Source organism: Mandrillus leucophaeus, unplaced genomic scaffold, assembly GCF_000951045.1.
Source record: "Mandrillus leucophaeus isolate KB7577 unplaced genomic scaffold, Mleu.le_1.0 Scaffold1265, whole genome shotgun sequence".
Classification (NCBI taxonomy): domain Eukaryota; kingdom Metazoa; phylum Chordata; class Mammalia; order Primates; family Cercopithecidae; genus Mandrillus; species Mandrillus leucophaeus.
This window is the reverse complement of record NW_012101043.1, coordinates 191367-263455: the sequence shown is the minus strand read 5'-3', so window position 1 is coordinate 263455 and position 72089 is coordinate 191367. Positions and strand designations below refer to the sequence as shown.

At 36.6% G+C, this 72089-nt stretch overlaps 5 protein-coding genes across 5 annotated transcripts in view; 4 read left to right on the top strand and 1 right to left on the bottom strand.

Moving 5' to 3' along the window:
* Positions 1-4768, top strand: part of SPTA1 (spectrin, alpha, erythrocytic 1) — a 75941-nt gene extending 71173 nt beyond the window's left edge. Inside the window, exons 48-52 of the mRNA XM_011972058.1 lie at positions 120-307; positions 1223-1276; positions 1666-1812; positions 2548-2692; positions 4116-4768. Coding sequence (XP_011827448.1) covers positions 120-307; positions 1223-1276; positions 1666-1812; positions 2548-2692; positions 4116-4244 — 663 coding nt within the window. The 3' untranslated portion in view covers positions 4245-4768. The remainder of the gene's footprint in view (positions 1-119; positions 308-1222; positions 1277-1665; positions 1813-2547; positions 2693-4115) is intronic.
* A 3332-nt stretch (positions 4769-8100) lies between these two features.
* LOC105533587 (olfactory receptor 10Z1) lies at positions 8101-9042 on the bottom strand. Its single transcript, XM_011972057.1, has one exon. It carries the CDS (start codon positions 9040-9042, stop codon positions 8101-8103), a length of 942 nt encoding a protein of 313 aa, XP_011827447.1.
* A 26773-nt stretch (positions 9043-35815) lies between these two features.
* LOC105533596 (olfactory receptor 10X1) lies at positions 35816-36809 on the top strand. The gene has a single exon (XM_011972067.1). It carries the CDS (start codon positions 35853-35855, stop codon positions 36807-36809), a length of 957 nt encoding a protein of 318 aa, XP_011827457.1. The 5' UTR covers positions 35816-35852.
* Positions 36810-53019: 16210 nt separating this feature from the next.
* LOC105533595 (olfactory receptor 6P1) lies at positions 53020-54060 on the top strand. The gene has a single exon (XM_011972066.1). The coding sequence runs from the start codon at positions 53020-53022 to the stop codon at positions 54058-54060; it is 1041 nt and encodes a 346-aa protein (XP_011827456.1).
* Positions 54061-67874: 13814 nt separating this feature from the next.
* On the top strand, positions 67875-68852 carry LOC105533586 (olfactory receptor 6Y1). Its single transcript, XM_011972056.1, has one exon. It carries the CDS (start codon positions 67875-67877, stop codon positions 68850-68852), a length of 978 nt encoding a protein of 325 aa, XP_011827446.1.
* The last annotated feature ends 3237 nt before the right edge of the window (positions 68853-72089 follow it).

The following is a 72089-nucleotide window of genomic DNA, read 5'->3' as shown; positions in this document are numbered from 1 at the left end:
TCACAGACAACAAGAAAATCCCTGAAAACAAAATCAGCCAGTTATCTCCTCTTTCACCTCTAGGTTTTGAGCTGGCAACGTGGACGACTGACTGTCTCTCTTCTCTGTCATTTTTCCAGAGAAAACAGAAGGAGATCCAGGCAATGAAGCGTCAACTAACCAAGATTGAGGACCTGGGGGACAACATGGAAGATGCTCTGATCCTTGATATCAAATACAGCACCATTGGATTGGCCCAGCAGTGGGACCAGCTGTACCAGCTTGGGTTGCGGATGCAACACAACCTGGAGCAACAGATCCAGGCCAAGTATTGAGGGAACGCACCAGAGCAGGGAGGGGTGCAGGTGGTGTTAGGTGTTAGGACCTTAACTAAGGGCTAGAGTTTGGTGCACCAGATAAAAGAGTTGCTTCAGAGTACCAATGTTCTGGGTCTTTACTGCCCCACAGAATGACTATTTCTCTTTATACTGAAATCCATCATGAAATAAAAGACAGTGCTCTCCATCCACCTGAGCCTACTCATCACCCATTTGGACAACAACTGACTTTTATACCCAATTTCTCAGAGTTCTTTCACCATCTTATGTGATCTCTTAGGAAACCATTCCCTTTCATAGAATTTTATCTAAAATGTAATGTCTAAAACAAAAGAAACATTTAAAGCATGGCCAAATAGAGCAGAAGGGTGGAAACTCATTATTTTCTAGATAAATTCATCATATCAAAGCAGCTGCAGGTCTCAATAGCATTTTGGCAACATTTTTATCTAGATAAGGATTGGCAAACTTTTTCTGTAAATGGCGTGATAATAAATAATTTAGACTTTGTGAGGCTCATATATTTTCTGCTGTAACTCCTTGACTCTGCTGTTACAGTGAAAAAAGCAGCTGTGATAAGTGAATGACCATGGCCATGTTCCAATAAAGCTTTGTATATGGACATTGAAATTTAAATTTTATGTAATTTTCATGTTTCAAAAAATTTTATTCTTTTGATTATCTTCAACCATATGACAATGTAAAAGCTACTCTTGGCTCCTGGACTGTACAAAAACAGGTGACAGCCCAGATTTCGCCCACGGACTACAGTTTGCCAACTCTTGAACTAGATGACTCAAATAGCAAATTGTCCATTCAAATTTCTCTCTCTTCCATGTGACTTGTGTTCTTCTACCCTGTGTTTTATATACAGGGTAAATTCATGTTTTTGTTTTTTCTTTCAGGGACATGATAGGTGTGAGTGAAGAGACTCTGAAGGAGTTTAGTACAATCTATAAGTGAGTATAATTTCATAGTTAACTGCTTCTTTGTTTTTCAGACTATTCAGAATGAGGCTACAAATAATGTTTCTCTCACTCTATGAGGCTTGATGGAATCTTAAATGAAGACCTAGATATGCTCATTAGCTCCAGTCATGGCTTTCTGTGAGATTTTCAGACTTCAAAAAATATGTTTCTTCATTCTCAACATTTTGTGCTTTTCTTTCTATCCATTAGGTTAAAAAAAATGTACAGGACACAGACAGGCTTTCTATTCAGTCCTCTGATAGCTTTATGACAGGTCAATAAAGCTTCAGCTGACACAATAAGACATATTCCTTTCTGTTCTCACTTGGTTTTTCTATTGAGCTTGATAAAAAAAACTTTTTTCTTTTTTTATTCTTTAGACACTTTGATGAGAATTTGACAGGGCACTTGACTCACAAAGAGTTCCTGTCCTGCCTGAGAGGACTCAATTACTATTTGCCCATGGTGGAGGAGGATGAACATGAGCCCGAGTTTAAGAAGTTCCTGGATGCTGTGGATCCAGGGAGGTAGGAACAAGACTAGGGGATCAGACCACAGCAGGGATGGGGGTTTGGAGGGAGAAGCACAGAGAGTAAAATGATCCATAAAACATGAAATTAACTCATCTGAAAATAGGAAGAAATAGGCAACCATAAATGAATTAGGCAGCTCTTGGTGCCCTTTCAAGATTAGCTCAGCAGTAAATTGTGCTAACTTTAACTCAAGGACTAGCTTTACAATTTCTCCAATTCATGATTTATGTTCAATCTATGAATTTCAGTTGCTTTTATGGATGAGACTAGAGAGAAGAATCCCTTCATGTATGTGAGATTTTAAGGAGATATCGGTGATTCAGAGACCAACACATGGGGTTGGGGTTGTTATGTGCTTATGGGAGTGTGTTAGATCATCAAGAGATCAAGTTACTGTTAGGGACTAATTCTTGCTAATACTAAAAACCGAAGAAGCAGAAATTATTTGAGGTGCTGATGGAAAATTTCAAAATTCACCGAGAATCAGGCTGAATGACCCATGTTGAAACAGAGTCTGGAGCTTAGTAAACAGTGTATATTTGGCTGTAAAATTGTGATGAAGGGGAGCCAAAATGGAGAGCATAACCCATCTCATCCCAGAAAGCTTAGCTGGAAGAGGCACTTGGAGAATCTGGCTTTCCTCTGTTTCCACAACACTGAGTAGGATATAAAAGGGGCCTTCCTTCTCTGCCTTGAGAAGGCTCAGCTCCTGATCCATTTCTCTCACAGGAAGGGCTACGTCTCACTGGAGGACTATACCGCTTTCCTGATTCACAAGGAGTCAGAAAACATCAAGTCCAGCAATGAAATAGAGAATGCTTTCCAAGCCCTGGCGGAGGGCAAGTCATATATTACCAAAGAAGACATGAAGCAGGTCTGATTCTGGTTGCTTCCACTATTACACTGTCACCCTAATTTGAATTTTGGTCATCTCAGGCCCAGTGGCCTACTTTGAAAAAACCCACCCACTTTTTTTTTTTTTTTCAGACCTCCCCTTGCACAAGATGTCATTTGGTTTGGTCACCACTTCAATTTGTCTTGACCCAACTCAAAAATGTACTGTGGTTCTCTATTGAATATGAGAGTCCATTCAAAATCTGCAACTCGGTTTTTAAGGATATTTCTCTTTTTTTCTCATTAATTCAAAGAGCATTTATTGAATGCTTACTGTGTTCCAGGCATGAGGAGTGCAGTAGAGTAAGACACAGTCCCTAGACTCAGGTGTAGTGGGGAAGACAGAACTTTACAAGTTAAAAACACTGTGACAGAAGCAAACACATCTGTCATGGGAACAAAGATGTGGGGGATTTTATTACAACCAGAAGTAATCTCTCTTCTCTCTGATTCCAAGAGCTTTCTTCATTCCTCTCCTTAAAATACTTGCATCAGGGAAGGTATCATCTATGATTAACACAGGGTGAGTGTTGAAGGACATGCAGGAACTCATTAAGTGACCAAAGGAAAGCTTAAGTGTTTCAGGCAAAGGCAAGTGTGTGTGCAAAGGAACTTGAAAAAATATGTTTTCCTAATACCTAAAGTCGGAAGACGGTAACAGGAAGTGAAAGGGAAAACAATTAAGCAGAAACCAGATTACAAAGGGTCACATACACAATGGTATCATTTTGCACAAACTCATCCAATTGTCTGAACTCATCAAACTGTACACATTAAAGGTACAATTCTTTATCAATCATAACTCAACAAAGCTGTTACAAAAAGAAAATGATGTGGTCTTTCAGACAATATCTGGAACCCACCATCCACCCACCCACGTGCTAACTTATTGGAATCTTTAGGGATCTACTTGGTAGTCAAACAGCACAGCCAATAGAGGAACTCTTTGGTATAAGAGGATCATAAGTTCAAGTCCCAGCTCTGCCACTTTCTGGCAGTGTGACCACTGGTGAGTTATTCTACCTTCTTGAGTATTTTACCTTACTCATAAAACATGCTAGTCCCCACATCTCAAAGCAGCCAGGAGGATGAAATAGATCAAGTGGTCAACAAATGTTGTTAGGCATATAACTCCCTCTATTTAATAAAACAACTTTAGGGAATGAGATTTACAGAATAATCAAAGTAAGTAAGCTCTTTTTCAAGAAAGGGCTGAGATTAAAAGTTAAGTTACTCATTAGATGTTATACATTTATGAGAAAAAAATTGTGTGTAATAGAAACAGCACTTGCATCTTCCAGAGACTCTCCATCTCCTGCATTTAGGGCATAATATGGGAAGCCCCAAGGAACCAGCTATTTTGAATCCCTATAACCGTATTTTTCTCTTTTTATACTTTTCAGGCCCTTACCCCAGAGCAAGTGTCATTCTGTGCCACACATATGCAGCAATATATGGACCCACAGGGTCGAAGCCATCTCTCTGGCTATGACTACGTTGGCTTCACCAATTCCTATTTTGGCAACTCATAAGCAGCTCCTCGTGGATCATAGAAAATCTTAGTGTTGTGGGAAATTTACTGGGGGGTGAAGAGTACAGGCAAATATGGAAGATAAAGATGGCCTCGTGTGTGTGTGCGCTTGTGTTTGTGTGCATATTACATTTATTGCAGGACCTTAAAAAATCTCAAGGGTGGGAGATAGAAAGGTTAATAGAGTTGGAGGAGTGGATGCTATTTTGTATGCAACTAGTCACTGCTGAGGGGTGTCAAAGTTTCTATTTTTATTTGTTCTGTTTTGCATGTCTTTATCATTATGCTTTATTCCTATTATATAGTAATTCTTTTTAAAAATATTTTTGGGGCAAAGTTAAGTGAAATGTTGAGCTTCTATATTTCTGAGAACTGTACTTATATAAGAGTGGGCAGCTAATTTTACTGTAAAGAAGGGCCATGGTATAGTAAATAAATAAAATCCAAGGCAATTTGCAAACAATTTTTTTAAACTTTGGAATGTGTTTAAATTTAAATTTGAAAATAAAGATATTTGATATTCTGGAGAACATGAATATTTTAGTTTGTACAATGAAACAACACACAGATCAACGTAACACCTGTTTTCTTCTTAACTTTTTTTTCCATAATTCAAAATTATGGTAGCTGTCATTACTCTCAGAATGACAAAATTCCAGCATAGCAGGGCTTTCTCTTGTCCTCCAAGCACCCGTATTTTCTCTTAAGTTTTAATGTAATAAAAATAATACTTCTATATCCAATTAAAGTAAGTTAATAGAATTATTTATAAAATTAAGAATTAATTTAAAAAAAGAAGAGGTGATAATATCTTCATAAATTTTCAGGCCAGGTTTAGTCTAAACAGGTTTACATGCCGACATTCTGATTTGATTTATAAAAGGTAATGGTGTCATTAGCTGGTGAGAATTCTTAGATCACTTATTTGCTGTGTATAAAACTGCTAGCATTCTGCACAAATAGTCCCCAATTACCAATCCATTAATGTTGCCCCTTGATTACCATCTTAAGTCTCAGTCCCTTCCTCTGCATAGAAATGAATCTGTGCAGGACAAATCCTGTCATAAGAGCCTTTTTTTAAACAAAAAAATCGTTAAAGCTAAAATGTTATCATTGATACCAACAACATACAGGTATTTTAGTGACTCTTTTCTTAAATTGTCAAATACTATGGAATATAACAAGCAGAAAGTATTTTCAAAATTAATGTTCACAAATGTCTAAATTGTCTAATTATGAGTTACCAAAAATAGTACAGTTGGAAAAGATATAGGCCATCACAAATTAGCATCGTTTAATATCATACTTATCATGTATGGATAGTCTAAAACTATTTGTGCTGAAAATAATCACAAGCAAAAGTGGATGTGGTTCCATTCCCCCAATGCTAACCCTGCCAAAAATTTTCAAGACCTAGATCAAATTATTAGTCATTTTAGTGAGTCAAATGTGTGTACCCGGAAGAAGAGTTTGCCCTTTTTAAGCACATAGTCACATACTTAATCAAGGGAGGAAATTTGAATCACCAAACGAGATTTTGAAGACTATTATGTTTTCCCTATCCCAGATCAATTGTTTCAAGGTAGAAACAAATAGAGATAGATTCCAGAAACACCTATTTGGAAAAATCCCTCCAAGTGATTTTACACCCTTCCATACTTAAGACTACTACATGTGGAAGTTAGACCATTAAGTATTACTTAGCAATACTTGAAACATCCTTACTAACCTTTGGTCACTATGCATTTAGGCAATGTTATGCTGGGCAGACTGAATGAATTGGTGAAATGAATTTGCTCACATGGCCTCAGTGCAATGAGAGATTACTTCTCCCTATATGGAGAACTCTAGAGTAGATGACCTTCTCTCTGATGAGGCCCTTTTGGCTGTCTAACTCATCTACTTGTCTTCATCCCGTTCTCTGAGATCTAGCTTCCTTCCTCTCAAATTCAGTTTTCATCAAATTCCAACTAGAGTATGTGTTTCTTTCCTGAGAGCATAGAAAAATATGGATTGCTGTCTGAAAAATATCTTCTCAGCCTAAGCTCTTTCCTCGTCTTTCAAGCCATGCCCCACTTCTCTCTCACTGCCAAATCCTATGAATTCTATCTTCTCAAAATCTCATGTTTGTGATTTCCTTCAGTCTCTGAATGTCACTATCCATATTAAAGCCTCTTTGCCTTTCTTTAAGCTGATATCCATGGATTTCTTGCTGATCTCCTTGCCTCTGGTTTCTCTCTGCTGAAATCTATCATCCCCTCTGCTGCTAGATTAATCTTCCTAAATCCCTTCCCAGATCCACTCTCTGTTCAACGTTTTATTGTGCTTTATATCTCCTATAGACAAAAAGACCATGTCTGAAGCAAGGTATTCAAATTCTTTCAAGTAAGCCTTGATTCAAACTAACTTCTCAGCATCATTTGTGAGGTGTTTCCAGCCCCTCTGAATAACTCACACACTCTGAAACAGGCCTATATTGTCTTACCATCAAGCCTTTGGCTTTTATGTTCTCTCTTCTGATAATATACTTTCCCCCCGCCGTCAGTGCATTCAAAGCTCATCCATCCTTTAGGAACAAGTTCAAATACTATTTAACACATGAAGTCTTCTCTGATCCTCTACCTAGAGTAAACTCTACCTGAACTAAAAGCCAGTATCTTTTTCCTTCTCACATTTTAATAGTAGCAACTGGAATTTATTGGAAGATCACTATGATCCAAGGGTTGTGCTAAATTCTTTGTATGCATGATCCTGTTTAGCCACCAACACAAAACTGAAGTTATAACCATTTTAAAGATAAGAACTCTGAAGCTGAAAAATGTTAAATAACTTACCTAGAGTCACACAGCTAGTAAGTTGAAGAGTTTGGATTCAAACTCCTGCTAGACGGTCTTGTGAGTTCATGACACTTTCTCAAATAATGTCTGCCACTATATATAACCATATTATATGTGGAAAGTGAAATAGGCAGAATAGATAGTTTTGCAATAGATTCAAAAGAACAGTATCCAGTTTGGTGAGTGACCCAAATGAGAAGGGTTTTTAACATGCAAGATTCTGAAGCTATCAGAGAGCATTAACAATTACCAAAAAAAAGGAAGTAAATATATTTTCTGAAATAGAATCCACCCAGCTTGGAAAATCAATTAAAACAAAAAGGGCAAAGTAATAGAGTCAGAGATAGGAAGGGCAACTATATAAAAAGATGATTCCATGTTTTTGCTACTGTCAATAGCACAATGATGAACCTATAAGCACATGTGCCCCACTGTATATGAAATAAAAGTTGAAATTAAAAAAATAGTAAAAGCATAAAAAGATGAAAGACACTCAGTGGGAGTAAAAATGACCCACCTGTTCATTAACACAGCTTTAAACTAACCTGTCAAGCTGATATTCACCAGGTTTCCAATCTTGGAAGAACACTACAGGTCAAATAGTCTAATTATGTAATGATTTTAGAAATCTCTACAGTATCCCTGATAGGCTCCTGCCAGCCCTGCCTTGACCTTGAACACTCCAAACTTCTGTTCAGCTCAATTAAAAAATTCTTGATTACCTTAATTAAATTTTTTAATTCTTAATGGGTTTCAGTAACTAGGGGTGGCATCTAAGAGGCTGAAAGTTAAAATTCAGATTTTGGGCTCATTTTGAGTTGTGCACAGTGAGCAGAGCAGGAAGCACCGCCTTTGCATTTCCAAGCAGTCGGGGGGAAGGGCAAGAGGCAGGATAAGGCTTTTCCAGATGATTGGGGGTAGGAAAGCTTTGGCCTGAGGACTTGAATACCTGGCCCTTTGGCTTGGGTTCTTGGTCTATGCCCAGCCTACACAGAAGAAAGTGTCCTATTGGTGTAACCTTCATCTTTTACCCAGCAATCTCCCTCGGAAAGCATTCCTCAGAGCAGTCTGTACAGCCCTATTCCTTAGACTATAAACAATGGGGTTAAGGAGTGGAGTCACTACAGTATAGGTCATGGCAATAAGCTGATCTCTCTCAAGAGAGTAGCTGGCTTTGGGCCTCAAGTACATGAAGGAGGCACAGCCGTAGTGAATAATGACCACTGTGAGGTGCGAGGCACAAATGGAGAAGGCCTTCTTCTGCCCCTCTGCAGAGGGGATCTTCAGTATTGCCGCCAAGATGTAGGCGTAGGAGATGGTGATGAAGAAGAAGGAGACCAAGAGGACCAGAAGACTGAGGATGAGGATCCCCAGCTCACTCAGGCCTGTATCCCCACAGGCTAGGCTCAGCACTGGCGGTGTGTCACAAAAAAAGTGCTGGATTTCATGGGAGCTGCAGAAAGAGAGGTGGAAAATAACTAGTGTCATTCCCAGTCCAAAGAGGTATCCAATCAGGAAGGAAGTAACAACCAGCTGGGTACAGAGGGTAGGATTCATGCGGCTGGCATAGTGCAGTGGGGCACAGATGGCCACATATCTGTCAAAGCCCATGGCAGCCAGAAGGAAGCAGTTAGTACAGGCCCATGAGGCAGAAAAGAACATCTGGGCAGCACAGCCCACATAGGAGATAGCCTGGTCCCCCATAGCCAGGCCAAAGAGCATCCTAGGGATGATGCCCAAAGTGTAGCAGGTCTCGGAGAAGGATAGGAAGACAAGGAAGAGGTACATGGGGGTGTGCAGATGGCTATCCAGCCGAATGGCTATGATAATGAAGACATTGCTGGTCAGAGTGACGAGATACAGAGAGAGGAACAAGGCAAAGAGAAGGTGTTGCAACTCCCCAGAACCGGAGAAGCCCAGGAAGACAAAATCCCTCCAGGAGGTTACATTGGTTTGCCCCATCCCTGATAGATTTGATGATTTCTTCCACCTTGCTAGTAGGTACCTGGCTTCTTTAAAAGGTGGATGATATGGATTCTTTTTCTCTTGTTCCTGTTGTAACTTAAAAAGGAAGCTCTGATTTAGACTCTACTCAAACTTCAAAAAAGTATTTGTTATACACAAATGTATGGGTCCATTCTCACATGACTGTATGTACATATACATATACACAGATACACAATCACAGACATTCATATGCACATATTTGTACACAAACATACATATGACTACATACATGCAGGTGTATATATGCTTTATAGCATTTACACATAATTATGCATATTTTACACATTCAAAACTATAAATTGTACATTTGATATTAATGGCCATATCCACGAATTTATCAGGCATGCACACACATTACAAATACATATGTATTTAGAGTGTGCAAATTCATAGATACACACATCACATATAAAGATACACACACAACATATACATTTATATTGTCTTTATACCTACACTGTCATGTGAAAATACACATATGGACACACCCATATTGCTTGTAAGAACTTTGTGGGTAGGTGGGGAGACTTGATCTTAATGGATTTTGTTTTATAGATCAGGTACAAAGACTAAGAGAGGTGAAGTGACTTTCTTGAAGTCACATAGAACCAGGATTAGAAAACAGGTATGGTGAGTCTTAACCTATCCTTATTTTCCCCACGCAATGATGACTCTCTTTAGAGACTATGGAACACACACTAATATGAACATAGAATAAGAAATAACTTGTTCAACAATAATCACTGTATCTATACAACCCCTCTTCCATGCCATTTTACCCTTTCCAAATTCCTTGGGCAGAGTAGGGCAGGCTCCTTTTACCTGTGAATCTATGTTGAGCACTGAAGAAAAAGCCAGAGCTCGAGGCAGGTTGTGCAGCAGGCATCTCTCAGCCCAAAATCAGGTACTACTGCCTCCAAAAACTCTACTCTAAACCAAAGCATAAGTCAAGGGATGATTCTCCCCTCACCTGAACAGGCTCACACTGACCTGAAGAGGCTCATAAAGCAAGTCCTGCCTTTTAGTTCCCATGCACTAGACTGCCTCCCAGCAGGCTAGCCCACAGGAGAAAGACCTGAGATGCGTTTTGGAATCTGCTATTCTGAGCAGTGTGATGTCTCCAAATGATACCAAGAAACCTTCTTCCACACCCCTAGTTCCAGGTGGTAAATAATATCTTCTTCCATCCAAACAGCTTCTTTCTCGGAGGACTCCCTAGTCCCAATGGGTGCTGTCTCAGGAAGCGCATCTAATTGTGTTTTTGTGTCATTAGTTGGGAATATCCTTTTGGGGAAAGCAGAAAGGGGAATGTGAACAAGAGATACTAGGATCATGATTTAAATAATAAATATGGTACCATGTGCTAAATATTACATTAATTTTTTTCACAAGATAAATCTCTTTTAAAATTTACAGCAGCCTAGTGACATAGTGTTAATAGTTACACTTTATAGAAGTATAACCGAGCTTAATAGACTTTAAATAACTGGTCCAAAATTACAGAACTAAGGACTTATGCTTATAAATTTATAGCATAAGATGTATAATTTAAAAATGAAACAAGAATTCAGCTGTTCCCCACTGTTGTCTCAAGAGCTTGATATAACTACTTTGGATATGTGTCTGGTTTTGAAGTCATTCTGAAGAAAATTCTGATCTCTTTCAGGGTCAATCTATTCCTGCATCCTCATTTGTCTATTCCATTTTTTACTCAGATGCATCATTTTAAAAGCCACTTTACCTTATTTTCATCCTCTTCCTTTGTTTCAACTATGCTGCAATATCTGCATCCAGATATGTGATATACGTGATATAATCTGATATAATCTTCACAATCTGAAGGTGATATTTCTACCTTCAGATTGTTCTGAAACCTTAAAATGTCCCAAAAGTCTACCTACAACTAGATTAATCTGACTTGTCACTCTTAAAATGCATGTTTCTCTGATATACTAATCGTGTAAATAGTTGTACCTTCAACATACATCTTCACTCATTGACTGATTTAATAGAAACAACAATGGTAATTGGCAACATGTATTCATCACCAGATATCGACTAATTTCATTATATAAATTTAATAAAATATATAAGTATTATTATTATTCCTATTTTTCTGATAAGAAAACTGAGGCATGAAAAATATTAAATAACTTACCCAAGATAACACAGCCAATTGGTGATGCAGTGGCAAGTAGACTTAAGAAGCCTTTCTTTTGTTCACCATACTATTTCCCAGGATCCTGCAGTGGGGTTAGGAAGATCCAAAAGATGAGTTAGATGTCGGAATAAAATAACAATTAATTTTATAACTATTTTTCTTGCAATGTTGTTTTAGTTGTTGGTCTAGGAATTACAGCATGTATTTTTAACATAATCTACTTAAACTTAACATTGAATTATTTCCAGTTAAATGTAGAAAATTTGCAATGTTTTAGTCCCAATTATGTAAACCTACTGACACGTCGTCGTAATTTTTGAACAGGCATGTGCTATCATAAAGAAATTAAGAGAAAATTACCTTTGTGCATAATCTTTTATATTTAACCAATGTTTATCATTTTCAGTGCTCTTCATTCTTTCTCATAAAATCAGATTTTAAGTTCCTTCAGCCTTAAGGATTTCTCTTAGTATTTCTTATGGTGTAGTTTTGCTAGAAATACATTATCTACATTTTTATTTATTTGAAAATATCTTCACTTTTTCTTTATTTGTAAAATGTACTTTTGCTGGATATAAAATTACTAGTCATCAGGGTTTTTTTCTTTCATCTTTCTATGCCATTTTCAATGTCTCTGTCCTCAAAAGTTTCTGTTGAGAATGCTATCATTAATTGTATCATTTTTCCACCCTTAAATAATGTGTCATTTTTCTCTTTTTGCTTTAATATTTTCTCTCTACTATAAGAAATTTAACTAAAATGTACTTGAATGTACCTTACGTGTTTCTCTTACTTGTGGCTTATGGAACACCTTGAACTAGTAAATTAATATTTTCCACCAAATTTGGGAAGTTTTCTGCTATTATTTCTTCAATATTTTTCTTTATCTTTTTCTTTTTTGTTTGTACAAATGTAGAGGGTACATGAGATATTTTGTTACATGTATATAATGCATAGTAATCAAGTCAGGGTATTCAGAGCTTCTGTCACCCAAGCACAATACATTTTTGTTAAGCATAGTCACCATATTCTGATATCAAGCATTGAATTTACTCTATCTCACTGTGTATTTGTGCTGGGTGATGGTTATTATTGTGTCAACTTGATTGGATTGAAGGATGCAAAGTGTTGTTCCTGGGTGTCTCTGTGAGGGAGTTGCCAAAGGAGATTAACGTTTGAGTCAGTGGACTAGAAGAGGCCGACCCACCCTCCATGTGGATGGGCACAACCTAATCAGATGCCAGTGTAGCTAGGATAAAAGGCAGAGGGGTGTGGGAGGACTAGACTGGCTGTCTTCTGGCCTCCATCTTTCTCCTGTGCTGGATGCTTTCTGACCTCGGACAACGCACTCCAAGTTCTCCAGCTTTTGGATTCCTGGGCCTGCACCATTAGTTTGCCAGGGGCTCTCAGGCCTTCAGCCACAGACCGAAAGCTGCACTGTTAGCTTCCCTACTTTTGAGGTTTTGGGACTCCTTGCTCCTCAGCTTGCAGATGACCTATTGTGGGTCTCCACCTTGTGATTGTTTGAGTCAATACTTCTTAATAAACTCCCTTTCATATATACATCTATCCTATTCATCCTTCCCCCTAGAGAACCCTGACTAATGCTATTTAACAAAATTATCTTCATGCAACCCTTCCTCCTGACCCTTCCCAGGATTTTTAATTTATCTTTCCAGTATCTACTTCCATGGGATCAAATTTTTTAGCTCCCACATACAAGTGAGAACATGCAGTATTTACTTTTTGTGTGTCTGGTTTATTTTACTTAAGATAATCACCTCCAGTTACATCCATGTTGCTGCACATGGCATGATTTCATCCATTTATGCCTGAATATTGTTTCAGTGTGTATATCTACCGCATTTTTGTTTTTTATGCATTCATCTATCTGTGCACACTTAGCTTGATTGCATATCTTTGCTGTTGTAAATAGTACTACAATAAACATGTGAGTGTAGTAGTTATCCCTTTGATATATCCATTTCTTTTCCTTTATATAGATATCTAGTAGTGAGATAGCTGGATAAAATAGCTGAGAACTCTCCATACTGTTTTCATAGTGACTGTACTTGTTTACATTCCCACTAACAAATATGTGAAACTTTCTCCACATCCTCACCAGCATGTTATTTTTAATGACAGCCGTTCTGACTGAGGTAAGATGATATCTCATTGTGGTTTTGATTTGCATTTGTCTGATGATTTTTGGTGTTGACCATTTTTGCATATACTTGTTAGCCATTTGTATACCTTCTTTTGAAAAATGTTTATTCATGTTCTTCGCCCACTTTTTAATGGGATTATTTGGGTTTTTCTCCTGCTGAGTTGAGTTGCTTGTATATTCTGGATATAATTTCCCTGCAAGATAAATAGTTTGGAAATATGTTCTCCCATTCAAAAGATTGCTCTCTGCTTTGTTGATTGTTTCCTTTGCTATGCAGAAGCTTTTTAGTTTAATGTGTTCCCATTTTTTTTGTTGTTGTCACCTGTTCTTCTGATGTCCTGGTGATAAATTACTTGCCTAAACCAATGTCCAGGAAATGTTTCTCTAGATTGTCTTCTAGTGTTTTATCATTTAAGGTCTTATGTTTAAGTCATTAATCAATTTTGAGTTTATGATGAGAAACAGGGGTCTAATTTCATTCTTCTGCATGTGGCTATCCAATTTTTCCAGCACCATAAATTGAAGAACATGTCCTGTCTTTAAGGTAAGTTCTCATTGGCTTTGTTGAAGATCAGTTGGCTCTAAGAATGTGACTTTCTTTCTGGACTTTCTATTCTATTCCATGGGTTTTTGTGTCTTTTTTTTTTTTTTTTTTTTTTACCAACAGCATGCTGTATTGGGTACTATATCCTTGTAATACATTTTGAAGTCAGGTAATGTGATGCCTCCAGCTTTGTTCTTTCTGTTCTGAATTGCATTAGCTATTCAGGCTTGTTTGGCGCTTTATATAAATTTTAGATTTTTTTTTTTCTTATTCTGTGCTGTTATTTCTTCCCATCCATGAGCACGGGATGTTTTGCCATTTGTTTGTGTCATCTTCAATTTCTTTCATCAATGTTATATCGTTTTCCTTGTGGAGACCTTTTACCTCCTTGGTTATATTTATTCCTCTGTATTTTTTGGAGGGGGGTAGGTATTATAAAGGTTATTGTCTTTTGATTTCTGTATCAGCTAGATAATTATTGATATATGGAAATGCTACTGAATTTTGTACCCTGCAACTTTACTGAATTCAAATCTAGTAATTTTTGGTGGAGTCTTTAGATTTTGCTGCATATAAGATTATATTAACAGCAGAGAGGGACAATTTGACTTCCTCTTTTCCAGTTTGGATGCCTTGGTTTCTTTCTATTTCCTGATTTCTCTGGCTGAAACTTCCAGTGTCATGTTGAACAGTTTTGGGGAAAGTGGACATCCTTGTTTCATATCTTAGAACAAAGGCTTTCACATTTTCTTCATTCACATGATGTTTGCTATGGGTTTATCATATATAATGTTTATTATTTTAGGATATGTTGCTCCTATGCCTAGCTTGTTAAAAGTTTTTATCATAAAGCAATGTTGAATTTTAGCAAATGCTTTTTCTATATTTATTGAGATGATCATATGGTTTTTATGCTTCATTCCATTAATGTGAAGTATCATGTTTATTGATTTGCATATAATGAACTATCCTTGCACGCCCAGTATAAATATCAGTTGATCATTGTATATACATTTCTTATGAGCTCCAAGATTCCATTTGCTAGTTTTTTCTTGAGCATTTATGCATTTGTGTTCATCACAGTATTGGCATGTGATGTGCTGTTTTTGTTGTTGTGTCCTTATCTGGTTGTAATATCAAGGTGATGCTGACCTCACAGATGAGTTGGAAAAAAATTTCATACTATTTAATTTTTTAGAATAGTTTCAGAAGAATTGGCATTAGTTCTTTGCACATTTAGTAGAATATAACTGCGAACATATGTGCTCCTGGGCTTTTCTTTGTTGTGAGACCTTTTATAACCGATTCAACTTCCCTACTTGATACTGGACTGTTCAGGTTTTCTATTTCTTCCTGACTCAACCTTGGGAGGTTGTATATTTCCAGGATTTATCCATTTCCTTTAGGTTTTCCAGTTTGTCAGCATATATGTCAGCATAGTGTGTGATGATCTTTTGAATTTCTGTCTTACCAGTTGAAATGTCTTTTTTTAATGTCCAATTTTGTTTGAGTCTTCTCTCTTCTTTTCTTGATTAGTTGAGCTAGTGGTTTATCAATTTTTTTGTCTCTATAGAAAACTAAATTTTCATTTTTTGTCCCTTGTAATTTTTTAGTCTCTATTTCATTTACTTTTGCTCTGATCATTATTCCTTCATTTATTCTGCTAAATTTAAGTTTGAATTGTTCTTGCTTTTCAAGTTCCTTAAGGTGCATTGTTAGACTGTTAATTTATCTTTCGATTTTTTTGATGTAGGCATGTATTGCTATAAACTTCCTTCTTAGCACTACTTTTGCTGTATCCCACTGGTTTTGGTGTGTTGTGCTTCCATTTTCATTTGTTTCATGATTTTTTAAAAATTCTTCTTAAGTTTTTCCTTAAGGCCAGTTTTTTTCTAAGCAGCATATAGTTTGATCATGTTTTTTAATTCATTCACCCATTCTATATTTTTAAGTAGAAAATTCAATCTATTTACATTCAAGGTTATTAGTAATTGTGAGGTTGTCATATCATTGGTTGTTTTCTATATTCTTTGTTGCTTTCTTTTTCCTATATTGACTACCATTGTGATCTGGTGGATTTCTGTAGTGGTATCATTTGAGTCTTTTCTCTTTACCTTTTGTGCAATTGCTTTACTAGTGAGTTGTATACCTTCATGTGTTTCCATGATGTTGTCCTTTTGCTTCCAGATTTAGGACTTCCTTGAGCATTTCTTTTAGGGTCAGTTCAATGTAATGATTTTCCTCAGCATTTGCTTATCTGAGAAAGACTTTATTTCATCTTCATTTATGAAAGATAATTTTGCTTGACATAGTATTATTTGTTGTTAGCGGTTTTTTTTTTTTTTTTCCTTTTCACACTTTGAAAATATCCTATTCTTTTCTGGCCTATAAGGTGTCTACTGAGAAATCCACTCTTTATCTAATAGATTTTCCTTCATAGATTAGTTGAGGCTTTTCTCTTCCAATTTTTAGGATTCATCTTTTTTCTTTGACTTTAGAAAATGTGACTATAATGTGCCACGGGGAAGCACTTTTCCCATTATATCTTGCTAGGGATCACTGAGCCTCTTGTATCTGAATGTCTACATATCTTGTTAAAGTAGGAAATATTTTATCTATCACTTGCAAAAATAGGTTTTTGAATTATTTTATTGCCTCTTTGCCTTTGAAAACACTGATAATTTGAATATTTGATTGCTTTATATTATCTCAAATGTTACAAAGGCTTTGTTCATTTTTTAAATTATTTCTTTATTTTTGTCTGGCTGGATTATTTTTAAAAGACCTGTCTTCAAGTTCTGGGGTTCTTTCTTCTGCCTGATCTAGTCTATTGTAGACAATTTCAAATGTATTTTGTATTTCCTTCAGTGAATTCTTCAGTTCTAGAGTTTGTATTTGGTTTATTTTTAAACAACGTATTTCTTATTTACATCCTTTATTGTTTTTGTAGCTTTTTATTTTGTTGTTCACAATTTTCTTGGTTTCACTGAGCTTTCTGAAAATAAATATTTTTAATTCTTTTTCTTGAATTTTGAATTTTTAAAAATTTAAGATCTATTGCTGGAAATTTAACATGTTTCTTTAGAAGTGTTATATTTCCTTGCTTTTCCATATTTTTTTGTCTTATATTTATATTTCCTCATCTGATATAACCATCACTTCTTTCAATTTTTGAATTTACTTTTGTAGGGGAGGACTTTTTCCTGAAGATGTATCTATGGTGTTAGCTGGGTAGAGTACTTTGGCTTTGAATCCAGGTGTTTGCATTAGTGTAGTTTTTGTATGATTTCTTTGACTACAAATAGGGTTAGTGGAATCTGTGATTTCCTTGGTGGATTAAGGTGTGGTTATTAATGGAGGCTGTGGTAAATGGTGCTGCAGTCCAAGATGCCAGTTGGGCTGGTTGTCAGGCCCTAGTGGTGGCAGCTGTGGGCTGAGAGTGCCTATCTTTATGCACCAGGGTGATATATACTGACACCTGTGTTAGCAGTTACTGGCAAGCCAATTCTTTGGCCTCCGGGTGACTTATTTGTATTAAGCAGTGGCAGTAGCAGACTAGGTGAGTGGTGAGGTTCTCAGGACACCGGGAAGCTGGCATGGTGTGAGTGATGGCAATAGCTGTGGTTTGATGATTCTCTGGGTCCTGTATGGTGTGTGTTGATGTTGGCACTGAATGTGATGGGCTTGGTGGGCCAGTCTTCAGGCCTTCACATAGGTGCCATCTGAGGTGGAGATATGGTTTGGCTGTGTCCCCATCAAAATCTCATCTTGAATGGTAGCTCTCATAATCCGCATGTGTCATGGGAGGGACCCAGCAGGAGGTAATTGAATCATGGAGACAGTTTATTCTCATGCTGTTTTTATGATAGTGAATAAGTCCCATGAGAGCTAATGGTTTTTTATAAAGGGCAGTGCCCCTGCACATGTTCTCTTGCCTGCTGCCATGTAAGATGTGACTGTGCTCCTCCTTTACCTTCTGCCATGATTGTGAGTCCTTCCTAGCCATGTGGAACTGTGAGTTCATGAAACCGTTTTCTTTGTGAATTACCCAGACTTGGGTATTTCTTCATAGCAGTATGAAAATGGACTAATACAGGTAGTAACAGCTAGAAGTTTATACCAAAACTTGAGCACCCAGGAGTGCTCAGGTGTCCAACATGGTGGATTGGATTGGGTAATTTCCAGGACTTCAGGGGATGTGCTCTCGGGGTGGGGGGCAAAATCATGCTTGGTCGCCCAGTGCTCCAGCCCCGCCAATGACAAGAGCAGGCACTAGCCTGCTGGGAGGGGAAATAATCAGGCCCCAGGTGGAGTGTTCAGTGAGGGGTAGTACCATCGACGTTGAGGCCTTGCCAATGGAGAGAGTTGGGTCATCCTCAGTGACCACTGCCAAGGCCAGCAAAGAATGTCCCTCTCATTCCCCTGTCTCAACAGGGCTTCCTTCCCAGGTTTAGTGGTGATAGCCCATGACTAGCTCACACTCCTGCTCCTGCTGCAGGAGCCCCAACCAGCTAGTGACCAAGTTTCAGTGGCAACTTGTGCCCCACTCAGATTCCCATCTCTGTCCTGGTAGCACTTGCTTCCTGGCACTGGCAGCTGTAGCCCACACCTTGCATACTTCTTAGCTCCAGCATTGGGAGTACCCCCCGTTCATTATTCCATTCCAGAAGTGATAGCTTGAATTTCTGAAACACCTCAGTTCTAGAATTTCTGGGCCCCAGGAAAGCATGGGATCTGCCAAAGATTAGTTTTGAAGCTGGCATTTTGCTGTAGCCAATTATGTCTCAGACAGGGTGTGGGACACGTCATGAGTTCCCTTTCTGGAGCAGTTCCATCCCACAGTCTCCCAGCAGCTCTCTATGTTCATTTTAGGAGTTGGGAGGATCAAGGGATTCTCTTGAGGCCACATTTGTATGATTCCATTGTACAAATGTGGACTGCTAGAAGTCTCTCACTTACTCTTTGCCCATGATGGGAAGTCACTCCTGGCTCCCAGTTGATCTTGGCCAGGCACACTACCCTGTCCCTTCTCTTTCTCTGCTTTTGATGTTTCCTGTTGCTTCTCTGTTGAATTCCAGTGTTCCTTCTTGGATAATGTATGTGTGGTATGACTGTCTATATGCTATTTTGGTTCTTCTAAATGAAGGATACAAGCATGAAATTCTTCTAATTGGCCATCTTGAAGTCTTTTTTCTTTCCGTCTTTTTCTGAGATTTCAATTACATATATGTTGGATCACTTAATATTGTCTCACAAGTCTGAAAGAGGCTGGGCATGGTGGCTCACACCTGCAATTCCAGCAGTTTGGGAAGCTGAGGTAGGAGAATGCTTTATTCCAGAAATTTGAGACCAGCCTTGACAACATAGTGAGACTCTGTCTCTACAAATAATCAAAAAATTAGCTGGGCATGATGGTACATGCCTGTAGCCCCAGCTACTTGGAAGGCTTAGGCAAGAGGATTGCTTGAGCCCAGAAGGTCAAGGATGCAATGAGCTATGATCACACTTTGTCCTGGGTAACAGAGTGAGATCCTGTTAAAAAAAAAAAAAAAAAAAAAAGTCTTATTTGTTTATTTTATTTATATTTTCTCTTCTGTATTTTTTCAGATCAGATAATTGTTATTGAAATTGCTTCAGATTCACTTATTCTTTTTTCTACTATCTCCAATTTGTTGTTGAGGCTATTTCATACACTTTGCAGTTCAGCCATTGTTGGACTTTTAAGCTCCAGATATCCAATTGGTTTCTTTTTATAATTTTCTTTTTATCATTTTATACTATCTACATGTTTACTCTTTATTGGCATATTTTCCTTTTATTCTTTGATCATATTTCTAAAAAACCTGAATGTGAATACTGCAAAATCCAAATTGTGTGTTCACTTAAAATCAATTTCTATAGGCTATATTTTTTCTTGTGTATAAATAGTTTACAAAATTTTTGTATTAGTAAATATTTTCGGTTGAAAACCGAACATTTTAGAAAGAAATTGTAGTGATTCTAAAATCTGATTTTTGGGGAGTTATTCTTTTTGTGTGTCTAATAGGCAGTTAATTTTTCTGGAGCAATGCAAAATATTTATCACCAACTGCTTGCAGTAGTTCATGTATTTTTTCATGTTGTTCGGCTTCAAGATGCTGCTTCATTTCTTTTATCTTTCTTTTCTAGTCTGGCCTCATGATTATCTCCACTGAATGTATAGTTTAGCTGTCTGCATGTAGTTTAGCTGACAGTAAATATTTGTACAGAATTTATCCTCAGATCTTGAGATTTTCTCTCTGCATTTTCCTAGTTCTGTAGTTCCTTTAACACTTCTGAATTCTGCTGTCTAACAGCTTACGCCAATATGGTGTTCACTTGCAGCCTTCAAATCTGTATGGTACAAAAGGAATACACTCAGGCAGTGCTTATAAACTATCAAACTCACAAATATTACCAAGAGTCATTCAGTCTTTCAAGAGTATATTCCCTTTTCCTTGTGTATGTATTTTATCTTCCACTGAGCTCCCCATGATAAGTCAGGGCTTTTGCAGAGATAATAGTCAGATTTGGTATTTTAACTCTTCTGTAGCTCTCTCATTTACAAAATTTCCCTTCTAAATTTCCAATTTTGTGTCTGCTTTAAACTCTATAATCTGCCCTCTAGGGGTTGGGTTGGGTATGCTGGAGACTGTTCCTAAACAATAAAGCTTCAAACTCACAGTTCTTACTGATAAGATAAAATAGCAATATTTTATTATTAACTGCTTCTCAAGTTCCTGACGACTTTTGTTTTATCTAATGACTTCAAATCGTTGTTTCTAATGATTTTGTCCATGTTTCATAATTTTTACCTATGGGAGGAATAACTGGACCTTTTCACTCCATTCTTACTATCTCTATTTTATTTCATAAACAACATCCCTAATTCCCATGTTTATTGCTTAATATCCTTTTTTCTCAACCCATGTCCCAATCTAGGATGACCACTTAATATTAACTGGGCCAATCTGAGTACATAAGTCTCTGGATGAAGTAATTGGTACAAATGGTGGGCAAATGAAGAAAGTCAGGCTAATATCTGTCTCTCTCTCTCTCTCTCTCTCTTTTTTTACAGTTTGTGGCCAAAAAGTAATACACAAGTTCAATAAAGAAACATTTATACCTGAATGATAATAAAAACAAAAATTGTTTTGTTTGTGAAATGCACCTAAAAATTGGTTAAGGGAAAATTTATAGTTTAATTTTTTTTATTTCAGCTTTTATTTTAGATACAGGGAGTACATGTGCAGGTTTGTTACATAGGTGTATTGCACCCAGGTAATGAGCATAGTACCCAATAAGTAATTTTTCAAACCATGCTGCCATCATTTCCTTCCTCCTCTAATAGTCCACAGTATTTATTGTTCCCATGTTTATGTCCATGTGTACTCAATGTTTAGCTCCACTTATTAGTGAGAACATGCAGTATTTGGCTTTCTGTTCCTGCATTAACTCACTTAGGGCTATGGCCGCTAGATCCATCCATGCTTCTGCAAAGGACATAATTTTGTTCTTTTTTATGACTGCTTGGTATTGCATAGTATATATGTAGCACAGTTTCTTTAGCCAATCATTCATTGATGGGAACCTAGGTTAATTCCATGTCTTTGCTATTGTGAATAGCATGGTGACGAACGTATGAGTGCATGTCTCTTTTGGTATAATGATCTATTTTCCTTTGGGTGTATATTCAGTAATAGGATTGCTGAGTTGAATGGTAGCTCTGTTTTAAGTTCTTTGAAAAATCTCTAAACTGCTTTCCATAGTGGCTGAACTAATTTACATTCGAACCAACGGTATATAAACATTCCCTATTCTTCTGAGCCTCACCAGCATCTGTTGGTTTTTGAATTTTTAATAATAGCCCCTCTGACTTTTGGGAGATGGTATCTCATTATGGTTTTGATTTGGATTTCTTGGATGATTAGTGATGCTGAGCATTTTTTCATATGTTTATTGGCAAATCGTATGTCTTCTTTTGAGAAGTATCTGTTCATGTTCTTTGCTCATTTTTAATGCAATTATATGTTTTCTGCTTGTTGACTTGTTTAAGTTCCTATAGACTTTTGGATAGTAGGCCTTTGTCTGATGCATAGTTTGTGAATATTGTCTCCCATGCAGTAGGTTTCAGTAGGTTATTGGTCTACTCTATTTATAGGTTTTTAAATTTTATTTTTATTTTTGGTTGTGCAGAAACTCTAGTTTAATTAGGCCCATTTGTCCATTTTTGTTTCCATTGAAATTGCTTTTGGTGACTTAGCCAAAAATTATTTGCAAAGGCCAATATCATGAGGGTTATTTCCTAGATTTTTTTTTAATAGGATTTTTATAGTTTGGGTATTACCTTTAAATTCTTAATTCATCTTGAGTTGATTTTTATATGTGGTGAAAGGTAAGAGTCCAGTTTCAATCTTGTGCCTATGGCTAGCTAGTTATCCCAGTACTTTTTGTTTAATAGGGAGTCCTTTCCCCATTGCTTGTTTTTTTTAGTGTTGTCAAAGATCAGATGGTTGTAGGAGTGAGGCTTTATTTCTGAGGTTTTTTTTTTTTTTTTTTTCTTTTCCATTGGTCTATGTGTCTGTTTTTGTACCAGTACTATGCTTCTTTTTTTACTAGATTCTTACAGTCTTATAGTACAGTTTGAGGTTGGGTGTTGTAATGCCTCCAGCTTTGTCTTTTTACTTCAAATTGCTTTGTCTATTTGTGATCTTTCTTTGGTTCCACACGAATTTTAGAATACTTTTTTTTCTAATTCTGTGAAGAATGATGTGGTAGTTTGGTAGGAATAGCACTAAAATTGTTTATCTGTCTTGTAGCCTTTTGGTGGCGTCTTTAGGGTTTTCTAGATATAGAATCATATTGTCAGCAAAGAGAGATGGTTTTAAATTCTGATATTAGTAAAGAAGATAGTAATAAAAGCATAATCTATGCTTAAAATTAAGAATGTAAAAGAAAAAGTAAATTTAACCCAAAAATAAGGAGAAGGAAGAAAATAATAAGGACATGAAAAGTAAAGAATTTAAAAAGAGCAAAAAGGAAATCAGCAATATCACAATTTGAGTCTTTGCAGGTCTTAGAGAAATTGATATATTCCTAAGAAGACTGACCAGGAATAAAAAGAAAGAAATTACAAAAGCAGAGATGAAAGAGAGAATATTAATTCAGGTCCTACAAATATTGGGAACAAGTTACTGTCAATAAAGGAGAAAATTTAGATTTTAACAAATTCTCTTAAAACCACAACCTACCAAAAATAAAAATTATGTTTAAGCAATTGATTTTAAACTATAAAACTTCCCAGGATGAAAACTCTAGTTCACAGTTGTTTCATTATTTAAGAGAAAAGATAAAACAAGCTTACACAAATTGGTTCAGGAAATAAGATGTTGGAGAATCATTAACATCTCGTTTTATGAAACCAGAATAGCACTAAAACTGAAACCCAAGAATTATATTATCAGAAAACAAAATTAGAGACCACTATAATATATTAAAATACTTTCAAAAATGTTTCTAACAAAATAATAGAAAACATATTACATCAATGTATATGAAGGATAATATTCCATGTCAAAGGGGATTTATGCTAAGAGTGCAAGACTGATTTATTTTTTGAAAATACATTAATATAATTCACTACACTAACAGACAAAAGGTGACACATTGATCTATTCACCTCACTATTTGTGAAAAAATGTATTTGTAAAAATCAATATTTATTTTTGGTAAATACTTTGTTTCTATGAAAAACATGAAGCTAACATCACACTTAATTGCAAAATATTGAACTCCTTCTCCTAAGATGTCCACTCTTGCCAACTATGTACAACATCTTATTAAAAGCCCAAACCAGTGTGCTAATGTAAGAAAAGATATAAAAGGTACATTTATTTGGAGGGAATAATTAAACTTTCTTCATTTGCAGATGATGTGACTGAGTACCTAGAAAATATCACTATATCTACAAAAATAGCTACTAGAACTAATAAGTTCATTTAGCAAGATCTCAGGTTATGATAGATTGATAGGTAAATAAATAGATGACAGATCAAATTAATTTTTATATTAGTAACAGAAATAAGAAATGAAATTTTGAAATGTCAATTTTAGTAGCATCAAAAATATAAAACAATTAGAATTAAATTTAACAAAAATGATAAAGTATCCTACACTTAAAACTATAAAGTTAATGGGTAAAAATTAAGTTAAACCCAAATATGAATGACTTCATTATCGTAGGGTAGGAAAAGATTTTTTAGCCAGAACATAAAACACATAGACTTAGAAAATTAACAAATACAATATTAATTTATTTAAAAACTCGATATTGTAAATATATGAATACCCCAAACTTATCCATATATTTGATGCCTTCTTAATCAAAATTCCAAGAAGCTTTGCTATAGAAATTCATAGACTAATTCTAAACTCATACATACATTCCTATTTAACTTCCACAAAGGTGCCTGTGCAATGAAATGAAGAAAGGAAAATCTTTCCAACAGATGGTACGAAAATAAACTGCATTTTGGTATAAGAAAAACAAAACACCTAATTCCTCCTTTGTTTTATATACACAAATTATACAAAATGGAGCACAGGCCTAAATGAAGAAACAAAAATATAGAGTGGCTACAATACGACATAGGGGAATATCTTCATTATCGTAGGGTAGGAAAAGATTTATTAGCCAGAACATAAAACACGTAGACTTTGAAAATTAACAAATGAAAGTATGAAAATTAAAAACTGCTCATCAAGGAGCAGAAAGGCAGAGGAAATTATATAACTACTTTATAAGAAATACCCATTTCTATTTAGCTAAACATAGATGAGTATATTTATTTCCACAGAGTTGTAGAAATAAGTTTTAGTGTTTAATTCATAATAATGAAAAACTAGAAATAGCCCAATGTTCATAAGCAAGTAAATAAACAGGTTGTGGAATATTCATACAATGAAATAATATCTAGCAATTAAAAGGAATCGATATGCAACAACATGGATAAATCTGAAAAACATGTTGAGTGAAAGAAGAGAGAAGCAACAGAGTACATGTACAGTATGATGCCGTGTATGAGTTTACAGAACAAGAAAATGTTATAATGGTTACAGAAATCAGTTCAGTGATTGTCTCTGGCATTTTGATTGGAAAGAAATATGAGGAAACTGCAGTAATAAAAATGTTCTGGATCTTGAATTCAGATCTGATTTCCTATGCACATGTGTTTGTCAACACTCACTCTACACTCGTGATCTGTGCATCCTACTGTATTAAATAATATCTCAATTTAAAAATATATTGTCTGATTGATGTGAATTGCAGATACAGAAGCTTCACAAGGTCTTCTTGGAAAATGATTCTTTTTTAAAAATTTTAATTTAGTTTACTTCAATCATTACATTTTTCATAGTTATAAGACAATAACAAAACCAGGAAATTTATATTGGAATATGTGTGTATATTTTTATGTTATTTTATGGCATGTGTAGATGTAGATATGGATGTTTATTTTACCATCACCAAAATCAAGATGTATTCCATCTCTCCTGTGCTACTTTTTTATAGTCACACTCACCACCTACCCTCACCATTAATAACCCCTGACAAACACTAATTTGTTTTCGTTCTTTATAATTGCTATTTTCAGAATTTTAGATAAATGGAATCATAAAGTATGTGACCTTTTACAATTTTTTCCCTCAACATAATACACTTGAAACTCACCTAAATCAATATCAATGGTTCATTGACTTTTAATGCTGAGAAATATGCCATGATATGGATATACCACAGTTTGTTTTACCATTCATCTATTGAGGGATATCTTTTAATTTCCAGTTTTGGGTTATTTACAAATAAAGCTGTTATTAACATTTGAATACAGGGTTTTGTATAGATGTAAATTTTTATCTCGTTGAGAGAAAAGCCCAAAGTAATTATAAGGTGGTATGGTAAGTATATGTTTTGTTTAAAAAGGAACTGACAAACTATTTTTCCAAAGTAGCTGCACCATTTTGCATTCTCACTAGCAGTTTACGAGAGATCCTGTGTCTTCACAGCCTTATCAGCATGTGGTATTATCACTATTTTTTTTTTTTAGGTTTTTTGCTGTTGTTTGTTTACAGTCCAACTTTTATTTTAGGTTCAAAGGGTTATATGTGCAAGTTTTTTACATGAGTAAACTGGGTTTCACAGGGGGTTGATGTACAGATAATTTTGTTACCTAGGTAATCAACATAAGACCTGATAATTTTCCAATCCTCACCCTCCTGCCACCTTAGGTCCTGGTGTCTATTTTTTCCTTCTTTGTGTCTATATGTATTCAGTGTTTAGCTCCCACTTACAAATGAGAACATTCAGTATTTGGTTTTCTGTTACTATGTTAATTCACTTAGAATAATGGCCTACAACTTCATCCATGTTGCTACAAAGGACATGATCTCATTCTTTTGTAAGGCTGTGTAGTATTCCATGGTGTACGCATACCACATTTTCCTTATCCACTCTAGGATTGACTCCATGTCTTTCATATTGTGAATAGTACTGTGATGAACAAGCATATAAATATGCTTGTGTCTTTATGGTAGAATTATTTAAATTCTTTGGGTATATACCCAGTAATGGTATTGCTGGGTCAAATTTCTGCCTCTAGGTCTTTGAGAAATCTCCAAGCTACTTCCTACTGTGACTGAATTAATTTACATTACCACCAGCAGTGACTAAGCATTCCCTTTTCTCCACAACTTTGCAAACATCTGTTATTTTTTGGCTTTTTAATAGCCATGAAAACAAATTTCCATTGAAGAGAGAATCAATAAATATTTGCAGTTTAGAGAAAGTATACATTGTAAAATTACCTTGGTTTATGATGCTTTTTAAAATGAAATGTGATGTTCACTTTTGGATGAGTCAACTCTCTGTTTTTATAACTGTCATAAACCTAACTCTTATTTCCATTAAAAGTAAATATGTGAATTTGTGTTTAAGTTAAACAAAATACTATATATGTTAGTTCTTAAAAAAGACATATGTTCTTTGAGACAAGTAAACTGCATTATAACTATACCTCAATTGTGTCTTACTTGTGAGTTGGTATTCTTTTTGATGCTAAACGCTTGAAATGAGATGATTGTCAGAGTTAGACCGTTTGTATCTGATATTCAGACAATTAAATGATATTAAGCTGGAGCTGCTGGCTAAACTGATAATTTAGTTTTCTGTTAAGGTCTCATGCTTTAATGGAATACTGAAAACACATATCACTCATCAACTGCCAAAAATGTTCACTTCTTTGCTAAACATGTTTTTCCCTGTAGATAAAATATCACTTTTTCTTACTCATTTCAAGATATTTTTGTCTTTAGTCTTTTGGAAGTTCTACTATGATGTGTCTTGGTATAGAATTACTTGATTTTATCCTGTTTAGTATTTGCTCAGCAACAACAAAAGAAAATGGAAAGAAAAAGTAAGTGGAAACTTTCTTCGTTTTTAGCATGATAAGCTGTTTTCTATTGGAACCTGGGTATTTGAGTTATCTTGTTATGACACTTTGGATCTTATTTAAACCTTCTGGGTTTTTGTTGTTGTTGTTGTTTTGGAGACAGAGTCTCACTCACTCTCCCAGGCTGGAGTGCAGTGGCGTGATCTTGGCTCACTGAACCTCCGCCTCCCAGGTTCAGGCCATGTCTCCTATCTCATCCTCCCGAGTAGCGGGGACTACAGGCGCCCACCACTATGCCTGACTATGTTTTTTTATTTTTATTTTTTTGTATTTTTAGTAGAGACAGGGTTTCACCATGTTAGCCAGGATGGTCTTGATCTCCTGACCTCGTCATCCACCCATCTTGGCCTCCCAAAGTGCTGGGATTACAGGCGTGAGCCACCAGCGTGAGCCACCATGCCTGGCCTAAACCTTCCGTTTTACCTTGCTTCTTTTAACACTGCTCCAACAGGGGAAAGTGGGAGTGCTCACGTTTACTACTAGATTAGGCTAGAAGTCCAGATTATCCATTCAGCCTCTGTTGACTTCAGAAAAGGGAATACTCTTAAGGAGAGAATCCTCCTTACTGCTGGGCTGGGTGGCATTTCCAGCTCCCCACTCTCTTTTGCTTACCCTATCTTGACCATTCTGAACGGGTGCCCCTTTAGGGCTCCCTTAGCCTCCACTGACATCACTGAGGATTATGTTGGGAATGGGTATTTGGTGTCGTAAGAATTGACACTGAGACAAAGGATCTCTCAGCAAGCCTAATTTACCTTCTGCAGAAAGGGTGCCACTTGCTAGCAGTCTTGCCACGAGAGCACACATGAACGAAGGGGGCAGGGTCATTTATAACCTGACACATCCATCCTAGGCTGTGTCCAGTTTCCATCGGCTGGAACAGGACCTCACATTCTATCCTTGTCCCAATTGGCTAGCAACTTAGAACTTTCCAAAAGAGGTGAAAGCAGAGGAGAACAAAGGAATAGAGGAAGTAATTTGTGGAATGCTGAGAAAAGCAAAAACACCTCCAAATAAGGAAGAGGAACAGGCTATGACCTAATGCTTGCTTGGACCTGTTTAGGCATGCCAGAGCAGATATCTTAGGCTAAAATGTAGGAGCTAAAAACACAAAGTATATTGATTTCTTTATTATGGCCAGCAGATATTTAAGAGTATTAGGACAGATATTTGAGTAAATTTTGCTTCTCAGAGAGGTTACTATTTATTCTCAATTTGACTGGGAGGAAAGTCCCTTTGAAGAGGAACCTCTGTTTCATTTTTATTACCTCTGGGAAGTGGTGAAAGTCCTGACTCTGCAGTAGGTGTCTTCGACACCACAGAGTGCCTTGCTTCTTCCAAGTGAGGGTGGAAATCCCAGGTTCCTACATGGTCTCCACAAACACCTCCATGGGAGATAGGGTGACTAGAAGAGTATAAATAGCTAAAGTATATTGTAGGCTAAAAGGATTTTACCAAAATATCTATTAATCAAGGTGATTGAAATAAACAGTATTTTCATTTCTCCCAAACTTCTGGACATAAAACATTAAACAAAGTGTTCAGAAGAAACAGCTGAACAATCATACTTAACAATCATTTGATAATAACTGGAAAACTTATGATGAATTACTCAGAAACTGAAAGAAAATTGAATGTTAATGAAAAACAGTGAATACCTTTCTTTACAAGTCAAGTAGAGTCCTTATTATTTTGGGAACATAGAAAAAGGAACTGATAAAATTATCTTCCATTTAAATTACTGAATTGAACTTTAAGTGATAGATCATTAATCTATGAATGGTATATAACTTGGATGGAATTCAAAGAATCGAGTAGCATTACTATTAAAAAAAATAAATTCATTAAAACTCCTTTAATGATTTTCTTCATGTTACCATAAATAAGAATTTCCAGTGTTTCTGTCTGTAAAAATAAAACATTTTGCAATAAAATGGATTCTGATCTGTTTTGTTTTTATAAAAATAAATACTTATCATGGATATATGAAGTAATTTTAAAGCAGTGTTTTTATTCAGGGATAATTTTACTTTAAAATTTTAACTATCACACTTACTAACATTTTCTCTTTTATATAATGTATAATAAAAACTTATTTTGCAATCAACCAACAAAGATTTTGTTATAGAGAAGTACAAGGCAGTCAACCAAAGATGTATACATGTGTGTGTATATATATATATGTATATATACGTGTGTGTGTGTGTGTATTAGAAATGTTCAAAACTATAAGTAAATGTTCAAAAGTATAAGTAAAGGTATAAGGCAGTCAACAAAAGATGTATACACATAAATATATATGGGGGTATGTGTGTGTGTATTAGAAATTTTCAAAAAGAAAAATAAGATATATATTAATGGAAGTGTAAAACAAATTGCTGTTGCATTTAAATTGTATTGAATACATTTTTTTAAATGAGCTAACAGGACTATATTAAAACAGTAATATATATAATATATGATAGTTATTTGTCTCCATATGTAAATAAATATTTAGCAGTCACCAATATAAAGGGAACTTCCCAAGCTGATCTGAAACAATCTGAGATATTACTTATTATATTTTTCATTTCTGTAATCCCATTTTTTATGGCTTTTATAATTTTTATTTTTTTCATATGTTTCAAGGAAATTTGTAATTACTTATTGAATCAATCTTATGGAGGCTACTTTAAAATCATTTTCAATTCTACTATCTTGTTTACTTGGTACTGGCATCAATTGGTTGTCTTTTCTCACTTAATTGAGATTGCATTGGTTCTTGGTATTAGGGAAGATTTTCAGTTGAATCTTGGCATGTTTAATAGTATGGCAAGGTCTCCATATTTAGACTTAGTGCGTAGGTTCTGGAAACCATCCCAGGCCTTGTTGACACAGACTCTGGAGTCAAAGAGCTCACCACCTATCAACACTGGGCCAAGAGACAAGTTGAGCTTCCCAAGTTTTTCTAGCAATGATCATCCTGCTACTGTCAGCTTGTGTGAGACAGAGGATAGATTGCTCTTCTAGGCACTGCTGGCCATGCATCTATGGGCAGATGAGGTCTAAATGGCTGGTGCAAGATGGGGATTGAATTAGGATTCAAGCTTTCTTGGTAGTGCAGCTACAAACAGATTAGAGCTCTCATTGCCGTTGGTGATGAGTCTCCCTATGAAGCCTCTGTTGGGCTTCCTTTTTCTTTTCCTTTGACCAAAGACAATGGATTTTACCTTTCCTTTATTTGTTTTTGTCTATGCCTGTTGCCAGTTCAAGGTTTTGAGCTGTAGGACTTTCCACATCCCAGTTGGGATTTATGAGAGATAAAATAAATCCTAGAAAGCTTACTGTGGTGTTGTTCTTCAAGTCCTGAGGTATGTGGTCAGTCCACCTTCTCTTTCTTTTTCACCTTTTAGAGTCATTTTGTGATTGTCTATTGAATTCTTTCTAGGTTATTTGGTTGTATTTAGAGAAGAAGGACAGAAAAATAGTGAATATACATCATCTTGTCTGGGAACCTGAATAGATTAAACTTTTCAAGAGACTGAAAAATTATTTTTCAAAATTTCAGACTATTTTATCACTTACACATCTCTAAGAATAGTGTATGAGTTATAGTTCTTTCAAATCCTCACCAATACTGGTATGGTCAATCTTTTTTTCTTAATTTTAAATATTTGAACACTTACGTAGTAGAATCATATTGTGTTTTTAATTTGTATTGTCTAATAAATGATAAGGCTGAGTATCTTTTCAACTACTTATTTCCCATCTAATTATATCTTTGTACTGAACTGCTACGAGATAGTACAACCTATAGTACAATGGAAACGGGAATTTCAACTCTATTTTATTTACTATTTTATTTATTTTTAGAGATGGGATCTCACTATGTTATCCAGGCTTGTCTCAAACTCCTGGCCTAAAGCAATCCTCCCTGCCTTAGCCTCCTGAGTCGCTGGGTTTACAGGCATGAGCAAACACCACTGACTTGCTGCTTATTTTTAGAAGTCTTTCCTAACACCCCATTCTATACGTCTTTCTGACAACCTGGTCCAGTTGTTCTTATCTTACCTCATCTAATGATTGTTGTAGTTCTCAGCTTACTACAGTGCTGCTTGCTACAATACACTTTTCATGGGCACAACTTTCTTTCCTCCAAAGGAGTATAAACCTCTTGTTAGAAGACATCATTTCTTGTATTTTTCTGAGTTCTCCTGCAATGCTTGGAGCAGCCTTTTATACACTGTAGATCTTTCTTAAGTACCCAGAAAGGGAGTCAGTGATTAAAGGGAAATAGTGAGTATATTTGTGGTGAGTGGTGTCAATGAAATCCAGAGCTATGCAGTAGTTAAGATAGCAAAATGTATTTTATTCAGGAGCTATTGCAATAGAGAAAAACAGATGTCCATTTAACACTGGGCTCAATTTTGAATACAGTGTGGAAAAGCGGGGATCCATAGCCAAAGGATGGGTAGTGGAGTCAGTGAATATGACTCCACATCAGGAGTAAGGAGGAATTCTCACTGAACTGATGTAACAGAACACTTGCTGAAGACAGGCCAGGATGATTATATATTACCCAGAGGTTGGTGGAGGATGAGGAATTTTATTAGATATCGAGGGTGACTGAATATCAACGGTAAGGGATTCTCTCCAACCTGACTTAGCAAGGTTCTTGCTACAACTAGGTGGTACAGACTCAACAAGGATGGACAATCTGAAGTCCAGTTGAGAAGAGAGCTTAGAGGAGTATGACTAAAGTCTGGTCTAGGTGAAGCACTTTTGTCAGCAAGAGAACGAACTGAATAAGCATTAGGGTTGCAAATTTTATTCACCCTCCCTGCCAAAAACAAAACATAAAGTAGCAGAAAGCATTGTTTATGGGCAGGATATAAACTCTGCAAGTTTAAAATCTCCAGAGACTCCCAGAAGAGTTTTACAAGTCACATGTTACACAAAGCACTGTAACTAATGAGAACAAATTACAAAGTTGGGTGAGGAAGTTATCTGCTTTCTCTGATGAAAGGGAGAGGAATCCCTTAGGATCTCCTAACCAAAACCAAACCTCTAGAGCTCAGGAATCTCAAGCGCTTATAATAATCAAACTATACCTCTAAATCCATAGAAAGGAGGTTCTAAACCACTGTAATTTAGTGGGCAGTGGGGGCTGATCACATCAGGTATGGCCTAACCTCACAACTCCTGTCACAGAACTCTAGAGCCATAGAATATTACAGCTTGCATGAACTCAGGACCTTTTTTCTTACTTCCCATCTGGGGAAACTCAAATTCAGAAGATGCAGCAGCTTTTGCAATGTCACTAAGCTAACACCAATGCTTTTCATATTAAATCAATCTCTGTCTCTTTCAAGCGGTGAAAGAAGTATGCTTCCAACGATATTGTGAAGATTATCATTTGGAAGAATATAATCGTGACAGTGAATTGGCTTTGGAGCCTGATAAAATAAACGAGGTAGGAAACTATTCTAGATGGTTTTACTCTCTTCTCCTCATAACTGTCACTACAGAAAAGAAAGGGTCATTGGGATAAAATTACATATCTTTTCCATATCACCATTTCTCTTTGGAAAGTGTGTGCGCATATGTGTGTGTATGTGTAGACACACATATATGTGTGTCATACATATGCCATATATATGTCATATGTGTGTCATATGTGTATATATATACCACCACATATATGTATATAACATATATATGTGTGTCAGTGGATTCATAACTCAAATTAAATTTGACACAAGTGGATTTAGGGACAACTTCAGAGATAGATGAGGTAGGGTGGGATATAATATCCTCACAACACATACACACACACACACACACACACAAAATCTTGCACACATTTGGAATATACCAGAAGTAGAGATTCTGACATTTATACTCTACTGCTGATGATTCACCAAGAAAATATTTAGCACACAGTCAAGTAAGGACTAGATAAGGAAAGACATATCTTGGAATTTGTATGGGTGATTATTTGCATTTTCAAATGCTTATGAATTTAATGGTGACTTTAAAAACAGCACCTTTTCCAACCCCTTCGCTGCCTCCTGGTCCCTGCCTCAAATCCCAGGGCTGTGTTGGAAGAGGTAGAACACGTGTAAAATCAGACTTTTTTTTCTGGTAGTATGTTAGAAAAAGCTTGGGTTTTGTACCAAGGACATCAAGCACTAAAATAACTTATTGCTATGCTAATCTGTTTTATATTTTCCCTTTGCTATATTTAATCCTTTAGTTCTAGAATCCACATAATTTCCTTTCTTACAGAGTTACTGTGAAGGGTCAAGAGTGCTTTGGAGCCTTGGTGTGTGAAGCACACTACTGATAGGAGGAATTTTTTACAGTGGCTTAGGAATAAGTAGAAGGAACCTATTGAAGCCTAATACTTCTGGAAGGAAAAAGATGCCTCTGAAATAGCTGAAAATGTAGCAGAATGCTGATCATAGAGAAATGTGGAACAATCATCTACAAGTAGATTTGGAAACCAAAGATACTCATACTGAATGTGGTTACTAAAGAGGCTCACACCAAAAGGCCTCACGAGGAAGCCCCGGGTTTTAATAGAAATGGTCCTCTATAATGTTCCCTTCGGTAGGAGACCAGAAAAATAATCTTCTTATTGAGAAATAACTGCTCACTAAGAAGAATAGATACAGTGAGTGAAAGGGAAACAGAATGGAGAAACAGTTGATAGGAGATAAGAAAAGATTAAGTCATGTGATTCATATATGACTGTCAGAGAGTAAGAATCTTGTAAGGTCTAAGAAGACAAAGAACCAAAGGCGCCTTTAAAGTAGAGTCCAAAGGATTGTGGATTATTTCAGGAGCCACTTATAATTCAGACCATTTTTCTACTGTGTCTTCTGACTCTCAGTGATAAGTCAGACTCTGCCATGAGAATGCTTAATCTTAGCTTAAACAAAACTTAATTAGAGTGGAAAGTCTGTTAACCTCCATGCTCAAAAATCAAATGCTATGCAGTGCTGAATAACAAAGGAAAACAAAAATCATTTATATACTAACCACTTTTTTGATGATTAACTCATCCATCTAACATTCGCCAGGAATTATTATCTTCTTAAAGTGTTCTATATTATTACTCTGAAAAATACAAAAATATAAGACTTATAGTCCCTTTCTTGAAGCACTAAACATTGATAAATGAAAAGAATATACAGTTCAAGTCAAAACTCTTTGCATCTAGTCTCAAATATGTCACTTCCGAGACACAATTTTATTTCTAAAATAAGTAATCACATTTGTCCTACCCATTTCACAGCTGTCCCATGCACTTTACATTTATGCTGTGAAGAGTAAAATCAATAAACATTTGAAATAATTTGGAAAAATATAAGCCTCATAAATGCTAGTTATTAAATATGTTGACATATGGGGCAGAGAAAACAGTAGCTCAATATACTACACGGTTGAAACAATGTGTTAAATATAAGGACAAACAACATGCTATAGAAATCAGAGGAGTATGAGATTAAATCAGATGTAGCATTATTGAGAAATTTATACAATTATTAAATGCCACTTATTTTCTTTGAATGCTGAGCTTGGAATTAACAAAATAGACAACAATCTCAATTGCCACCTGCACTACGCTTGTGTAGTCTGCTTATCAAACCATCCACAGATTTAATTAATTACTATTAATCCTAAAGGTCCTAGGCTTCCCTATCTTTCTTCTTTCCCTCCTCTCAGAGTAGAAATAATGACACTTTTTGTTTTTTGTTTGTTTGTTTGTTTGTTTTTTTACTTTCCTTTAAAATTCTAGGACCTAAATATATTCTTCAAGAAGGGTTAATGACTTTGGGTTTCTCCAACATTGCAAGTCATTGTCCAAGTTTTGTCCTAAAATTACTTGGAAATCAATTCTCGATATTTACACAGTAAATATTTATAGACCATACAATGTGTGGAAGTTTATGTGTTGGACCCTGACTCTGTCTATTATCCACCTAAAAGTTTTCTCTGTGTTCAGAAGCTCATCCAAATAAAGCTCACCTAATGCATCTGAACCTCCTTTATCTGAGCATCAACTGGAGTGTTTCCTCCCATATTATATCACCTGCTCATAAAATCCTTTTAAAAATAGGCCAGAGCAAGCCTTCTTGTCATATACATGGTGATGTCATATACTAAGTCATCACTAATTAGCCGCTGAATAAAGGAAACAATGAATGGATGAAAAACGAGAAAAACACATTATCTACATATAAATAGTTTTGCTAAACTACATGAGAAAGCAGTGGTAATTGTAATTCTGATGATTTATCTTAGTCATCACAATTTTCATTTGATGGTGTCATTCAAAAGTTGAATGTTTATTGTTGTTTCTTTCAAATTTCAGACATTCAAATGATGAAGATCAACCAAACAGTCCTGAAGGAATTCATTCTTGTTGGCTTTTCTGTGTACCCACATGTACAGACATTTCTTTTTGTGGTCTTCTTTTGTCTCTACCTTCTCACCCTTGCAGGTAATCTGACCATCATGGGCCTAACCCGGGTGGACAGGTCCCTCCACAGCCCTATGTATCTCTTCCTTTGTTCACTCTCCTTCTCTGAGACCTGCTACACACTGACCATCGTCCCAAAGATGCTGAAAGATCTACTGGCCATGGACAGAAGCATTTCAGTTATAGGTTGTAGCTTACAGATGTGCTTCTTCTTGGGACTTGGTGGTACACAGTGTATCATCCTCACTTTGATGGGATATGACCGCTTCCTTGCCATCTGTAACCCTCTAAAATATCCGCTGCTTATGACCAACATTGTATGTGGACAACTTGTGGCCTCTGCTTGGACTGCAGGCTTCTTTATCTCTCTTACAGAGACTGCACTGATATTCAGGGGCTCTTTCTGCAGACCCAACCTTGTCAAACACTTCTTCTGCCATATGCGGGCAGTTATTAGGCTGTCCTGCATAGACAGTAATCTCACAGAATTCATTGTAACACTGATCTCAGTGTCCGGCTTGCTGGGTACCTTTCTGCTCATCATCCTGACTTATGTCTTCATTATTTCTGCTGTCCTCAGGATTCCTTCAGCTGAGGGCAAGCAGAAGGCCTTCTCCACCTGTGCCTCCCATCTCACAGTGGTTATAATCCACTTTGGTTTTGCATCTATTGTTTATTTGAAGCCAGAAGCCTCAGGAGATGACACACTCATAGCAGTCCCTTATACTGTCATTACCCCCTTCCTCAGCCCCATCATATTCAGCCTGAGGAATAAGGACATGAAAAATGCTTTTAGAAGAATGATGGGAAACACAATTGCCTTGAAAAATAATCTTAAGTTGTTGCTGCTTGTTTGAAGAATGGCTCAATGTCCCCAGAATTCAATAGGGGCATTTATCCTGTGACCTCTGGAGAAACCTATACCATTTGCCTTGTTCCAGAGGTTGGGATATAAGAAGCAAGTGACTCAGACTGTGAACTAAGTCAACACAGGCATCTACTTAGCTTGTTAGAGAGGCTGTCCAACCCTTCTACTATCCAGTGTCAGAAGAAGAATGTCCCTGCAGATATAAGATTCTGATAATCAACTTCCAGGCGTCCTGCACTATTCATGAATTGAGTAAAAAGCGTGGAAGGAAAAAATAGCATATAAAACCACTGCACTGAGAGATGTTTTAAATATCTAAAGATGTCAACCATGGCTCAGGCTTGTAAAACAGCATATAAAACCATTGCACTGAGAGATGTTTAAATACCTAAAGATGTCAACCATGACTCAGGCTTGTAATCCCACCACTTTGGGAGGTCGAAGTGGGCAGATCACTTGAGGCCAGGAGTTTGAGACAAGCCTATCCAACATGGTAAAACCCCATCTCTACTAAAAATACAAAAATTAGCTGAACATGGTGGTGGGTGCCTGTAATCCCAGCTACTTGGGAGGCTGAGGCAGGAGAATAGTTTGAACCCAAGAGGCAGAGTGAGCAGAGACCATGCCGTTACAATCCAGCCTGGGTGACAAGAGCAAAATTCCATCTCAAACAATAATAACAACAACAATAATAATAACAATAAAAGATGTAAAAGTTAAGGATTTTTTTTTAGGCAAACGCTATGAAGCACTGAAATGCACCTCCCATGAGACAAATCATGTCTGATAAGAGATGTAAGAGTATTGATGTAATTTTGAGTTCTGTTACTTATGGGAATGTTATAAAATAAATGAAATGATGGATAAATTCATTATGCACATTAACTGATTAAATTTATCCCTGACCATGACACTCTTTCTTTGGGATTATTTTCATGACACAGGTGCAGACAAAAATCTCTGCTACCTTCAATCTGCAGCCATTACTTAGTGGCAAGCATTTTCTTTTCCTTTGGTTCCACTCCTGACAATTGGTTATTCAATCTAGGGAAGCTAAAAGTCTCAAAAATAAATACTATTTACTCCCTTATTATGGATGCAGAGGATGTTACGTCAAGTCTAGACTCAAGATCCTGAACCTAAATTTGGATCAATTAGCCTGCTTGTGCCTGATATAGTGACTGTGGTGGGGATTGCTAGTTGCCAGAAATAAGTAAGTAAATGGAAGCTGAAAATACCCGAAGACTCATGCCCATATGGGCACTTGCTTTATGACAAGTGAAGCATTTCAGTACAGTGAGAAAATGATAGACTTTCAATATAACTGGTGCTAGGAAAATAACATATCCATATGGGAAAAACAAACTCTGAAAAAAAAATCAATTTCAGGAAATCAAAAACTAAATTTGAAAAATGAAGCAATAAAACTTTTAAAAGGTAATTAAGAAGATATCTTCACCAACTTGGGATAGAAAATACTGTTTAAATTGTATGTAAAATTTTTGACTAAAGTGAAAAAGGCAGATTAAATCAAAATTGAGACATTTTATTCATCAAAAAGACACTATTGAGAGACTGGAAAAGAAAGCCAAATCATATAGCTATAAAGAAATTTCAGAGTGATAAGTATGAAATTTAGGATCATAATTACTTTTAGAAGGAGGGTCTGTGATTGGGCAGGGCGAGGGTCACATGAAAAACTCCTGGGCCAGGCGCCGTGGCTCACACCTGCAATCCCAGCACTTTGGGAGGCTGAGACAGGCGGATCACCTGAGGTCAGGAGTTCGAGATCACCCTGGCCAACATGGCAAAACCCAGTCTCTACTAAAAATACAAAAATCAGACAGATGTGGTGGCGTGCGCCCGTAATCCCAGCTACTAGGGAGGCTGAGGCAGAAGAATCGCTCAAACCAGGGAGGCGGAGGTTGCGGTGAGACAAGATGGTACCACTGCACTACAGCCTGGGCAACAGAGGAAAAACTCCTGATGGGTGAAGTTCTTTTCCTTGGTCTAGGTAGTAATTGCAAAGGGTTTTGCTCATGAAAGATTCACTAAGCTATGTATTTGTTTAGATAATTTTCTGTGTTTACATTTTATTTTATAATGTAAGGATTAAACAAAGCAATGCACAGAAAGAGAAAAAAGTCTGTAACACGTAACTGGCAAAGGCCCTCATTTGGTATATACAGTCATGCGTCACTTGACAATGAGGATGTATTCTGAGAAATGTGTCACTTTGTGATTTTGTCAATGTGTAAACATCACAGAATGTACTTACACAAACCTACAACGCACATAGACTGTATGATATAGCCTAATGTTCCTAGGCTACAAATGTGTACAGTATGTTACTGTACTGAATACTGTAGGCAATTCTAACAGTAGTGTTTATGTATCTAAATATATCTAAGGATAGAAAAGGTACAATAGAAATACTGTTTTATCCTCTTGTGAAACCATCATTGTCTTTGTGGTCTGTCATTGACCAAAACATTATTGTGTGGTATATGGCTGTATAAACAATTTCTAAAAGAAATAAAATTCTCAAAAAATAAATTAAAAGACAATAGAAAAATTTCTAAGAGATGCAAATAGATCTTTTATAAAAGAGAATATCCAAATGTTCAATAAATACCTTAAAAGGTGTTTGGTCTCACTAGTAAGCATGAAAATGAACATTAAAACCCCAATAATGATTTAAAAAATCTCAATGAAGTATTATTACATACTCAATTGAATGGCTAAATTTAAAAGGCTAGATTAGAAATACCATTCGACCCAGCCATCCCATTACTGGGGATACACCCAAAGGATTATAAGTCATGCTGCTATAAAGACACATGCACACGTATGTTTATTGCGGCACTATTCACAATAGCAAAGACTTGGAATCAACCCAAATGTCCATCAGTGACAGACTGGATTAAGAAAATGTGGCACATATATACCATGGAATACTATGCAGCCATAAAAAGGAATGAGTTCGTGTCCTTTGTAGGGACATGGATGCAGCTGGAAACCATCATTCTCAGCAAACTATCGCAAGAACAGAAAACCAAACACCGCATGTTCTCACTCATAGGTGGGAATTGAACAATGAGATCACTTGGATACAGGAAGGGGAACATCACACACTGGGTCCTATTGTGGGGAGCAGGAAGGGATAGCATTAGGAGATATACCTAATGTAAATGACGAGTTAATGGGTACAGCACACCAACGTGGCACATGCATACATATGTAACAAACCTGCACGTTGTGCACATGTACCTTAGAACTTAAAGTATTAAAAAAAAAAAAAAGCCAATGAGGTGCTACCACATACTCACTTGAATGCCTAAAATTGAAAGCCTAGATTAACGAGTGTCAAAAAAGAAACATGAAGCAACAGCAACAAGAACCCTTCAGTGCTTTTTTTTTTTTTTTTTTTTTTTTTGAGATGAGTCTTGCTCTCTCACCCAGGCTGGAGTGCAATGCTGTGATCTCGGCTCACTGCAACCTCCACCTCCCAGGTTCAAGCAATTCTTCTGCCTCAGCCTCCCGAGTAACTGGGATTACAAGTGCCTGCCACCACACTTGGCTAATTTTTGTATATTTAGTAGAGACAGGGTTTCACCATGTTGGGCAGGCTGATCTCAAACTCCTGATCTAGATGATCCACCCGCCATGGCCTCCCAAAGTGCTGGGATTACAGGCATGAGCCAACAGTGCTCTTAATAAGAGTGTATATTTGTTCAGTCATTTTAGAAAACAGTCTAGTATTATAAACTTATTTTGAGATTCTCATACCCTGTGGTTAAACTTTTCTACTTTATGTGTATGCCCTAAAGAATAGTCGGCACATGTGTATCTTAAGACATACATAGATGTCCTTAGACATAATATTTGCAAAATGGCAAAAGCTGAAAATCACTCAGCTAATATACTACAGAATAGATAGAAAAATTATGGCATATTCATGTATGTATCAGCATGTAGTAATAAAAATGAATAAACTATAGCTATATACTTCAGCATACATGTGAAACTCTTTTTTTCCTCTTTATATCATATCTTTCTTCTATAATCTAAGATATTATTATAATTCAAGACTTTGTCTCTGACCCAGTTTCTCAATTGGGTTTTCTAAATTTTTATACCCAAGAAATTTCCTTAATGGGAAGAAATGAAAATATTCTCTCCTGTCAATAAGCAATATAGTAAGACGTTAATGAAGAATCAAAATAGGAGATAATTTACTTCTGTTCTGCATTAAATGTAGATTGCTTTTTGTGAAAAAAATCCATTTGTCTCTTCTATATGTATGAAAAACTCTTTCTGTTCAAGACACTACACTAACCATGAGGAAAACAAAAACACACAAGACATATTTTTTTCTCTCAAAAAGCTTACATTCTACTAGTGGGAAGGCTAAGAAATTATGATGTAATATGAGTTAAGGGTTATACAGATTTATGGCAGCACTCAGGAGATACAGTACCCACATAAGATCACTATAGAATTTACCCATATTGTTGGCCAACATCCCCAGAATAGACTGTTCTACCTGAATATCATTTAATACATCCTCTAAACAGGAAAAAGAAAGAGCCAGGAGGAACCCTCTTTGGGTAATAACAAATCGCAAACACTGACCTCAGTAATCATTCCTTCAAAGAAGTCTGAATTTTATTGAATTACTCAGTAGAGAAATTTATGTTCTAGGGCATTTTGGAAACAATGGAGAAATCAGCAGGTAATTATTAGATTAAAAGCTGGATGTAGTCAGGATAGGGGACAACATAAGCTCTGCCAAAATTATTGTCACCCCAGGGTGACTAGGCATATGTGTGTCCTCTGAAAAGCAACATCAAAGACTTAACACAGCAGAAGTATAGGGGAGGAGAGAATTTACAAAAATAATCCAGCCAGTCACTGAACAAGTAAGCAAGCAAATAATGAAAGCAAGACCTAGTGGGGAGAGAGGGGAGAAAGAAGAATAACCAGAGTTTCTAAAATATATTATACAAAATTCCAGTTTCCCATATAAACTATAAACTATGCAAAGAAAGAGAAAAATATGACCCATACTTAAAAAAAAAAAAAAGAAAAGAAAACCAGACAACAAAAACTGCTGGTGAGAGTGTGACTAGATGCCATATCTAAAAGATGGACTTCAAAATAACCACTGTAAATATATTTAAAGATCTAAAGAAAATCATGATTAAAGAAGTAAAGGAAGGTATATGACAATATCACATCAAATACAGAATACCAACAGAGAGACAGAAATTATAAATAAAAACCAAATTAAAAATCTGGAATTGAAAGTATAACCACTGAAAAGTTTACAAGAGCACTCAACAATAAATTTGAACTAACAGGAAAAGAAAATGATGAACTTGAAGTTAGAGTGATAAAAATTATGCAGCTCAAAGGAAAATGAGAAAAAAAAAATGAAAAAAATAGAGCCTTAGAGAAATCTGGGACACAATTAAACACACCAAAACTGGTGTAATGGGAGTACCAGGAAGAAAGAGCAAAGAGAAAGGATAAAAAAATATATATATTTGAAGACATACTGGCAGAACACTTTCCAAATTTATTGAAAAACATAAAGCTACACATCTAGGAAGCTCAACAAATTTCAGATAGGATAAATGCAAAGAGGTACACAAAAAGACACATCATAGTAAAAATGCTGAAAGTCAAAGACGGTGAGGAAATTTTGAAAAGCATCAAATGAAAAATGACCCATTATTTACAAGTCAGCCCCAATTTAACAGCTGACTTTTTAGCAGAAACAACGAAGACTAAAAAGCAGTGGGATAACAGACTCAGTGTTCAAAAAACAAAACAAAACTTGTCAACTAAGAATTCAATCTCAAGGATTTTAAAATTGTCTTCTTTTAAAATAATCAAAAACTGGAGGCCAGGCGTGGTGACTCAAGCCTGTAATCTTAGCACTTTGGGAGGCCTAGGGAGGCAGATAACCTGAGGTCAAGCGTTCGAGACCAGACTGACCAACATGGTGAAACACCGTCTCTACTAAAAATACAAAATTAGCCAGGCATGGTGGCACACACCTGTAATCCCAGCTACTTGGGAGGCTGAGGCAGGAGAATCACTTGAACCCAGGAGGCAGAGGTTGCAGTGATCCAGCATCATACCATTGCACACCAACCTGGGCAACAAGAGTGAAACTGTCACACACACACACACACACACACACACACACACAAAATTGGAAATCACCAAAATTTTCTTCAAGAAGAAACTACTTAAGCTGTATATATCTATGTCTTGAAGTATTACTCAACAATGAAAAGGGATAAACTGTTGATAGAAACACACAATCTAAATCAATCTCTAGACAATTATGCCAAATGAAAAATATCACTAAAGGTACATACTATAAATAAATGTAAGTAAGAACCAAATGAAAACTCTAGAGTTGAAAGTATAATCACTGAAGAGAAAAATTCACAAGAACACTAAAAATATATATGTATGTACCTTTATAAATGTATACATGTATATTTATAAATCCATACAGCTATGTGTATACATATATATTTATAAATACATAAATATTTACATTTCAGTTTAATTTTTGTATTTGTCACATACTAGGTTTGTGATTCTGTCATATATATATACACACACAGAGATGTGTGTGTGTGTGTGTGTGTGCATAGCATACTTGAAATGAAGCAATTATCAAAATTGAAAATAGACTAGTGGTTGCCAAGCTGCTAAGGGTTAAGAATGTGAGTGACATATATTACCCCTTACCACAAAATCTTCCTTCAGCTTAATCTCTCCCACTCCAGGTTCCCATGCCGCCCCTAATCCCGCTTGAAGCAGCCCTGAGAAACATCGCCCATTCTCTCTCCATACCACCCCCGAAAAAAATTCTCACTGCCCCAACACTTCAACACTATTTTGTTTTATTTTTCTTATTAAGAAGGCAGGAATGTCGGGCCTCTGAGTCCAAGCCAAGCCGTTGCATCCCCTGTGACTTGCACGTATACGCCCAGATGGCCTGAAGTAACTGAAGAATCACAAAAGAAGTGCAAAAGCCATGCCCCGCCTTAACTGATGACATTCCCCCACAAAAGAAGTCAAAATGGCTGGTCCTTGCCTTAAGCGATGACATTATCTTGTGAAATTCCTTTTCCTGGCTCATCCTGGCTCAAAAAGCTCCCCCACTGAGCACCTTGTGACCCCCACTCCTGCCGGCCAGAGAACAACCCCGCTTTGACTGTAATTTTCCTTTACCTACCCAAATCCTATAAAACGGCCCCTCCCTTATCTCCCTTTGCTGACTCTCTTTTCGGACTCAGCCTGCCTGCACCCAGGTGATTAAAAAGCTTTATTGCTCACAAAAAAAAAAAAAAAAAAAAAATGTGAATGTGCCTATAAAAGAGCAACAAGAGGGATTCATGTGGTGATTGACATGTTCTGTACCTTCACTGTAATAATGTCAACATCCTAGCTGTCAGAGCATAGTATAGTTTTGTAAGACATTACTCTTGAGGATAATTGGGTAAAGGACACATGAGTTCTTTCTGTATTATTTCTCATCATTGCATATGAATCTACAATCATCTAAAAATAAACTCGGAATCAATATGATCTGAGTTTAATTTCTGTCTCTGCCACATACTATGTGATTCTGTGTCTCTGCCACATACTGTGTGATTCTGTGATAATCACTTACCTTTTTAAAGCATCATTTTTACCTCCTTAACAGATCATAATTTCTTGAATCTGAAACTGCCAGTGATAATATATATTCTTGCTATGAGTTTAGTAATAGAACCCTCTGAAATTTTAGCTGAGTACACAGATGGCCAGTTAGTTACTACATTTATTAGCTTTCTCTGTGGCCAGGTTTGACTATTAAGTGACCAAGTTTTTAATCAATGAGATATAAGTGGAAATGATGGGTGAAACTTCTATATCTCTCTGAAGATCAGTTTCTCTCTTTCTGCTTTCCTGATGGAAAGGACATGGAAAAACAGAATAGTGCCTTGGACTTCCAATAGAAGCCTTCTATTGAGTCTGGGAGGACCAACCATCTGCCTGTGCTTTTTACAATCTTGTGAAGTCAAGCTGTTCCACAGGCCCTGCCAACTGTGGACCACTCACCACTGTAGGGCTATATGAAAGCGAAATAAATTCTGTCTGATTTAAGCAGTTATATTTTTGTACCAATCTAAACTTGGTAGTTTAGATTACAGTTACATTGTATTGCTGAGATAATTAAATAAAGTATGTATAGTTTTTAGCAAAATGTCCAGTATACATTACATAGTGATTGTTCAGTAAATAGCAATTGTGTATTTTTTGCACCAATAGGAAAAAGTATAAAAACAGCTTCCTCTTTTTAATTTTAACACTTTTTTCTTATTTTATCACCACCCTCACCTTCCTGAAATTGTCTAGCCCCTTAACCTCCAGAAAACACTGTACTCTTACAATTCCTGTCTTGGACAATTTTTGGTCTTTTTCCTTCTTTGGTCTGCATTTCTCAAGCACTTCCTTTCCATTTTTCTCTTTCTTTTTGTTCTCAGCTCTGTTCCTCTGGTTACATTTTATCAAGTGTGATTTTACGTAGTTATTAATGCTGACTCCCAAGTTTATAAACTGAAGGCAGAATTAAGATCCAAGCCAATATTTCTGATTTATTGCTGCATATATCTGCCTTTTCCTTGAACTTAATATGTCAAGACTGACCTCATCCCTGGCTTTCTCATGTTGTTCTGCCTTCTGTGTTTTCTGAGAGTTACCATCTCCTTACCACTTTGAGCTAAAATCTCAGCAATAACTGCATTTCTCCAACTCCTTATAGCATCATTTAATCTTTTGCAAAGTACTTGCTTACAGCTCTATTGTTCTGCAGTACAACAAATTGCCATTATTGCCAAGAGAAGAGAGCCATCATTTTTACTGCAGGCACTTCCTCTCCAATATTGCATCATAAACAGGTCGTCTAGGCTCTGCTTGAACACTTTCAGTGATAGGCTGCTTAGCGCACACCCTACGAGGTACCCTACTTCATTTGTGACAGTTCAGTAGACCAAGAAGCAAAGAAGCAATATAGGTATGAACGACAGTCAAGAAAACCAGTGTGGAAAGAGAAAGAAAACCCCATTATTTTCAGAAACAGACGCAGATTTGAGGCAGGAGTCAGGAATTCACAAGCACTCCTCTACACATCTTCCCACTAATTATCCTGAGATCTTCCCCGTGCACCAAGTTTTATTTACAAAGGGTTGTAAAGAAGGGCAAGCAGCATACAGGCTTTCCTTATGGAGCTTGTAGACTTACAGAAGAGAGATAAAGCATCTCTCACTCATATATAAACACAAACAAGTGATAAGAGGCAACGGTGAACAGAGTTTAACAAATAAACATCTTCTCAAAAAATGTAATAGTCTAAATAACCTATCAGAATTAATTTGCCCATAACTCTTACTTTATTGTTTTATTTCCTCAAAAGAATTTTAGTCCTGAATTATCAACATATCTAGGCGCCTCTTAGGCACTTCTGAAAATAGGGTTTGGGGAAGCTCTACACAGATGACACTCAGGAAATGAACCCGAGGACTTTACTCCACTTCAGTGCACACCCGTGTCCCTCTGGACAATGCTTTTTCATTGTATCACCTATGCCCTAGAACAAATGGTCCCTGAGGCGACTTGGACACAGTCTTGTTGGGGAGAGATAGGTCACCATGACAATGTGTACTAAGGGGCTATGTCCCTGATGAGAATGCAATAAGGGAAATGTAATAAGGGCTGGCTACTGCTGCCTCTGTTTGCTTCAGGGCTCCATCTGCAAAACCTCAGCCCTGCCATGTCACAAACGACTTAGAGACCAGCATGAAGTATCAACTTTATTGAAGAGTTTCTAGGGCAAACCATACCTGCCCAGAAACAAAAGTTAAGCAAACTATTGACAAATATCAAAAGGCAGGGTATGTGTGCGGATGTGGAAGACAGGCAAGCAAAGAAATAGGTGTTCTTCTGTGACAAATTATGTCTTTATTCAGGTTAGACACCCTCAAATCCTTCATCCATTCCCCATGATTTTCAGTTCCTCATAATCCCGAAAATCGCTTGAATTTCTCAAGATATACAAAGTGCTTAAAATTTGGAAAACCTTAATCATTCGAACATCTCAGAGTGAGTACCCTGTCATTTTAATCTTTTATTCATATGTTTATGATTCTAAATATAGCACCCGAGAAATGCATCCAAAACGTTCACAAGGGTGAAGGATTTTTTATTTAAGTGGCAATGTGGTAAAATGTTAGAGATTTGTAAATGCATTGGACAGGGTAGGAAAATATATATGGGAAAGGGGAACCCAAAAAGAAGAAAGCCATGATAAGAGAGTCAGAAGCCAATCTTGACGTGTTTAGGGTGTAGCACTTCCCTTGCCCTAAGGCAAGACCCAAAGAAATAGCTGTCATATTAAGTCTACATCTATGAATTCAAATGAGATTTTAAAAAATCTTTTGAATGAATTTGACTGCCATACACAGAGAAGACAGACAAACAAGCAAACAAACAAAACCCTTTATTCTTATATAAATGAGTCCACCTGGCTATACCCATGGACATTTACTTATTTCCATGGAAGATGTGTAGTATACAGGTTAAATTTCCCACCATATTTTCATAGTAAGATTATCTAGGTTTATTCCACTTCCACAATTTTCTAGATGTATGATCTTGAGAAAAAATATCACTCATCTTTCTGTGTCATTTACAAATAGAAACAATGGTGTTTAAACTCACTGGGCTGTCGTGAGAATTAAGTCAACATATGAAAAATACTCACTACCCTTCACAGAGTAATCAATTATTATTATATCTTCTTTATATGCCTTGTAGATACAGACGAAGACAGTAATTATAATAATTTCAAACAGTCCTCAGTTGTTAATTCACCAGTGTTTTGGTTGGTGCATTAAGATTCTTCAATTTGTGATGATAAATGAGGAATTCAAGGGAAACAAAGGAAAACAAAACAGGCAGTTTTCTCTGGGAGTGGGATATGCCTATGCACAGAGCTCTGCCCAGTGTGTCTCCAGATGAAGGCTTGTGTTGCTTCCCATAGAGCACCACTGAACACCAGGCCATCTACTACTAACCTTCGCTTATGTAATATCTAGAAGGTAGAGGTTAAATAGGAATCCAGGCAACTGTGCTGGTGTGAATAGCTAATTTGGAAGATCCAAGTGACATCTACATGGTTTCAGGCCCACAGAGCTATGGCATCACCAACGTGCTTCACAGTAATAAATTGTGTGATATTATGGGCAAATAATTTTCAGCTAATTATCTCTTTTAATGTCATATAGTCTAATGAAGTAGGAATGACAAATGTTACCAGCAGTGGCAGCAGCAGAACTATTTTACAAATAATAAAACAGGTTCAATATTCCACCCCTGAAACAACATTCTACCTTTTAAATTCCAAAGTTCTTAAAGTATTACCTTATTTATTTCTTAACTAATTTGATATATATGCATCAGTTATGTATTATGGCCAAAGTAATGAACTTAACTAGAATAGAGCAATGAGTGAGATCTCTGCTACCACGGAGGAAAAATCCGGGAAGATACATAGCTACCCCATAGATTTATTAATAGAGTCATGGTCATAATAGCAGCTGTGAGTGTGAAGGACCTTTTGGACAAAGTCCTTACAGAGACACTGTTGTTCATTATGTTTATTCACATGCAAAAGACGAGAGGTAAAATAACAGAGTGGTGTTTTGAAGAACTCTGATGTAACTGCAGGAATAAATAAGAGTAATGGAAAACAGGAGTAAAGGGGAGGGTAATGTTGAAGGGGAGCATTCAAAGGCAAATAAAAGATAAATTGTACAACAGCATCAATATCATCTAGTCCTGAGAAGACCAACCCATAAAGAGCTGTTCTTGGTTCTGAGGGAAAATGCAATGGGAGAAATCTTCAAGGTGTGCCTCATTAATTATTACTTGGAATCTAAGTTGCCAAATGAGAAGGGTATGTTTAAAGAGATCATCACTGTGTGACTGCTAACATTGCAGGCTAAGCTGTACTCTGCTGCCCTGATGGTAGAATCCTCCCTTGGTATAAAAATTGTGCAGCACTAATAGAGGAGGAAGGGCTCCCAGACTGATGATGGAGAAGACACACCTAGAAGTTAAAGCAAGTAAGAAACAAACAAACAAACAAAAAGAACAAATACAAGAAGAGTTCAGAGGGCACAGTGCCATGATATACTCAGAGCTACAGAAGGGATCTGAGTACTATGATTCAAAAGTAGTCTATCGAGGAGAGTGTCTTTAAAAAGGGAGAGCAGACTGAAAGCTGGAAAAGAATAAAATAACAGACCATTTCTGGTGGACAATAGGGGCTGAAGTTGCCTTGGTTGGAGAAGAAAGTTCTTGGCAGTAGCAGGCCAGGTGAAATAGCAAAAAGGGTTCAGTTTTCAACAACTGAGCTTGAAACTCATGAAGATGATAACATAATATTACTGAGGAGTGGACAAGAGGTAGGAGTATGGGCACCTCTGGGCACAAGGGGACCAACTTGCAGACTTTGAATCAGCAGACAATCTAAGCCACAGTAGCTACAGAGCAAGATTGGCTTCCAACAAACTTGTGAACAGTCAGTAAATTTCTAAGACTGCTTCCCATCCTTCACTCCATTTTCCAACAACTTCTCTCCCACATCTCTCAGGACTGACTCTGGTAAGTTGGAATTTCAACCAATTTTATGCAATGCAATAACTGGAAAAGAACCCTAGTTTTCCTTTAGTTCAATTATCTATATTTTTAAGATATATTATGAATCTGAATGATATAAATTCAAGACTGTACAAATCAAGACTGAAACTCACTCTGGTAATATTTATTGAGTGCCTACTATGTTTTGTTACTGCTCTGTTACACTGATAATAGAGGGGTGAGGACAAGTCCCTCTTCAGATGTTCTGTCATTGTTCAGTCTGCCTTAGCATCTCAATTCCCTTACCTTGTCTCTTGAGAGTTTCCAGCCATCATTTTCAAGTTTTTCCCATCCTCTGTTATTACCTACTCCTGAGGCATGTTGGGCTTCCTTCCTACCCTGTCCCTAACCTTACCACACATACTTTCTCTTTAAACTCTCACTCAGAAATGTATCTGATGCATTAAAGTCACTGCTTCCAAACTGGACTTTTTGGACACTTGAGGGTACAAAAATAAAAATAAAAATCTCCCAATGTCCAGGCAGGAATAGTTCCAAAGGACTGATTCTCTCATCTTCAACTCCCTTAAGAGCTCTTAAAATTGATCTGCTAGATAAAGTGTCCTTTCCCACTTCTCTTTTCATTTTTTTTTAACAAGGAAAGGCATAGCAAAATCTTGCCATATGGAAGTGTCCAAGAGCATAAGTTAGTGTCAATGCCAAAGTCAGTGTCGAGAAAGTAAAGGGCTAATAACTGGGTATCAGATTCTTTTGCAGGTCAGTGGTTAACAACCTTTTGCATTCAATGCAGTTGAAATAGAAGCTAATCAAGTTGTCAGCTAATAGATGAATGAAAATAATTTTGATGATATGTTACTGAATATTTTCTGGCACACAACTAATAAAAAGTTTAAATAATCTAGTGTTATTTCTATAACAAAACAAACTTTCATTCATGGAGCTATGGTACCTCAATATCACTTATATGTGAACTAGTTTTCTTAGTGTTTACACCTCCAAAATGAAAATTCAGAATAGAATCGATGCTGAAATCTTTCTCATTGTGGTAATAAGTCTTACAATACACACAAACATTGGACAAAAGCATAACATACATTATTATGAGATAGTTTTCCAGTAAATTTAAACATTTTATTCAATATAGTTTTAGATTTTTTATATATTTATATTTGTATTGCTTTAGGTAAATGAATGCTAATTTTGTTTGTTTGTTTGTTTGTTTGTTTGTTTGTTCTGAGACGGAGTCTCGCTCTGTCACCCAGGCTGGAGTACAGTGGCCGAATCTCAGCTCACAGCAAGCTCTGCCTCCCGGGTTTACACCATTCTCCTTCCTCAGCCTCCGGAGTAGCTGGGACTACAGGCGCCCGCCAACTCGCCCGGCTAGTTTTTTTGTATTTTTTAGTAGAGACGGGGTTTCACCGGGTTAGCCAGGATGGTCTAGATCGCCTGACCTCGTGATCCGCCCGACTCGGCCTCCCAAAGTGCTGGGATTACAGGCTTGAGCCACCGCGACCGGCAATGTATGCTAATTATATAACAGCTAAAGAAAATCTTTTATAAAGCACTCATAGTCTTAAAAGTACAGGAAACAAAAAACATGTAGGTAGATACAGAGAAATCAATAAAAGACTTGCAATTATAAATATATTACAATACCATGAATTGTGACTTTGGTGAAATAAGTGATGTAAAATTTCCAGTTTTAAAAAGATATGCTCATTTGTGTACTTGTTTAAACAAGTATCAGTGGATATCATTACCATAGGACTGATATTTAGATTTCACTAGATTTCATTGAATATATAAAGAAGTAATCTGTTTCATTTAAAAGTTCAATTCTCATAATGCAGTAAAAAGTTAGACTCCCTGTGGCCACATAAATGTCTGATAAAACAATAAATGTTGTACCTGTAGTCCTAGCTACACAGGAGGCTGAAGTGAAAGAATTCCTTGAGCCCAGGAGTTGGAGTCCAGCCTGAAGAACACAGCAAGGACTCATCTTTAAAAAAAAAAAAAAAAAAAAAAAATTGATGTCAAGTTAAAACTATGTAAATTAGTATATCATTTTTTGTTTCTTAGAGGAAAATAATGTTTAAAGACAGGTACCTAAATCACACCAAAAATGAAAATGCTTAATGACATGTGACCCAATCTCAAGTCAGACTTGTAATTTTACCAGGGTCTCCCTGGAGATGTCAGGTCACTGGCAATGTTAATAGAGTACTGGAAAAGCATAGAAGAATGGTTGGGGAAATGACTTCCTCTTTCATTTTCCTGCCTTCCCAGTTGCATCAGTTTCCCATGGCTGGTGTAATAAACGGCCACAAATGTGGTGGGTTAAAACAACAGAGAGTTGTTTTCTCACAGTTCTTGAGGCCAGAAATGCGAAATCAGTATCACTTGGCTCAATTCAAGGCATAGGCAGAGCCGCACTCCCTCTTGAGGCTCTTGAGAAATTCTTCCTTGCATCTTTTAGCTTCTGATGGCTGTGGGCATTCATTCAAGATAAACATCTTGTGGCCAAATCATTGCAGTCTTCAAGGCCAGCATCCTTAAATCTCTCTCTGCTTCATCTTTACATTGCCTTCTCCTCTGTGCATCTGTTTCAAGTTTCACTCTGTCTCTGTCTTGTAAAGACCTTTTTCATTGTGTTTAAGGCCCACCTAGAAAATCCAGGATAAGCGCTCCATCTCAAAGTCCTTAATTAATCATATTTGCAAAATAATTGCCATATGATGTATAGATTCCAGGAATTAAGACATGTACAACTTTCAGGAGGTCAATTTTTAACATATTATACCTCCTGGAAATAAGACAGTCTAATTCTAGCACTAAAAATGTATTCAAAAATAAATGTAAAGTGAATGGAAAAATAACTATTCTCTGGAGCAGAGCTTCATAATCTCCTTTGTATTGGATTGTCTCTCCATTTGGAAATGAATATTTTTCAAACCAATCTGCATACTGTCATGTTGCCTTGCATTATAGTTCAAGAAATCTCCCTCAGTTATTGCTTCCTCTTAGTACAATTTCCCTTGAGAGATAAGCTTGTAGGCTCCAACTTGAGGTCACACCTTCTTTTATTCACTCATTCAACAACTACTGAGTAAAGGTGCTGTGGGCTTAGGAGTTTATAGTTGTTTCTAAGGGATGTAAAGGAAGAGTACATCCTGGACAAGAATCAAAATGCCAAGGCAGTTCTGAAATCACTCAGAAAGTATTTATCAAATACCCACTGTAGTTAAGATCGCTAGGTAATTGAGTACTCAGGTCTGTTAACTTTTCCTATAAGGTGAGAGAAAAAACAGCAAAGTGAAGAGGAAAAATGATATAATAATTAATATACCACTAAGCATCTTCAGTGGTTATAACCTGTGAGAGTATGTTGGCGGTTTGTTGCACCTACCTTTCAAACCTCTTGTTCTTCCTGTGATTTATTTTAGGCACTTAAGTGGACAGAGACCATGAGAAATTTGAGTGGAAGCCATGTCGAAGAGTTTGTCTTGGTGGGTTTCCCTACCACTCCTCCCCTCCAGCTGCTCCTCTTTGTCCTTTTCTTTGCAATTTACCTTCTGACATTGTTGGAGAATGCACTCATTGTCTTCACAATATGGCTCACTCCAAGCCTTCATCGCCCCATGTACTTTTTCCTTGGCCATCTTTGTTTCCTGGAGCTTTGGTACATCAATGTCACCATTCCTCGGCTCTTGGCAGTCTTTCTTACCCAGGATAGTAGAGTCTCCTATGTAGGTTGCATGACCCAACTCTACTTCTTTATTGCCTTAGCCTGTACTGAATGTGTGCTGTTGGCAGTTATGGCCTATGACCGCTACCTGGCCATCTGTGGACCACTCCATTACCCTAGTCTCATGCCTTCCAGTCTGGCCACTCGCCTTGCTGCTGCCTCTTGGGGCAGTGGCTTCTTCAGCTCCATGATGAAGCTTCTTTTTATTTCCCAATTGTCCTACTGTGGACCCAACATTATCAACCACTTTTTCTGTGATATTTCACCACTACTCAACCTCACCTGCTCTGACAAGGAGCAAGCAGAGCTAGTAGACTTCCTTCTGGCCCTGGTGATGATTCTACTCCCTCTGTTGGCTGTGGTTTCATCATACACTGCCATCATTGCAGCCATCCTGAGGATCCCTACTTTCAGGGGATGCCGCAAAGCCTTTTCCACTTGTGCCACTCATCTGGCAGTGGTTGTTATTTACTACTCCTCCACTCTCTTCACCTATGCACGGCCCCGGGCCATGTACACCTTCAACCACAACAAGATTATCTCTGTGCTCTACACTGTCATTGTACCATCCCTCAACCCAGCCATCTACTGCCTGAGGAACAAGGAGGTGAAGGAGGCCTTCAGGAAGGCAGTGATGGGCAGATGTCACTATCCTAAGGATGTTCCGGACTCATATACAACAGGTCTTGGGAGAGGCGAAAATAGCAGAATCTTAATAGGGCCTCCTCAAGGAATCAGAATGGGCTTAAAGGGAACATAAATATAATTTGCCAACATTTTCTCTAAATATTGTCTGGGACCTTCTGATACAAATGAAAGTTTATGAATCATTTATTTTTTACAGGGGTTTTCAAACTAAGATTGGACTAGCTGCATAAGAATCACCTGGGAATTTGTTAAAATAAAGATTCCCCCCCAAAAATATGTGGGGAGTGTTACTGAGTATGTTTGGAATGTTACCCTGCCATGAATAATTTTCAAAACTTCCTGGGATTCCTATTTCGTGGACAGTAAGGGAATTTACTGGTGGACAGCTCAATAAAAAAATTTGGTAGACTTCCACGTAACAATTTCAAAGATCCAGATTCTCAAATCCCACTTTCATAAGAAATTGCACAAGTATGTTATACCCCAAGACCTAATTTCATATCATCTTATCAATACCCTTTACCTCTACAAAACTCATATTCATTGAAAGTCAAAGCAGAGAGAGATGCAGTGCTGATATTTAGCCATATATTCATGACTCAATATGGCTAAATATCCTCTCCTTCTCCCTTCTTTGAGTCTCAGGGGAATATAAAGCTGGTTGACCTAACAAATATTGACCAAGTAGTAGGTAAAATGTTCTACAAAGCTTATATACAGATCTTCTCTTTCACTATGGCCAGCACCTGTTTTAACTAATTAGTGCCAGGGCCATACCAATTGTGAAATATTTTAAATTGTGTTCCTAGTCAAAGGACTGTAAGAACAGAAAATGCCTCCATAAGAAAGAAGATTGAAGAGCCATAGATAGGATGCAGATATCTCTATGGCAATTGGGATGTCTCAGGTTCATAGTCTGAATCATAGGTATTGTAGCAAGTTCCTTTGATTGTTGGAAAGTTACTTGAATTGCTCAGAGAAGTTTTTCTTATCTTGAATCTAGGCTCATTTACCCAAATTTCTGCATATTGAACAAAATTCAATGATTATTTAGATGTGGGATATGTGACACAAAATAAATATGCAATTGAACAAATTCCAATAAACACAGATTGTTGATCAGTGCACATTTGCCTATTCTGAGACAGATTTTGAGGGAGAAAAAGATATGTGTCCATCAATGCAAACTCCTGTATCAACAATCATTTTAGATTTTCCAGTATTAAAAACAAAATAACAATAAAAGAGCTGATACTTAAAACAGTTTAAGTTGTTTTATTTTCATAAAATTTCTAAATAGCCTTAGAAATATCTCTGAACATAGCTCAATTTACATTACATTCTCCTCTCCTTCCATAGAATTATGAGAGACATGGAGTTCAGAATTCAGACCCTAGAACCAGCAAATTTCAATTTGATCCTGGCTTTACTAATAACAAGTTATGTGATCATAGGCAAGAAACTTTACATCTCTGCTCATAATTTCTCTTTGATGATAAAAATAATACCCTTTCCATCATATGGGTTTGTTGCAAATATTAAATAAATAATGCATATGTGGGCAAAGAGTTAGCTTTGTTTTCTCTTTGTGGATAAATTTGATCTTGGATTAATTTCTAGTTCTGCTTCCCTAGAAACCTAATAAACATTACTACACAACATTACTTATGGCACAAATTATCTCTGATCAGCAAATGACCCCTGAACTGGGAGGATGATTAATGTGTTATGGATATCTAGTGGGAAATAATAGCTTCAGGCTACTTTTGTAACTTGGCATGTCTTTGGCAGGGAATTCTAGAAGCTATGGATGCCTATGAAATTGTTACAAGTGATATAGGCGCTTACAGAGCTTGAGGATTCCAAGTTAAGGTGAACTCTGCACCCCTTGATGAAATCTTATGTCCTCCTACCTGAGCTATGACTTTAAATGACAGAGCCTATGCCTTCAACTGCTTTCAGGACTTCTTTCCCGTAAGAGAAACTCCTAAAACTGCCCTTCTGGAGTGTTGGATTTACTATCCTGTTTCCCTGAGTTAATTTTATGCCAGGTGAGGCCTTTGATAGTGTGTGGGTTTGTTTGCTGGAACCTAAGAAGACCTTCTGGCATGTAATACCGTTAATTCACAGTAAGCATTTAATAAATGCCAAGCTCCATCATTATTATCATTTTATCATTACAAATATCATGATATGCTTCTAAAGGATATGCCTGTTCCATTAACCACGTATTAAACCACTCTTACTCAGACTGAGATTGGAGAATTGGCTTTCTCTAAGGCACATACAGAAAGGAAACTCCAAGCAACTTTGTAGCAATGTGGAGTAGGTAACAAGTTGATCAGAAAGTTTAGCCTTCCCAATTGTACAATCTAGTATTGTGCCAAGATGTCATCAGATTGAGTCAGTGAAGTTCCTCCTTTAAAAAATGATTAAAACTTGCTATTTCTATGACTCTCGTCATGTCATAGTCATATTTTTTCCCATTGGGAGATCACAGTGCTTTTGATTTGTTCTTCCTCTACTGTGAGAGATTCCCATGGTGTTGATGGGTTTAACCACTTACTTCATAGATTTCTTCAAATATTCTATTTTACTCCAACAATGGTGCTTTTAATATAAAACATGCTTTGCAAATGGTTCTTATTTGCAACTCAGTTTCGATTAAGAAAATAAGTGGCTGTTTTTTAGTTGCCTGGCCAAAAGTGATCTCATTTTTCATTGCTATGATAACCTAAATTTTTGAAGCTGAAAACATGCCTGACCCAGGCAATAAACCTACATTTCTGCCATACAGTTGATATCTCAGCTTCTCTTGAAACTAAGACTGGCTATTTATCTAATATTTTCCCAATAAAACAGAAATGGAATTCTACTGGAGAGGTTATCTTCTAGAGAGAAAGAGATGGCTGGTGCTGGTGCTAGCACTGCCCCTTTCCCTTTTCTGAACCTGGATTTGATGCCTGGAATTCCAAAAGCCATCTAGAAGGTAATAAATATGGGAAGAAAGTTCAACACACTAAGGCTAGAGATGCAGAAATGTATAAAAATCATGGGTGTTTAGTCGTATGGCTGAAAAATTGAACTAGGTTGGCGTAAAAGGAATTGTGGTTCTGGACTGTGAATTTTAAACCGTTATAACCAGGCTCAAGCACATCTTTATTAACCAAAATAGGAATCATTACAATCAACACATTGTTGCCAATGAGAAATAAGTTTGTTTATTCCTGGAGTGTAAGATTCCGTACTTCGGGGTTTGATGAACTCTTGGAAAGCATTTTGTGCATGATGCTGGTTGTAGAAGTGTTTTTCCTGCAAAAAGTTGTCAAGATGCTTGAAGAAGTGATAGTTGTTTGGTGACAGGTCAGGTGAATGTGGTGGATAAGCCAAAGTTTCATAGCCCAATTCATTCAACTTTTGAAGCACTGGTTGTGTGTCATGCAGTTGCATGTTCTGGAGAACTGGGCCCTTTCCGTTGACCAGTGCCGGCTAACGGTGTTGCAGTTTTTGTTGCCTCTCATTGGTTTGCTGATCATACTTCTCAGATGTAATGGTTTTGCTGGGATTCAGAAATCTGTGGTGGATCAGATCGGCAGCAGACCACCAATCAGTGACCATGACCTTTTTGTGGTGCAAGTTTGGCTTTGAGAAGTGCTTTGGAGCTTCTCCATCCCACCACTGAGCTGGTCATCACCAGTTGTTACATAAAATCCACTTTTCTTTGCAAGTCACAGTGCATTTGGCCCAGGAACTGCTAAAAAATGTACAGTGCAGCAGTTGTTCAAGAAGTTTTGCAAAGGAGATGAGAGCCTTGAAGATGAGGAGCATAGTGGCTGGCCATCAGAAGTTGACAACAATAAATTGAGAGCAATCTTTGAAGCTGAGTCTTTTACAACTACATGAGAAGTTGCCAAAGAACTCAACGTCGAACATTCTGTGGTTGTTCGACATTTGAAGAAATTGGAAAGGTGAAAAAGCTCGATAAGTGAGTGCCCATAAGATGAGTGAAAATAAAAACAAATAGTCATTTTGAAGTGTTGTCTTTTCTTATTCTGTGCAACAACAATGAACCATTTCTATCAGGTGTTATAGTTACTGTCTCTTTAATATTGCAATTAAAAAGACTAGCCAGGGAAAAAGTAGGTTTTTTTTTTTTTTCCTGACATGATATCTGCAATTCCAGTAACTATTACTGAGGCTGTTTTATTTTATTTTGATGCACTTTGCTTTGTTTTATTTTACTTGATTTTGTTTTGTTATTTCTTAAGGTTCTTAATTTGTACTCAGTGCAGTCAGCTTTTCACCAGATAAAGGTAACAGAGAGGGAGCAGTAAAGTAGCATGCAGTGAAGTTTATCATGATTTTATTTTTTTATTATTTTATTGGCCATCTAATTTGTTTTTTAAAAAGTTAGAGTGCGTAGCAGTTGTATATATTTACGGGGCACATGAGATGTTTTGACAGAGGCATGCAATGTGAAAAAAGCACATGGGGTATCAGGATTTTTTGAATGAAATTAATCTTTTTTAAAATAGCAACACTATTCATCCAATTGACTAAATTGGGCTTGAATTTAAAAAGAAAATAAAAATGTTATGATCTTTATTTACAAGACACTTTATAGAAGGTACAAAACATGATCATCTGTTTCAAAATTTTTGTGACTTTAGAGAGGATATAGAAACTTTACAATGTTCAGAAAGAATTATAAAATACTAACGCAAAAGAAAAATAGGTCCGTAGTAAACTTTAACTCATTCATCTAAACATTATCCTATTTCTTCTCACCAAAGATAAATGCATAATCATTGTGAATATTTTCTCAGAGCCAAACTTCTCACAATATATAAGCATGTGCTTTTTGTCACTCAACTCGAAGATCTAGTCTATTGTTTTTTAATATTAACTCTTAAAACTATTTATTTTTTGACAGAAAATAATGACAAACTTAGATTTTTTTTCCATTTTAAGCACTCATAGTTCTAACTACATATTTTTGTATTGAGAAATGATTATAAACCAAGAAAAGACCAGGTTTTGTTTGTATTTGTTACTCAGTTCACGATACTAGTTAGGAAGATTTTTTTTAACTATCTAAGACAGTAATCATATTTTTTTCTACAAATCTCCCCACAATAGTACTTAATGAGCCAGGAACTTCTGCAATTCCTTATTTTCCTCTCCACTGAAGTTACACATTTTTATTTATTTAAATAAAATGGGATTCAACTCATTTCCTCATTGAGCAGATATTTTAGGTGCCTACTATGTACCAGACATTGTAATGAAAAGCAATGACTTGGGAGAAGTCTCTTTTCTTGAGAATCCCTAGTCTAGTAATTTTAAAATAATTTTAAGAGTCTCAATCACTCTATGTTTCACCAAATTTTACAAATTAAATAAACAGAAGTTATTTAAGAAGTAGCATACAGTGGGCTCTGCCTCTACTTTAACATGAAAACTGGAAAAATGGAACAGTCTCTTGATGAAGAAGCCAGTTAACTCATGAGTCACTTAGTCAGAAACAGCTTCATTGTTTCTTTCAAATATATTAAAAATTTCAAAAATGGCAAAAATTCTTATGTTCATGTGCAAATAAATTATAAAGGAAATTGGAAATTAAATTAACTTTTCTGAACACCTTCTATTTGCTTGACATAATACAAATACTCACACATAAAAGCATATATTTGTATGGCAAGTGTTATTCTAAACAGCTTACATATATAACCCATACCATCATCACAATAATTCTAAGAGATAAGTACTCTTATTGTTTTATTTTTCCAATTAAAAAAAACCCGAGAGATAGAATAATTTGCCCAAGGTTATGTAATAAGACATGGCTGAGCCAGGATTTGAACCATGGCACTCTAACTGCAGAGTCTTTACTCGGAGCTGCTACTCAAGACTAACCTTTGGTTTGATGTATCACCTTTTAAGATGAAGAACGTAATACTTCCAAAGGTTTGAGAACTTACTTGCATCCCAAAGCTGACAAAGAGCAATACAAATCCATGTTTTGCTGACTTGAAAGCCATGTCCTCTTTCTTTTCCGTTTCGCAGCAATTTTTAATTATCTGTATCATGTTTTCCTTCTCTATTTCAAGAGAATGGAATTAAAACTGAGTGGTATTAAACCTATACTTCTTATTTACTGAACTTTAGATAATAGTAAATAGGAAACAGAGGTTTAATACCACTCAGTTTGAACCTCCTCTGTTATCAGAAGAGGTTCTTGTTCTTGAAGTCTGTCGTCAAATTCCTAAGGGCCGAATAAAACTATTACAGTAAAACTATTTGAAAAGAGTAGTGACATGTGACCAGAATGGCTCCTGACACTTAGAAGGTTCTCAATACATATTTATTGAATGAATGGTCAGATTCCTATAGAATGGTAACACAGAATGTCACCAAAGAACCAGTAATGAGCTAAGAGACTGCCTGGAAATAAATGAAGTGTTATCCCCGTTTTCTATGGGAAAAAATTTCTTTTTAAAATTTTTTATCAAATTGAAAAATGGTGAGGAGTAAAGAGTGGTTACTCCTAAAAATATGAACTAGTCCCTTTGGAATCTGAAGGGTTTTACTATTTTCCTTAGGGGAATTCTGTTATTTTAAAATAAAGAGCTTAATTTTTTATTGGGAGATGTTATTCTTTTTTGGCTAGTTTTCATCTTTCCCAACTCCAGAAAAGCACAATTCCCTACAATGGTCAACATCCTTCATAGTAGTGCATATCAAAACCCAACAGAGCCTGTTCACGTGCTACGATAGTCCTAGGTCTGTGGTTCTAAAGCTAATTATCCTGGATGTGCAAGTATCCAAACCCAGGAAACAACATATATAAATAAAGAGATAACTGTCCAATGTCCATGCCAGTTTGTTTTCCATATAATCTTATTGTCATCTACATTCTCTGAGCATCTGTATGCTTCTGAATGTGTACTGGTTGTAGATAATAAGAGTAAATACATAGCATGTTCTTACTCTTTTTTAAAAATACATATATCATCTGAATGTAGTATATTCATTGTTCACATCTATTGAGTTACTGATGCATTACAGTTACTTCTGTGTATACTTATAAGCACAATACCTGAATGTGTTTGGAGTTTGCAAATGTGCATGTGCTCATACACTTGGGTCCCCAAATAAGGAAGGGTACTTACCATTCTTATTTTCTGAATTACACTGTCTTTTTCTGGAAGACATTATTTGTGAGATTGTTCCTCAGAAAGAGGACGCGCACACACACACATGCACACGCATTTCCCCTCGCCACGTTCCTCTTCCCGTCTCATTGGGGAGGACAGGCAGTGTACTTCCAGCCAGTCTAAGGTCTCTTTTGTGCCTGGAGACTTCACTTAGCTTGCTAGCTCTTCCTTAATATCCTCCCAGGATCCCCTTGAGCCCTGGAAAGGCCAAATGTATTCCTGAAGGCTGTGTCTCTTGGGAGGTCTCTTGTGGGTAGAAGGGAGTTGGTTTGTCTCCTCCAGTAGCTTGAAAGCAGGCAGAAACACAAATAGCTCCATTCTGTGCGTTCTTCAAGCAGAGACATAACCAGACTTGCCCAGAAACTCTCTAGGCTTATGTACGTTGTTCTCCTTCTCTTGGTCTACATGATTTCTTCTCTTTTCTCAGCGCAAGCTGGCCATCCTTGATAAAACTAGGTAGGAAAATGGTTACATTCCTGAGAAAATGGTGAGTTGAAAAAAGACTCTCAGATATTTCCAAAAGGGAATTTAGCCATCTTTTAATTATTTATTTTTATGAAGGAAAGTAGGGAATAATTGAAGATAAATTGTATATAAATTACTGATTCATCCAAAATTTTATTTTATTGATTTTTAAAGATAGTTTGTCATCTTTAAGCCTATAATGGGTAGTGACACAAGTTATAGATGGAGAGGAATTTAGTATATACATAGATTAATTCCAGTTTCGCAAAGATTTTTTTCAGCATCTGTATATATCTAGCCATATGAAATATGTTAAGGATTAAGAAATATAGTGTAATATGGATTCTCATGTCATTTTAAGACTCCACTGTGATAACTTACTCTTGGTGAAATAGGCCTGAGTATGAAAATTTCCCAAAGGTCCGTTCTGAAGATGCCTCAACTTAATGCATCTGCACGACTCTGCCTTTCAAAGCACAGATTCCAAATCTACTCTGATATAAGGGACACAAAAAGGGAAAGTGGCATAGAGGATGGAATTAATGGACCGGTGTAGATGAATGAACATGTGCATGCGAGAAGGGGTGGATAGAACATAGGTATGTGAGCAGGCATGTGTGCTTTTATGTTAAATAAGAGCAGGGACTGACAGACAGTGATGTCTGGAGAGTCGGATGGCTTATAATATTACTCCTGCTACATTTTTTCTTTTATTTTTAATTAATATGTGTATATATATATATATATCATTGTATATATTTGTGAGGTATATAGTGATGTTTTGATCCATGTAATGAACCATGATCAAATCAGAATAATTTGCGTATTCATCATCTCAAACACTGACAATTTCTAAGTGCTGGGAACTTTCAATATCCTCCTTCTAGCGATTTGAAACTATGTTTTATTTTATTGTTAACTACAGTCATCCTACAGTGCTATAGAACACTAGAATTTCTAGTGATAGTGCCGTAGAGCAAGAAAAATTCCCTTTCTGTTGTCCTGGTTAGTCAAAAAGATGCATCACATTATGTGACCACATTTGTTTTCAACTTGAAATCCTGAAATAAACTGCAAAGATTAATCATACCCAAATGAGACCCATAGAAATTAAGCCACTTTTCCCAAAGGACCTAGATGGAAATTAAATTATTTCAAAATACAAGTCATGGTTTTGGAAAGTTATAAAGTATAGAGGATCAGGGATATGAAATAGATATTTTTCTGCTAAAGTCTTCAAAGCCAACTCACAGTAGAAACAGAGAGGTGGAGAGGGGCTCACTACAAAGCAGCAAGGCATTCTGTCCTACCACAAACCTAGGAGCTGTTACACATATCACCCTGAAGCACATTTGTTCCTGAAAGGGCCTAGGAAAAGGGAGCTGGATTAGAATTGTATCCCTTTAAAACCGATTTGAAGGAGCAAGAATGTGTTCCTACATTTTAGCAAATGCCTTACTATTGAGGGTCCAAGACTGATATGTCCACCTCTGGCTAATCTATAATTTTTTTTCTCACTTCCCTGCAGGAATTAGTAGAAGATCAGATTGAGCACAAGTGATTGCTCTGTTATTTCTTTCACTACCTATGTTCCATTTTTGAAGACTTCTGAGACCCTCAGTTTGGCCAAACCAATCCCTACAGAGCTTGTATGGCAATTTTTAAAATGCCTCCATTACCAGGAGCAATTTGACGGTATACATTTTCTTCCCTATACCTCATTTTCCCACAAACAACAGAGCAGGTCATTTCCTAGACCCATTATTATCCTGGGCTCATTGCCCACTAGCTATGGGAAAGGTCATATCCACCCTCCCTGGGAAATCAGAAAGAGAGCCTCTTGTTACTTTCTGGTGGAAGGCTCAAGGGGAAAAAGAAGATACTCTTATTCTCTGATTCCAGAGTGAAACTAAGCCTTAAATACCAATTGTATTTTCCATAGCCTGATGATATTTGTCCCCATTAAATGTCCCAGTTAAGCTGGAATCATCCAAAGAGGATGATCACAATCTTTAGGGAACTGATAACCCGGATGTGTGTGTGTGTGTGTGTGTGTGTGTGTGTGTGTGTATATATATTCTCCATACATATATATGGAAATTGAGTGGCTTAATCTAAAAAAGGAGAGACCTGATGAGACAGGGGTAATGGGGGTGCTGATGGGGGGGGGGAATTGGAGGTTTAAAGGACCTTATGGCTATTTTCAAACAGTGAAGTCTATCCTTTGAGAAGGTGGCGAGACTTACTTTCAGAAACAGAACCAGGACCCATGAATGTGGGTGCATTGGGGTTCAGAAGAGAAAGCCTTCCACCTCCCAAATCAAAAGTTTCTCTTATTTAAAGTATGGCTAGTTTTATAGATACTGGATTTCCATTCCTGGAAAAAGTCAGGCAAAGTCTGGGTGAATACTTGCATCTATACATTGGTGATTCACAAATGTGGTAGGGAGCTAAATCATGTTGCCTCTCAGGTTCTTTGCAGTCCTACAATCTTGTGTTTCTAGAGCTGAAGGATCTCATTCTACTTGCTTAGCAATGTGTGTGTGTGTGTGTGTGTGTGTGTGTGTGTGTACATGATCAATACAATGGACAAGCAATTGTGAAAGCTAAAAAATATATTTTTGAGAAAATCATTGTTGTAAGACTCACATTAACTTTTATGATTCTATACAAATCAGGCTAAAACTTAAGGTGATTTGTCCTTCTTGAGCTAATAATAATTGGGTCAGATAAGGAATTAATTTGAATGAAGTGTGTAAGATAACAGTGAGCCATAGAAGGAATTAAATTGAATGAATTGTATAAGACAATTGGGGATTAACGCTTGCCAGGGACTGAAATGTAATCATTAATAAATTGCTACTGTGCCACTATATAGTTGTTTAAACTTAGAGAAAAATCACTTAAATCACTTTGGGATTTCCTTATCTGAGGAAAAAAAGAAGTTTGAATTAAAATACCACTGATTTTAAAATGCTATTATTTCATCAGACAAGTCCACAATGCATAACTGACAGTTGGCTACAAGAAAAAGTGAGATGGTTTAACCTGCTGCTAGGTAATATGGTAGAGATCCAGAGTACTGGAAACCTTCAAACTGGCTCTTGGTTCTCAGCCTGGCCCTTTGATTCTCCTTAAATTTTCATTCCTTTCATAGAGTGCCATTAAAACTCTTTTTAAAGGTACAATTTAATTCTCAGAAGAAAAAAAAAGGCCTCACCCAATTCATAGATCATCCTCTACATACTCATACACAAAAATCAGTGGATTATAAAAAAATAAATTTGCTGTTTAATTCCAATTCTGCCGTTAAGCAACTTAGCTGTGTACCGTTCAGCTAGACATTTAATATCTTCGCGTCAAGTCAGCACTGTGACATTGGTGCTAACTCCACGATGGTGAAGATCAGATAGAATGATGTACATGTGCTTTCACATACACAAATGTGAGTTACCATCTGGGAGTAAAGATGCTTCCATATATTCAGCAGAGCCTCCTCAGAATCCAGTTGCTATAAAACTTCCACTGGAGGGAAGGCTGTTAACTCTGCGAGCCTTGCTCTCTTCCTCACAAGCCTGCCCAATGGGCTGTCTCAACAATCTTAGAAGGCACTAGGATGTGACTCAGACAATCTAGCCCTAGAAATTTATGGCTAGTTTTAGGAATTAGGAAATCTAGACCCTTATTATATCTACAATGTATGTGCCTTTTGATAAAGCACTCTACCTCTTTATACATTAACTTTCACATTTATCAAAACATAATTCTGTATATACATATGTGTGAATAATTTTGAAACTTGAATGAGAGCATATTGTACTTTGAATTGTTTTCCTCTTCTACTTGACTGCTAGAGACCTCAAAGCTAAATTCCATGCTCAAATGATAAAGCTGCTTAATCAGATGTTCTTTATATAATACTGTATACTCCCTTTCCTTTTTATTTCTTTGTATTTTTACTTTGTGGAGCTTCATCTGGACTCTGCTGGAATTAGAGGAAGAATGAATAAATGCATAGTTCTGTGAAACTATCTCCCACTTTATTTACTTATTCTTATTCTTAAAATTAAATTAGTTGTTTTTATTTCCAGCTTCACATCTGAAGCAACTACCCTAAGAATGACAATATCTATTGCAAAGGAATGGAGAATATATTGCATTTTTTAGTAGAATTATTCTAACTACGCTTTTTAGGCTAGGCATCTTCTGCAGGACACTGTGGGTGGTCCCGAGAAAAGATGACATTAGGGTATAATGTCTTGCCTATGGTTTTCTAGAATATTAAAAAAAATAGACACAAAGATTAAGCCCAAGGACATAACTCTGGAGACTTATATCCTATTACTATGAACCAAGAAAGTGCCTCCCAAATAGTAATACTACCCTCAATAGCTAGAAACATGTTCATTTCATCAATTCGTTGAAAAGGATGGTGATGTAGTAACAGAGAGCAAGGTGGAGTCTGGCCTACACTCTTCACGAATAGATTTTAAGTTGGTTTGAATTTTTGGACGCAAAGATTTTTTTTTTAAATCAGGATGAAGAAAAAGATTAGGAGGTTCATAATGGGACTTGCTTGTACGTCCCACTCCCACACTGCCTAGTGAATACCACGCTGTGGTGAGCAAGGACAGGTTTTGTGTTGACTGTGCGTGTGTTTGTGTTTGTGAGTGTGTTTCTCAGGAACTGTATTCCAACAGAAAAGAAAATTATTTGCATTTACACTGTAATATATTATTTGCCTTTTCTGGATTATCTGTGTCCATTTTCCTCTGTAACAAGGAATAATCGTGCTTTCTATTCTGCCTTTCTTTCAGGATTCTAAAGCTGAAATCTAAGTGGGAAGAGGAAATGGATAGTGTGGGCAGTAGTTTTCTGGCTCTTTCACCTCATGGTCATTCCTTAAGAATTAAAAAAAAAAAAACCCTTTCCTAGTTGTCCTACACATTTATACCATAAAATTGAGCTGTTGAGAAATGGGGAACAAGAGTGAAAGTGGCTCTGGAGAAGAGTAGAAAAGAGAATGGAAGCAATAGGACACAGAGCGAGACCTGAAATGGGAAGGTGTTTAGTATCAATAGGTTTGGGAATGACTCTCAGCCTAACACAAAAAGAGGTAACACATTTTGCGAAACTAATGAACAGAAATGCAGAAGAGTCACTAATTTGCTCGTTTTCTCTGATATTACTCCCAACAGATTATGGTTTTCTAATTTAGCACCCTTGGAAAAGTCCCACAGTCCTCTCCCTTTTCTCATTAACAATGGCTGCTGTTTGCACCAGTTTTTTGCTGTTTTCGGCAGGAGTCGAAGTTGGGGTGGGGGAAGCTCTGTGTGTGGGGTAGAGTGTGTGTTGCTTAAAAAGGAGGAGGAGCTATGTATGTGGGGGTAAGTGGAGTAGCCTGGAAAGGTAACAGCAAATATCACAGGAACTGAATTTAAACTCTAAATCCCATTTGATGTTCACAAAATGTGAACCCCATTGTATTATCCCCATTTTATAAATAAAGTAACTAGTATTCTAAAAGATTATGTGGTATTCTCACTTAGATATATGAAGACAAAAGTTGGATTTGAATGCACTTTTGTCAAACTCCTAAGCAAGCATTTTATACAATGGATTGTATTGAAGAAAATATTACCCTTCAAGTTATCCAATCAGGTTTGCTCTCTGAAAAGCTGGTGAATAATTGCATCAAACCTGATTTTGCTGTTAGTCCTGTGGGTGGGCTCAGCTATTGCTTCATTCAAGCTTAAGCACCTTGTTAGACAAAAGCAGGAAAATTCTCTGCATTTTACAGGTAAGTGGGGTCATGCAACCACTCCAGAGTCACACAAATTGCCCCTAGAGAATGGGTAATTGGGCCTTCTTCCTCCTCGCCATATTCAGTAGATGGGGATGTTTTGCCTGTATCGAAAGGGTGGTCTTAAGACCAATTGTTTTGTGTGCCCAAAAGTGATATATTGGCAAAGCACAGAACTAGGATTTAGAAAGTTATAACCTCTATTTCGTGTGACCTTGGACAAGTTACTGCTCTTGAGAAAATTTGAAAACAAGTTAAAATATAAGCTCCCTTTTCTCAAAAGCTTTGGTTCTCACCATAATTCAAGAGGCAGTCAGATAAAAAAGCAGAGACCTCCTATTGTGATAAATTTGCTAGTGGTGGGCTCTATCATTACAAATAACCATAGACTAGTGCTTGTGTCATGGAAGGAACTGACTTTGTCTGTGCCCACAGCCAGTCATGACCACCATAATTCTGGAAGTAGATAATCGTACAGTGACAGCACATTTCATTCTTCTGGGGTTTCCAACACGACCAGCCTTCCAGCTTCTTCTTTTCTCCGTTTTCCTGGCAACCTACTTGCTGACACTGCTAGAGAATCTTCTTATCATCTTAGCTATCCACAGTGATGGGCAGCTACATAAGCCCATGTACTTCTTCCTGAGCCACCTCTCCTTCCTGGAGATGTGGTATGTCACAGTCATCAGCCCCAAGATGCTTGTTGACTTCCTCAGTCACGACAAGAGTATTTCCTTCAATGGTTGCATGACTCAACTTTACTTTTTTGTGACCTTTGTCTGCACTGAGTACATCCTTCTTGCTGTCATGGCCTTTGACCGCTATGTAGCCATTTGTAATCCACTACGCTACCCAGTCATCATGATCAACCAGCTCTGTGGCACACTGGCTGGAGGATGCTGGTTCTGTGGACTCATGACTGCCATGATTAAGATGGTTTTTATAGCACAACTTCACTACTGTGGCACGCCTCAGATCAATCACTACTTTTGTGATATCTCTCCACTCCTTAACGTCTCCTGTGAGGACTCCTCACAGGCTGAGCTGGTGGACTTCTTCTTGGCCCTCATGGTCATTGCTCTTCCTCTTTGTGTTGTGGTGGCATCCTATGCTGCTATCCTTGCCACCATCCTCAGGATCCCTTCTGCTCAGGGCCGCCAAAAGGCATTCTCCACCTGTGCCTCCCATCTGACCGTTGTAATTCTCTTCTATTCCACAACCCTTTTCACCTATGCCCGTCCCAAACTCATGTATGCCTACAATTCCAACAAAGTGGTATCTGTTCTCTACACTGTCATTGTTCCACTCCTCAACCCCATCATTTACTGTCTGAGGAATCGTGACGTAAAGGCAGCCCTCAGAAAGACCATACATTGCAGAGGAAGTGGGCCCCAGGGAAATGGGGTTTTCAGTAGTTAAAAAATGTTTAGATTCCTTTCAGGCTTAAACTGAGAGATGATCACGACACACTTTTCCCCTCAGTCTTGTTTGTGGTTATCCCCCAGTCTCCAGTACTGTAACACTGCTCTCCTGTGTGTGTGTGTGTGTGTGTGTACACACAATCATGACTAGAGAAACATGTTCTCAAGAAGTAACCTCTGTTATCAGGCTGAGAGACAAGTTTTAAAATGGTAGAAAATCTATTTGAAATCAGGAAGAAAGAGAGAGAGAGAGAGCAAGTGGTAGGAGGGAGGAAAAGAGGAAGATAAATACTTTTTCCACACAACTTATCAAAATAAATGCCAGAAAGGACAAACAATTAAATATAAAGAATAAAACCACCGTTCATCTCTCAGGTGGTTAGAAAAAGGTTTTTTTTACACTCTATATTGTAGAAGTAAAAGAAAAAGATCAACATAAATTAATGCCTGTTAGGCACAGTGGCACATACCTGTAGTCCCAGCTACTCAAGAGACTGAGGCAGGAGGATCGCTTGAGTCCAGGAACTTGGGCCCAGCCTGGTCAACATAGTGAGACTCCATCCACTTCCCTCCAAATAACATAAATAACTAATTTGTTAAGGCTTTTAAAAACAAAAGACTAAGTTTATACCAAATAACAAAGTGAAAACTATTACTAATTTTTGTTATTAATGTTATAACATATACCAACCTTAGATATTAAAAAACACTTTAAAATAAGCTTATAAAAATTAAACTCTCAGTGGAAAACCAGGTATATAAACCTAATTTTAAAAAATAGGTAGTTGTTATGGGCAAAATTATGTCCCACTCCTCCCTCCCTCCAAAAAATATGTTGTCCTAACCCCAGTCTCTCAGAATGTGACCTTATTTACAATATGACTGGTGTCATTATAAAAAGGAAGTTTGGACACAGACACACACAGATGAAAGACAATGTGCACACACAAAGGGCAGAAAGCAACCATGTTGCTACAGCAATGCATCTATAAGCTAAGGAAGAAGTATTGCTGGCAGACACCAAAAGCTAGAAGTAGCAAGAAAGGATGTTATCCTAAAGCTGAAAGAGAGAGAGAGAGAGAGTATGGCCCTCTCAAGTACTTGATTTCTGATTCCTAACATCAAAAATACTGAGACCGTACTTGGTACTTTGTAATGGCAGCCCTAGGAAACTAATACTGGAGCGAATAAACCTCAGTAATTTTTTAAAAGATATTAAAACACAAAAATTGACAAAAATGATATGATTAAACTAACAAGCTTCTGCACAACAAAAGAAATTATCAACAGAGTAAACAAACAACCTACGGAATGGAAAAATTTTTTGGCCAACGATACATTTACCTGACAAAGGTCTAAATTCAGCATCCATAAGGAACTTAAACATATTTACAAGATAAAAACGAACAACTCCATTTAAAAGTAGGCAAGGATGTGAACAGACACTTTTCAAAAGAAAACATACATGTGGACAACAATCATATTTTAAAAAGGCTCAGTGATCATTAGAGAAATGAAAATAAAAATCACAATGAATGGTTTTAATAATAGCAGTTCTAACTGGTATGAAGTGATATCTCATTGTGTTACCATCTAACACCAGTCTGAATAGCTATTACTAAAATGTCAAAAAATAACAGATGCTGGTGAGGTTGTGGAGAAAAAGGAACACTTATTCACTGTTGGTGGGAGTGTATATCAGTTCAATCTATGTAAAAGACAGTGTAGTGATTCCTCAAAGACCTAAAAACAGAAATACCATTTGACCCAGCGATCCCATCACTGAATATATACTCAAAGGAATATAAATCATTCTACTATAAAGACACATACACACATATGTTTATTGCAGCACTATTTACAATAGCAAAGACATGGAACCAACCAGAATGCCCATCAATGATAGACTGGATAAAGAAAATGTGCTACATATACACCATGAAATACTATGCAGCCATAAAAAACAATTAGATCATGTCCTTTCCAGGAACATAGATGGGGCTGGAGGCCATCACTTTTAGCAAACTAATGCAAGAATAGAAAACCAAATACCACATATTCTCGCTTGTAGGTAGGAGCTAAATGATGATAACTCTTGGACACACAATAGGGAACAATGACACTGGGGCCCATTAGAGGGTGCAGGGTGGGAAGAGGTAGAGGATCAGGAGAAATAATTAATGGGTAATAGGCTTAATATCTAGGTGAAAAAAGAATCTGTACAACAAGCACCCATAATACAAGATTACCCATATAGTAAACCTACACATGTACCCCTGAACTTAAAATTAAAATTAAATTAAAAAATTAAAATTTAAACAAGATTAAGATACCCAAACATTTTAATTGGTTATTTATGTGAGATATTACCCATCACATAAGTGACATAAAAAATTTTATTATGCTGTCCATGGTTATATAAATTATTTCAAACTCTGGAAGCAAATTTAGAAATAGTTCCCTTGGCTCTATAATTTCAAATATAGGAGTTTGTATTAGGGTTATAATTTATGAAGCTATATGCACACATGTATTCAATTAAGCATATTTAATTTTAAAAGCATGTACATTTTCCAAATAATTGGAATATTTAAGTAAAGTATGGTATACCTATGAAATGGAATACTATACAGATATTGCAAGTCATATTTTGAAAGAAAACAATGTTACAAAATAATTTTAGTGTTAAATTAAAAGATAGAATATAAAATTATATGGCATTGGTATTATGAACAACTATGCTAGTAAAGATATAATTAGTGATAGAAAGATAAATGTGTATGTGTGTATGTAAAAAAATTCTAGAGAGATTTTAAGTGATACTTCCAAATTATTTTCTCCAGAGTTATGTCTTGTGTTATAATTACCTGTATTTTGTAAAAGTTCTATAGTGAACATGTGTTAGCTCTATAATTACTATTCACCAAAAATATTAAGCACATGAGGGAAAAGAAAACATTTCCTGGTGTTTTTGTTTTTCTTGAATATATTTCCTTCATTTAAATTACACTAATTATAAAAATTTAGCAATTTGTAGTACCTGATTATAAATGATACTGTGTTGGTTTTTTTTTTATTACTATTATTATACTTTAAGTTAGGGTACATGTGGACAACGTGCAGGTTTGTTACATATGCATATATGTGCCATATTGGTGTGCTGAACCCCTTAACTCCTCATTTACATTAGGTATATCTCCTAATGCTATCCCTCCCCCTCCCCCAAACCCACAAC

What these genes read in the sequence shown, in the direction of transcription:
- LOC105533587 (XM_011972057.1), bottom strand. Translation starts at nt 9,042, where the DNA reads ATGGGGCAAACCAATGTAACCTCCTGGAGGGATTTTGTCTTCCTGGGC.
- LOC105533596 (XM_011972067.1), top strand. Translation starts at nt 35,853, where the DNA reads ATGATGAAGATCAACCAAACAGTCCTGAAGGAATTCATTCTTGTTGGC.
- LOC105533595 (XM_011972066.1), top strand. Translation starts at nt 53,020, where the DNA reads ATGAGAAATTTGAGTGGAAGCCATGTCGAAGAGTTTGTCTTGGTGGGT.
- LOC105533586 (XM_011972056.1), top strand. Translation starts at nt 67,875, where the DNA reads ATGACCACCATAATTCTGGAAGTAGATAATCGTACAGTGACAGCACAT.